At 45.0% G+C, this 50,613-nt stretch overlaps 1 protein-coding gene across 1 annotated transcript; it reads right to left on the bottom strand.

Annotated features, from left to right (window-relative positions):
• Nucleotides 1-8,651: 8,651 nt before the first annotated feature.
• On the bottom strand, nucleotides 8,652-48,791 carry LOC134345149 (E3 ubiquitin-protein ligase SIAH1-like). The gene is made up of 2 exons (XM_063045353.1): nucleotides 48,162-48,791; nucleotides 8,652-9,364 (listed from the first exon to the last, which is right to left on the bottom strand). The coding sequence occupies exons 1-2, from the start codon at nucleotides 48,621-48,623 to the stop codon at nucleotides 8,807-8,809; spliced, it is 1,020 nt and encodes a 339-aa protein (XP_062901423.1). The 5' UTR covers nucleotides 48,624-48,791; the 3' UTR covers nucleotides 8,652-8,806.
• Between the last annotated feature and the right edge of the window lie 1,822 nt (nucleotides 48,792-50,613).

Here is a 50,613-nt window from a genome sequence, read left to right as displayed (position 1 = left end):
ATAGTAAACCAGCCATGAAGGAATGATGCAAACAACAGGAATTCTACAGATGCTGGAAATTCAAGCAACATACATCAAAGCTGCTGGTGAACGCAGCAGGCCAGGCAGCATCTCTAGGAAGAGGAACAGTCGACGTTTCAGGCCGAGACCCTTCGTCAGGACTAACCGAAGGAAGAGTTAGTAAGAGATTTGAAAGTGGGAGGGGAGGGGGAGATCCAAAATGATAGGAGAAGACAGGTGGGGGGGGGTGGAATGGAGCCAAGAGCTGGACAGATGATTGGCAAAGGGGATATGAGAGGATCATGGGACAGGAGGCCCAGGGAGAAAGACGGGGGGAGGGACCCAGAGAATGGGCAAGGGGTATAGTCAGAGGGACAGAGGGAGAAAAAGGAGAGTGAGAGAAAGAATGTGTGTATAAAAATAAATAATGAATGGGGTATGAGGGGGAGGTGGGGCATTAGCGGAAGTTAGAGAAGTCAATGTTCATGCCATCAGGTTGGAGGCTACCCAGACGGAATATAAGGTGCTCTGCTCTCAAGCGCATCTCCCCCATTTCACGCACATCTGCTCTCACTCGATCCTCCCACCACCCCACTAGGAATAGGGTTCCCCTGGTCCTCACCTACCACCCCACCAGCCTCCGGGTCCAACATATTATTTTCCGTAACTTCAGCCACCTCCAACGGGATCCCACCACTAAGCACATCTTTCCCTCCCCCCCCCCCGCTTTCCGCAGGGATCGCTCCCTACGTGACTCCCTTGTCCATTCATCCCCCCCCCCCATCCCTCCCCACTGATCTCCCTCCCGGCACTTATCCTTGTAAGCGGAACAAGTGCTACACATGCCCTTACACTTCCTCCCTTACCACCATTCAGGGCCCCAGACAGTCCTTCTAGGTGAAGCGACACTTCACCTGTGAGTCAGCTGGGGTGATATACTGCGTCCGGTGCTCCCGAGGTGGCCTTCTATATATTGGCGAGACCCGACGCAGACTGGGAGATTGCTTTGCTGAACACCTACGCTCTGTCCGCCAGAGAAAGCAGGATCTCCCAGTGGCCACATATTTTAATTCCACATCCCATTCCCATTCTGACATATCTATCCATGGCCTCCTCTACTGTAAAGATGAAGCCACACTCAGGTTGGAGGAACAACACCTTATATTCCGTCTGGGTAGCCTCCAATCTGATGGCATGAACATTGACTTCTCTAACTTCCGCTAATGCCCCACCTCCCCCTCGTACCCCATCCGTTATTTATTTTTATACACACATTCTTTCTCTCACTCTCCTTTTTCTCCCTCTGTCCCTCTGACTATACCCCTTGCCCATCCTCTGGGTTTCCCCCACCCCCCCCTTGTCTTTCTCCCTGGGCCTCCTGTCCCATGATCCTCTCATATCCCTTTTGCCAATCACCTGTCCAGCTCTTGGCTCCATCCCTCCCCCTCCTGTCTTCTCCTATCATTTTGGATCTCCCCCTCCCCTCCCACTTTCAAATCTCTTACTAACTCTTCCTTCGGTTAGTCCTGACGAAGGGTCTCGGCCTGAAACGTCGACTGTACCTCTTCCTAGAGATGCTGCCTGGCCTGCTGCGTTCACCAGCAACTTTGATGTGTGTTGCATGAAGGAATGATGGACTTGATGGGCTGAGTGGCCTAATTCTGCCCCTGTCTTATGGTCTTGACATTATCTCAATGTCATTTAAAAAAAATGTCTACAGACTCTTGATTTACTTAACATTGTTCATTTTTGTTAAATTTCTCATATTTTTCCTTTCTAACAAATTAAATTGGATCAAACGTTTAATCAGATATTCCTTGTGATGAGTTTTGAGTATCAGATTTCAGAATGAGGTAAGGATAAAATACATCTTGCATTACTGCAGCAATGGTGTCTTCCCCAACAGTATGTTCACGTAGGGAAGCAAGGGTAGAAGTAGGAATTGAATAGTGGAGGTGGGAAGGTACGGGTAGGATGTTGGGGGTCAGGGGTCAGAGGCCAGGGGAACACAATACTATTAGTCCTAATGAAGGGTCTCAGCCTGAAATGTCGACTGTACTCTTTTCCATAGATGTTGCCTGTCCTGCTGAGTTCCTCCAGCATTTTGTGCGTATTACTTTGATATCCAGCATCTGCAGATTTTCTCATTTGTGACTATTAAGGCCATTCAGCCCATCAAGTCCACTCTACCATTCCATCATGGCTGACTTATTTTCCCTTTCCACCCCATTCTCCTGCCTTCTCCCAGTAACCTTTGGTGCCCTGATTAATCGAGAACCTAACCACATCCCGATATTCAATGACTTGGCCTCCACACCCATCTGTGGCATTGAATTCCACAGACTCCACACCTGAAAGAAATTCCTCCTCATTGTATGTAATAACCACCTGGAAATGAGTTCAAATTGACTTATAGAAATTTTAGGTTGACTCAAGTCAATAAACTTGGAGCAAAAAGATGTCAGTAAAGGTGGCTGTAAAATTACTGGATTGTTGTGAAATCTAGTCTGGTTCCCTAATGTCCTTCAGGTTTGGAAATCTGCCTCCCTTGCCTGGGCTATGAGTCACATAGCTGGCTCCTTTAACATGTCTTTGCAAGCTATTTGGCTCAAGGGCAAATTAGTGCACAATAAATGTTTCTATCCTTGATAACCACGTCCAACCAATGGATTTCCAGCTGGGTTAAGAGGGGTGGGTGTGTGGAGGTCAAAGTTCAAAATAAATTTACTATCAAATTATGTATACCAACTTCGACATTCATCTTCTTACAGGGCACCCACGAAACACCAGAATCCACAAAAAAAAATACACAATGCACAAAACTTGTGAAAAAATATTAAAAAAAAGTAAACAAATAATACATACAAGATGAGCCGCAGAATCCGCAAATCAGTCCACAGGCTGTGGGGTCAGTTCAGCACTGAGGAGAGTGAAGCTGTTCCAGGAGACCGATGGCTGCGGGCCAAAAACTGCTCCTGAACCCGACAGTGTGGGACCCAAGAATCCTACACCCCACCTCCTGCCTGATAGTAGTAGTGAGAAGAGAGGGAGGTGGGTCAAACGCAGGCAGAGGGGATGGGCTCGTTTTGGGGGGGTGCGGTCTAGGCTGGCACAAAGTACTGGGGCTGGTCACCAGTTCGTTCGGTAAGCGATGTGATAGGCAGGTACAACAGCTCAAAATTACAGGCAGTAGCCGGGTTACGAACGTCCGACTTACGGACAACTCGTACGTATGAACGGACTGCCATAAAGCCTATTAAAAATCTGAGTTAAATACAATGGTTCGTAATAACGAACGCACGCACTACTTTGTGAGGCTCATGAAAACATTGCGTGGCTGCAGCGGTTTGTTGGCTCAGTTGCCGTTAACACTGTGTTGAGTGTATAACTTTGTATTTGGCTTAAATTTTTCTCTTATTTACCCTTGTAACCATGACTCCAAAACGTAAATCCGATGCAAGTGCTGGTGATGCATCAAAGAAAAGGAAAACAATCAGCCGGATGTCGTGGTCCATGTAGGGGCCAATGACGTGGGTAGGAAGAGTGAGGAGGTCCTGAAAGGTTGAGTTTAGGGAGTTAGGTGCCAAGTTAAAGGACAGGGCCTCCAGGATAACAATCTCAGGATTGCTACCAGTGCCACATGCAGGCGGGTTTAGAAATAGTAAGGTAGCGCAGATGAACACGTGGCTGAAGACATGGTGCAGGAGGGAGGGCTTCAGATTTACATCAGAACTGGAGGGGGACAAATATTCTTGCAGGTAGGTTTGCTAGAGGGGCTCCAGTGGATTTAAACTAGATATGAGGGGGGAGGGGAACTAGAGTGTAGGAACAGATGTAGGGGAGAAGGAAGAAAAAGAAAATAGTAAAGCTGTTTGCACCGTTGGTGATAAACAGAGAGAAAGAGGTGGAAAATTTCTTAAATGCATTTATTTTAATGCTAGGAGCATTATAAGAAAGGTGGATGAGCTTAAAGCATGAATTGATACCTGGAAGTATGATGTGGTAGCTATTAGTGAAACATGGTTGCAGGAGAGTGTGATTGGCAACTAAATTTTCCTGGATTTCATTGCTTTGGATGTGATAGAATCAGAGGGACAAGAGGGGGAGGTGTTGCATTGCTTGTCAGAGAAAATATTACAGCGGTGCTTTGGCAGGATAGATTAGCGGGCTTGTCCATGGAGGCTATTTGGGTGGAATTGAGGAATGGGAAAGGTGTAGTAACACTTATAGGGGTGTATTGTAGACCACCTAATGGGGAGCGAGAATCAGAGGAGCAAATTTGTAAGGAGATAGCAGATATTTGTAGTAAGCACAAGGGAGATTGTGGGAGATTTTAATTTTCCACACATACACTAGGAAGCCCATATTGTAATAGGGCTGGATGGTTTGGAGCTTGTAAAATGTGTGCAGGATAGTTTTTTTTTTGCAGCAATACATAGAGGTACCAACTAGAGAAGGGGCAATGTTGGATCTCCTGTTAGGGAATGAGATAGGTATGTGACAGGTATGTGTTGAGGAGCACTTCAGATCCAGTGATCACAATGCCATTAGTTTCAATATAATTATGGAGAAAGATACGTCTGGACCCAGGGTTGAGATTTTTGATTGGAGAAAGGCTAACTTTGCGGAGATGCGAAAGGATCTAGAAGGAGTGGATTGGGACAATTTGTTTTATGGGAAGGATGTAATAGAGAAATGGAGGTCACTTGAAGGTGAAATTTTGAGTGTTCAGAATCCTTATGTTCCTGTTAGGTTGAAAGGAAAGGTTAAAAGTTTGAGAGAACCATGGTTTTCAAGGGATATTGGAAACTTGGTTCAGAAAAAGAGAGATATCTACAATAAATATAGGCAGCATGGAGTAAATGAGGTGCTCGAGGAGTATAAAGAATGTAAAAAGAATCTTAAGAAAGAAATTAGAAAAGCTAAAAGAAGATACGAGGCTGCTTTGGCAAGTAAGGTGAAAATAAATCCAAAGGGTTTTTAGTTATATAAATAGCAAAAGGATAGTGAGGTATAAAATTGGTCCCTTGGAGAATCAGAGTGGACAGCTATGTGTGGAACCAAAAGAGATGGGGGAGATTTTGAACAATTTCTTCAGTATTCACTAAGGAGAAGGATATTGAATTGTGTAAGGTAAGGGAAACAGATAGGGAAGTTATGGAAACTAGGATGAATAAAGAAGAGGAAGTACTGGCGCTTTTAAGGAATATAAAAGTGGATAAGTCTCCGGGTCCTGACAGGATATTCCATAGGACCTTGAGGGAAGTTAGTGTAGAAATAGCAGGGGCTCTGACAGAAATATTTCAAATGTCATTAGAAATGGGGATGGTGCTGGAGGATTGGCGTATTGCTCACGTTGTTCCATTGTTTAAAAAGGGTTCTAAGAGTAAACATAGCAATTATTGGCCTGTGAGTTTGACGTCAGTCGTGGGTAAATTGATGAAAAGTATTCTTAGAGATGGTATATATAATTATCTGGATAGACAGGGTCTGATTAGGAACAGTCAACATGGATTTTTGCGTGGAAGGTCATATTCGACAAATCTTATGGAATTTTTTGAAGAGGTTACTAAGAAAGTTGACGAGGGTAAAGCGGTGGATGTTGTCTATATGGACCAGAAAGGCCTTTGACAAGGTTCCACATGGAAGGTTAGTTAGGAAGGTTCAATCGTTAGCCATTAATATTGAAGTAGTAAAATGGATTCAGCAGTGGCTAGATGAGAGACACTAGAGAGGTGGTGGATAACTGTGTGTCAGATTGGAGGCGGGTGACTTGTGGTGTGCCTCAGGGATCTGTACTGGGTCCAATGTTGTTTGTCATATACATTAATGATCTGGATGATGGGGTGGTAAATTGGATGAGTAAGTATGCAGATGATACTAAGATAGGTGGTGTTGTGGATAATGAAGCAGGCTTTCAAAGCTTGCAGAGAGATTTAGGACAGTTAGAAGAGTGGGCCGGAAGATGGCAGATGGAGTTTAACGCTGATATATGTGAGGTGCTACATTTTGGTAGGACTAATCAAAATAGGACAGACATGGTAAATGGTAGGGCATTGAAGAATGCAGTAGAACAGAGGGATCTAGGAATAATGGTGCATAATTCCCTGAAGATGGAATCTCATGTGGATAGGGTGGTGAAGAAAGCTTTTGGTATCCTGGCCTTTATAAAGCCAAGCATTGAGTATAGGAGTTGGGATGTAATATTAAAATGTACAAGGCATTGGTAAGGCCAAATTTGGAGTATTGTGTACAGTTCTGGTCACCGAATTATAGGAAAGATGTCAACAAAATTGAGAGAGTACAGAGAAGATTTACTAGAATGTTACCTGGGTTTCAGCACCTAAATTACAGAGAAAGGTTGAACAAGTTGGGTTTTTATTCTTTGGAGTGTAGAACGTTGAAAGGGGGACTTAATAGAGGTATTTAAAATTATGAGGGGGATATAGAGTTGACATGGATAGGCTTTTTCCACTGAGAGTGGGGGAGATTCAAACAAGAGGACATGAGTTGAGAGTTAGGGGGCAAATGTTTAGGGGGTAACATGAGGGGAAACTTCTTAACTCAGAGTGGTAGTTGTGTGGAACGAGCTTCCAGCAGAAGTGGTAGAGACAGGTTTGATATTGTCATTTAAAGTAAAATTGGATAGGTATATGGACAGGAAAGGAGTGGAGAGTTATGGGCTGAGTGCAGGTCGGTGGGACTAGGTGAGAGTAAGCGTTCGGCACGGACTAGGAGGGCCGAGATGGCCTGTTTCCATGCTGTAATTGTTGTATGGTTTATAAGGTTATATGATTGAAAATAAAGTGGAAATAATAAAGTGATTGGAAAGAGGTGAAACGCCATCGGTCATTGGAAAAGCGTTAGGCTACAGTCGGTCAACGATCGGAACAATTTTAAAAGATAGTGATGATAGCATTTGAGGAAGAAGACTGGGACCTAAAAACTCCAGAACCGAAAAAGTTTTTGACTAAAGAGTTAGCTGAAGCCTTTCATCTCTTTGAAGCAGGGATGGCAAAGTTAGAGGAGCAAAATCCTAATACAGAGAGGTTCACCAAAGTTTACTGTACAGTTACCAAGGGCCTCAGCTGCTACAAGGCCATTTATGATGAGAAAAAGAAAAACTCTGCATAGAAAGGTAAAATATGTACTATATACTAAGACAAACATTTGACTAACTGATGCTAAATAAGAACTGTATGTACCTGTTCCGACTTACCTACAAATTTGACTTAAAGACAGACTTGGGAACAGATCTCATTCGTAACCCAGGGACTGCCTGTAATTGAATGTTTCATGCTGAAATTTATGGCTGCGCGGAGGGCTGAAACTCTGATGCTTTGTTGCCAAATTGTAAGTCACGTTGATGAGTGAATTGCTGCTGAAAGGTTAGCTTTGTCACATGTGCACGGTGAAATGTGTCAACAACCTACCCCGTGTGAGGATGCGCTGGGGGAGTGGGGGGAGTGGGGGGAGCCCTCCAGCATCACCATGCTCTGGCACCAACATAGCAAGACTCCAACGTGCTAACCCTCACCCTAACTGTACACCTTTGGAACGTGGGAGGAAACACATGTGGCCACGAGGAAGGAACAGGAGCACCCAGAGGAAAGCCACTCGATCACTGGGAGAATGTGCAAGCTGTTTATAGACAGCAGTGGGAATTGAACCTCAACTCTTTCGTTCTATAAAGCATTATGCTAATCACTATGCTACTGTGCTGCTTAAATGAAAGCTTTCCCACGAGTACTGCCAGGGGCTTGAGCCTTCCCACGTTAACGCATGTTGTGAGGACTTTTACCTTCCAATAAAAAGTGCAGGTCAGATTAACCCTGCCCCCGTTCTGAAAACTTTCTATAGGAGAATGATCTGTCTTGGCTGCATCTTTCTGTGGTATGGAAGCTGTAAGGCGTCGATGCGGACTGTAAAAACTGCCAAGAGGATAACTGGCGATTCCCTCCCCCCGATTTGTGACATTTACTGGGAGCGTTGTATACGAAGGGCTCAAAGCACTATTGAGGATCCTTACTTCCACTGAGTGGTGAATCTGTGGAACGCTCTGCCGCAGACTGCAGTGGAGGCCAAGTCCGTGCATATATTTAAGGTGGAAGTTGACATTTTCTGATCGGTCAGAGCATAAGATATGGAGGGAAGGCAGGTGTATGGGGTTGAGTGGGATCCAGAATCAGCCACGATGGGCTGAATGGCCTAATTCTGCTCCAATGTCTTATGGTTTGACTCCCCATCCCACAACCTCTTTGACCAACTATCACCAGGGAGGAGGTACAGGAGCACTAGGACAACCAGACTGGGTAACAGCTTCTTCCCTCAGGCTGTGAGACTCATGAATATCCTGCCACTACTGGGGTCTCTCATGAGGACAACGAGCTGTTTACTGTTACTGTACTGCTTACCTGCAGCTGTGCACTTCCTATGCATTTTGAATTACATTTTATTAACTTATTTGTGATAATATTTTGCTTCGTGTGCTGTGTGTGGGTGCACTGTGATCTGAAGGAACATTGTTTCATTTGGTTGTATATGTGTACAGTGAAACGACCATAAACTTGAAATATTAACCCAGATCAAAGAAAGTTATAAATGTTAGGAACATGTTGGGAAAATAAATCTAGAAATCAACCTTTCTGAAATATATATTTATTTAAAAAAAGCTATTATGGCAACATAATTTAAATAAATTGGCACAGTCAGTTAAGCTCCACAATGATTTTATGTCTAATCTACAAGATAGACAAAAAAAAATTAGCAATGAGTCGTTACCCCAGACACCGTCACCACTGAACGATCATGAGCAGCAGGTTGATATGGTGACGTTAATCCCCAGGTTACCATTGTCGGCAAAGAGGTGAGCGATGGCCGCGTCGAAGACCAGGCAGTCGCTGTTCAGGATGGCAGTGGCCACGCCGTCGTGAATAGAGCGCGGGGTGGCCTCCCAGGTCAGGCGACGGCGATTGCCGTTCAGCTCGAGCCGGTAGGCAAAGTTCTCGGCCTGCTTGCGGGCGCCGATCAGCAGCACAACGGCGAAGAACTGCTGGTGACCCTCGTACTTCTCCTGCTTCTCCAGCACCAGCATGAAGTGGCGGCCGAAGCAGGACTGCATCATGACCCAGTCTACCGCGCCGGGCAGGTTGATGTCCGTGGCCAGGAACACGATGTCCTCTCCCTGCAGGGTGGTGATGCTCTTGTGCACGTGCACCAGGTGAGACATCACCTGCTCCAACGAGCCCTGCCACTTACAGGAGGCGCCGGGACAGGGGCAGGAGTACGGCCGGAACTCGCAGGCATCTTCGTGGTCTGGCTTCTCGGTGTGGTGTAGGGTCAGCAGGCACCCCGTCGACGCGTACTGTCAACAAACAGAGAAACCTCCGTTAAACCTTTCATCTCCCGGGGCAGTAGAGTCAAAAGAGAGAGAGCAACCCACAAAAAATAAACCCCAGCACATCAGGCAGCAGCTACGGAGAGGAAATGGACATACGACACCCTTCAATAAGGACCCTCACCATTTGGAACATGTCCTCTACCAAAAAGGAGGACGTACAGGAGCCTGAAGACCCACCCTCGAGATTTATTTATTGAGATGCAGCATAGAATACTTCCTTTGAGCCACGCCACCCAGCAGTCCCCCGATTTAATCCCAGCCTAATCACGGGACAATTAACAATGACCAATTAACCTGCTAGCCAGTACGCCTTTAGACTGTGGGAGGAAACTGGAGCACCCGGAGGAAACCCGCGCATCACGGAGAGAACGTTTAAACTCCTTGCAGCAGCAGTAGTTGAACCCGGGTTGCCTGTACTGTAAAGTGTTGTGCTAACCACCACGCTCCTGTGCTGCCCGACGTCATCTTCCCCTCAACCATCAGATTTCTGAACGGCTCACGAACCCATGAGCACAACCTCACTCTTCCTCATTTGCACTATTTATTGTTGTAAATTATAGTAATTGTTTATGCCTTGCACTGTCCTGCTGCCAGAAAACATCAAATTTTTACATTTGTCAGTGATAATGATTGAGATTCTGATCCCTCTGTGGGTGACCAACCTGCTGATCTCCTCCAGCTTTATGTGCGTTGCTCCAGATTGAAACATTAGTCTCTTGTATCTCCACTGAATTAGAGTTGAGAGTACTACAGCACGGAGACAGGCCCTTCAGCCCATCTAACACAGGCTGACCCGATCTTCCTAGCCCCATCTTCCTCCATCCAGACCATAGCACTCCACACCCCTCCCATCCATGTACCTTTCCTTAAATATTGCAATTGAACTCTCATATGTCAGTGATAAACCTGCTGCCTATTCACCTCTAGCAGGTCATTCTACACTCACACCTCTGAGAGAAGTAGTTTTGCCCCAGATTCCTCTCAAATTTACTCTAAATCTATGACCTCTAGTTCTAGTTTCACCTACCCTGAGGTGGGGGGAAAAAACCGGAAAGTGCAGGTTTAATGTGAGAGGTCTAAAGGAGATCTGAGGGAGTTTGCTTTTCCAGACAGAGGATGGTATTATCTGGAACGAACTGCCAGAGGATGTGGTAGAGGAAAATACAGGCATGTTTAGATGTACTTAGAAAGGACAGGTGTAGAGAGATAGTTGACTAATGCAGGCAAACTTGAAAATGTGGATAGGCATTATGTTTGGCAAGGGTGATGTGGGGTGAAAGGTGCTGTTAATGTTCTAAACACAAGACACTCTGCAGATGCTGGAAATCTTGAATACACATTAAATGCTGGAGGAACTCAGCAAGACAGGCAGCATCTTTGGAGGGGAATAAATGGTCAATGTTTCATCTGGTCATTGGTCCCGGCCCAAAACATTGGTTCTTTATTCCTCTCCATAGACGCTGCCTGACTTGCGAGTTCCTCGAGCGTTTTGTGTGTGTTGCTCTGTTTGTCTTCCCACAGAAGCTCTTCGACTTGGTAACTGTTTCTGGCATCTTGAGTTTTTTTTAAAATCACCTTAGCTGAGCTCCTTAATTTTAACAGAAAAACTTTAAAATTATGCGGCCAATGTAATGCCCATCTCGCAGGGCAGCCTGGAACACTGATATACAGTACCTTTCGAAGTGCAGTGGTTCCTGTAATGTAGGAAACCTGGCAGTCAAACGCCACCAAGCTGCTTCCACAGACAAGAACCACCAAGTAATGTGGTAAAACGGTTGAGTAAGGGGTTTAACAAAAAAATGGCCAAGAAACTAGTTTCCTCAAAACGGTGTTTCATCCACCAAACAGTGGCAAGGTCAGCCTACAGTACTCCCTCAGTAACTGGGACTGAGCGTGGGTGATGTTCTGAGGTCTGGAATGTGACTTTAACCCTACATGACCTAACCAGAGAAACACAGTAACTCACCTCATTATCGTAACACTGGGACTGGATGAGGAGGGTCGACTTTTCTCCTTGTGTGGAGCCAGCTGTTTTCCTGACAGTGAGACAAGAGCTGGACTCCAAATTCAGCTGGGTCAACCACCTCCTACTCACTGACAGCACGATAAGGGACCATGGCTTTTTTTAAGTTACATCCCCGCAGTTGATTCTTCAGCAAATACACCCACTAGCCACTTTATTAGGTACCTCCTGTAGTCCATTCACTTCAAGATGCGACATGTTAGGCATTCAGAGATGCTCTTCGACACATTACTGCTGTAAGCTTGAACCAGTCTGACCATCCTCCTCTGACCCCTCGTATTTTCACCCACAGCACTGCTGCTCACTGGCTGTTTACATTTTTCTCCCACACCATTCTCTATAAACTCTAGAGACTGTTGTGCATATAAATCCCACAAAATCATCAGTTTCTGAGATACTCAAACCACCCCGTCTGGCACCAACATTCATTCCACAGTCAAAGTCACTTAGATCACGTTTCTTCCCTGTTCTGATGTTTGGTCCGAACAACATCTGAACTTCTTGACCATAATGCATAAAAGCATGCAGATGAGTTGTTGCCTCATGACTGGCTGATCAAATATTTGCATTAACAAGCAGGTGCACCCAATAAGCTGGCCATTGAGTGTATATCGACAGGTTGAAAAGGTTCTGATTCAACATGGATTCTATCAGTAACATTTTGCAACTGAGATTTTCATGATTATTCTGCTCCAATGCAGTGATTCACATGAACAAAAACAAACTAAACTATTAAAGCAATTCCAAGAAACACATTCTTCTTCCCCACTCCATCCCTTTATTCCATGCTATACTGTCTTCGAAACAACAAGTTCCACAGCACTTGTTTATTTATTTATTATTCAGCGATACAGCAGCTGAACAGATTCTTCTGGCCCAGTGAGCTATATCGCCCAGCAACCCATCGATTTAACACTAGGCTAATCACAGGATAACTTGCAATGAACAATTATCCTACTCACCGGGATGTGTTTGGACTATGGGAGGAAGCTAGGGCACCCAGATATGTCAGTGATAATAAACCTGATTGTGATTTGTTCTCCAAGGGTATTGCCAATATTTTATCATGCGTTTTACTTGGGTACTGGCAACACAAGGTATTGTTGGATGCCCACTGCCTTAAGTAATGCCTTACATACACTCAGTGACTACTTTATTCGGTACACCTGCTTGTTAATATAAAACTGTATTCAGCCAATCATGTGGCAGCAACTCAATGCATAAAAGCATGCAGGCATGGTCAAGAGGTTCAGCTGTTGTTCAGACCAAACATCAGAATTGAGGGAAGAAATGCAATCCAAGTGACTTTGACCATGAAATTACTGTTGATGCTGTGCGGGGTGGTTTGAGTAGCTCCGAAATGGCTATTCTCCTGGGATTTTCCTGCACAAAAATCTCTAGAGTTTACAGAGAATAGTGTAAAAAAAAGTGGTAGTTCTGTGGGCGAGAAAGCCTTGTTAATGAAAGGCGTCAGTGAAGAATGGCCATTCAAGCGGACAGGAAGGTGACGGTAACTCGTATAACCACGTGATACAACGGTGGTGTGCAGAAGAGCGTCTCTGAATGCACGTGTTGAACCTTGAAGAGGATGGCTCACAGCAGCAGAAGACCAAGAACACACACTCAGTGTCACGTTATTAGCTGCAGGAGGTACCTAATAAAGTCACCACCAAGTGTGCCTGCAGTACACAGCAACGTGTGAAGCGGAGGGAGAAATAAAAGACACCAAACATGCAAATGAGAGCGCTTCCTCAGCCTCGCCACACACTGGGCCAGGTTGAGTTTACTGTCACGCGCACAAGTACAGTGAGGTTCCGGTACTTGCTTGTAGCAACACAGGCACGGAGGCTCAGACAACACTCAGAATACAGATTATATAAGGCAGAGAGAGAGAATAAAAACTGTAAAAATCACTGTGGAAATGCAAGAGGGCCCATTGTTCCATTGCTGAGGTAGTGTTAGTGTTGTGCAGGTTGGTCCAAGGTACTGAAGGTTGTAGGAAAGTTGCTGTTGCTGAACCTGGTGGTATGGGACTTCAGGCTTCTGTAGTGCCTGCCTGACAATGGTAGCAAGAAGAAGACGTGACTAGGGTAGTATGGATTCCTAATGGTAGATGTCTTCTGGAAGCAGTACCTCCTGTAGATTCTGTCGATCGTTGCGAGTTGGTTCGGGCCTGTGATGGACCAGGCTGTGTCCACTACTTGTTATGTGCCACGTCATATGACTTGGGTGATCATGGTCTTATCCATGACCATGATTGCTCTTGGCAAATTTGCCCACAGAAGTGGTTTGCCATTGCCTCCTTCTGGGCAGTCCCTTTACAATCTGTTATCAGTACTCTTCAGAGACTGTCTCTCAGGTGTCAGTGGTCATATAACCAGGACTCGTGATGTACATCAGCTGCTCATACGACCATCCACCATCTGCCTCCTTGGCTTCTCATAACCCCGATCGGGGGGCTAGGGAGGTGCTACACCTTGCCCAAGGGTGACCATCATGCCAGCGGAGGGAAGGAGCACCTTACACCCCCTTTGATAGAGATGCACCTCCATGCCGCCAGCTACCGCTGCTCTTTACACCATTTTATGGGAAAGTAACCTAGTCCAGTTCAAGTATTCTGGGGGCAAGGAAGCCACGTGGCAAGTTTGCAAAATTTTTAGCCTCCTGAAGACCAGGCCGCCCTGAAGTCACAGCTCATTCTGCGCAGACAAACCAGGTGAAGTAGAGCCAATGAACAAAACTACACAGCTGGCTGAGTCAGAAATCAAGGGCGTCATAACTAGGAGGTGGATTAGCACTTTCACGATGAGTCACACGGAAATCAGGGCGACTTAACTAAAGATAACCGTCGAGGCTGTGAGGCAGTAAACGGTTGTGTGGGCGGCAGCCACAGCCTGAAACCTGGCACGACTTGATTAACTAGTCAAATAGGGAGCCTCCTACAGCACCGCCGCAGAGCAGGGGAGATGCAGAAAGTTCACAAGTACCTTTACTAACAACCACCACTATCCTTACTGACCATCTGCCCTCAACAGCCCCTTGTATGCCTGCAACCTTGCTGCTGTCCAAGAAAAGGTGAAGTAAGAAGCCCTTACCAAAGAATTTCCAGATAAAGAGTTTAAAAAAAAAAGAGGCAATAGTGGATATTGGACCACTGGAAAATGACGCTACAGAACTACTAATGGGAAACAGAAATAATAGACAGATGTAGTAAGTATTTTGCGGCAGTCTTCACTGTGGAAGTCACTAGCAGTATGCCAGAAATTGGAGCGTGTCGGGGGTAGGTGAGTTTAGGTGCTCGGGAAGCTGAAAGGTCTGAAGGTAGGTAAGTCACCTGGACCAGTCGGACTACACCCCAGCATTCCGAAATAAGTGGCTGAAGAGATAGTGGTGGTACTAGTAATAATCTTTCAGGAATCACCAGTCAGGAATGGGTCCACAGGACTGGAAAATTGCAAATCCACTACACTCTCTGAGAAGGGAGGCTCCTCTCCCAATATACACATAAATATTGAAACACACGGAAACCAGAGGTTTTAAGGTGGGGCAGACTCAAGTGCCAAATGGCCTAATTCTGCTCCTGTATCTTGTGGTCTTAAGGTTCTCATGACTTTTGGGTAGCCTCCTTGTAATTACATTTTGCATTTATATTTCTGATCTCTAGACTGGGACACTGAACAAACATAAAAGTATTTTGATGAATGGCTTTACTATCAGATATACACAGGAAAGCAATTTGTCTGCCACAGTACATGTCTCATTTTAGTCTCATAATGTCTCAATTATGACTCATAATTCTAATTCAGATGTGCTGACCAGCTGTGTCACCATCTAGCATGGGAATTGCAAGGCATCTGACCGCAAGACCCTACAAACGATTCAGGGGACTGCATTGGGGTCTCTCTTCCACCCAAGATATTTATCAAGAGTGCTGCATACACAGAGCCCTTAGTATTATCAAGGATTCCTTCTATCCCTCCCACAGTTTTTTTGATCCTCTAACCATCAGGCACGAGGTATCGTAGCATTCGGACAAGGATTGTTAGGATGGCCAACAGCTTCTTCCCCCAGGCTATGGGACTACTGAACTCCCTGCCATCATCCAGGCCTCATGACGTATGAAGCGCCAGTCGCGTTATACTGTTTACTTTTTGACTTGAGTTGTAAAAAGCACTTCATGCTTTTGGAATATGTTATTTGTGGTAATATTACTTTATATGCTGTGTGAGAGTTATATGTACTGAGTTGTGCACCTTGGCCTGGAGGAACATTGTTTCGTTTGGTGGTATACATGCGTCCGGTTGAATGACAATGAACATGAACTTATGAAAACTTCAATCAGTGTGGAAAAGATGATTGAAAATTAAGAGCTCATAAATACAGGAATCATTAATAAGATCTCAGGAGAATCACAAACAAGAGAAGATCTGCAGATGCTGGAAGTCCAATTTTCTCCAGTCCTAATGAAGGGTCATGGCCTGAAATGTCATCAGGACGTTTCCCCCCATAGATGCTGCCTGGCCTGCTGAGTTCCTCCAGCATTTTGTGTGTTGTTAAGGTTGGAGAACATGCTACCCACAGTGTGGAGAGAACGTGGTGGAACTCACTCCCACCAGGAGTGCTTGAGACGAAGTGGATGGATGTACTAATGGGGGTGAGAAATCAACTCAGTACCCACTTTTTCAGTACACCTGCTCATTAATGCAAATATCCAATCAGCCAATCATGTGGTAACAACTCGACACATAAAAGCATGCAGACATGGTCAAGAGGTTCAGTTGTTGTTCAGACTAAACATCATAACGGGGAAGAAATGGAATCTATGTGACTTTGACCACAGAATGATCGTTTGTGCCAGATGGGGTGGTTTGAGGATCTCAGAAACTGCTGATCTCCCGGGGTTTTTACGCACAAGTCTCTGGAGTTTACAAAAAAAACCCAAAAAAGTCCAGTGAGCAGCAGTTCTGTGGGCGAGAACGCCTCACTAATGAGAGAACGGTCAGACCAGTTCAAGCTGGCAGGAAGGTGACAGTAACTCAAATAACCATGCATATGATAAGTCCAAGTCTCTACTTGTTAGTCACCAATGTGAAATGTCAGCACATTCATCATGATGTGAAACTTGACATACACCACTGAAACACAATAGCCAGTAATCTCTACGCTGTTACATCTTCGCAATTAAAAATTCTGGCAGTTCACCACCAGTTGCTCAACTGCAATTGGATCTAAGAAATAAAACGCTGGCCTTGTGAAGAATAATTTCTTAATTTTTCTGGTCTTGAGGTTGGTCAGAGCAACAAACTGGTGTACAGTTACACCTAATGAAGTGGCCACTGAGTGCATGTTGTGAAATTTGTCGTTTCGTGGCAGCACTACAGTGTCTTTAGCACATTGGTTGAATGCCCAAGTTGGTGCGGTCTTTCATTGATTCTCTCAAGGTCATTATTCTATGGATTTATTGAGTATGCCCGCAAGAAAATGAATGTCAGGGTCGTACATGGTGACCTACATGTACTTTGATATTAAATTTACTTTGAAAAAAATGACTAGTGCAAAACATGAATAACAAGGTAGTCTTCATGGGTTCCTGGACCGTTCAGAAATCTGAAGGCAGAGGGGAATAGGACGTTCTTGATAAGTTGAGTGTGGGTGTTCAGGCTCTTGAAGTGCCCCATTCTGTGAGTATGGTCCCACCAGAACTCCTTATAACTGCAACATTGTATTTCCTTTGCATTTTTGATTGATATACCAGCATTTGTCATTACCTGCATGTGAAATGACCTTGCACGTCAATCTGTAAATCTACACCAGAGCTTTTCAGTTCCATTGCTTATAGCTTTATTGCACTCCATTCTGCACTTGTAAATGTATAAAGTCAAACATGACTTTTTTAAAATTTATGTATTTATTTTTAGGGATGTTGTCTGGTAACAGGGCCTTCAGGCCCAATTATGCCCATGTGACCAATTAACTTACTAACCAGTACGTCCATGGAGTGTGGGAGGGAACTGGAGCACCCAGAGGAAACCCATGTGGTCATGGGGAGAAGGTATGAATTCCTTACAGACGGCAGTGGGAATTAAACCCGGGCCACTGACGTGCACTGACCCCCATCTTGCTGCCCCATTCTACCACAGTTTTGCCCATTTGTTTAACGACATCGTCTTTGTACTTGTACGTTCCACTTCTTCCTTTTGTCACCTATCTTTGTATTGGATTAGCACATGTGCTCTCCAACCAGTCATTAGTAAATGACTAGAGAATGATTATGGCTCAAAGATGCCATAATCAAAGAGCCTGCGGGGGAAACTCTGATCACACACTCCACGGTAGACTTTGCATCAATGATCACAGTCCGAGCATGTGCTGGGGGCAGCCTGCAAGTGTCGCCATGTTTCCATTGCCAGCAGAGCACGTTTGCAGCCTTCTCACCCCACCCCATACATATTTGGGTGGTCTCCCTACACAGTCACGGGGAGAGCGTAGAAACTCCTTACACACAGCGGCCAGAATCAAACCCCGATCAGGGATTGCTGGCGCTGTAAAGTGACTGCGCTAATCGTTATGCTACTGTGTCCGCCTTGCTACATGTGCAAGGTGATCCGGTCATGTCAGGAATACTGGGAACATGTTAACACAAAGGCCGAACAAAATGCTGAAGTAGCTAAAGACGGCAGATCATGGGGAAAGTACCTGTCGCTTGGTAACTGCAGAGAAGGGCAAACTTTTAACAGTCTGGGCCAGCTGCTGAAAACAACACATGTTTAAGTCCAAGAGGAAGTGAAAGGGTTGACAACTCAGCATTATGATCCAGAGGGGGAAAAACAAGTTTTTTTTAAACTTGTAATTTAGTTATGTTAAAGTGCAAGTTATGATAAAATTATAATTAATTGAAAGTGAGAACTGAAATTTGATATTTAATGGGAACTGGTTTTATTATTTTAGGAAACAAGCTAGAGATATGTCTCTTCCAAAAGTGCTCCTTCCTGCAGGTCACCCTCGAGCAAGGTGTAGCACCTGCTTAGCACTCCCCCCGCCCCCCACACACACCCAGGATCAGGTCACCTTTGGGCAAGGTGTAGCACCTGCATAGCCCCTCCCCCTGGGATCAGGTCACCTTTGGACAAGGTGTAGCACCTGCTTAGCCCCTCCCCCCGGGATCAGGTCACCTTTGGACAAGGTGTAGCACCTGCATAGCACCCCGCCCCTCCCGGATCAGGTCACCCTTGGGCAAGGTGTAGCACCTGCTTAGCCCCTCCCCCCGCCCCCCACACACACCCAGGATCAGGTCACCCTTGGGCAAGGTGTAGTACCTGCTTAGTCCCTCCCCCTGGGATCAGGTCACCCTTGGGCAAGGTGTAGCACCTGCTTAGCACCCTGACCCTCCCGGATCAGGGTCACATGAAGCCACGAGAGCAGGTGGTGGATAGCCATTTGAGCAGCTGGTGCAGATAACAAATCATGGTTATGCGACCACTGACGCCAGGCAGACAACCTCTGAAGAGTATTGAGGACACCCATATTGTACAGACACTGCCCAGAAGAAGGCAATAGCAAACCACTCCTGTAGGAAAATTTGCCAAGAACAATCATGGAAAGATCATGAATGCCCACGTCATACGACACAGCACATAACAAGCGATTGGTCTTATTATAGTCAAATGTACAAAGACAGTGGAAGAACTTTTGTTTTTATGCTATCCAGACAGATTACATCATGCATAAATACATTGAAATAAAGAATGCAGAATAAAGTTCATCTACAAGGAGTGCCGACACAAGAAAGCAGCATTCATCGTCAAGGACCCCAGCATGCAGGCCATGCTCTCATCTCATTGCCACCCTCGGGCAGGAGTTGCAGGGGCCTTAGGTCCCACACCACCATGTTCAGGAACAATTACACTCTGCAACTCATGTTCTCAAGATTAATTAGTTACTTTTTAATTATGAAAGGTGGAGACACAGATCATGTTGAGGAAACAGGGAGCCTGCAGAAGGACTGAGACAGATTAGGAGAATGGGGAAAGTAGCAGCAGATAGAATATAGTGTTGAGAAGTGTATGGTCATGCACTTTGGTAGAAGGAATAAAGGCACAGACTATTTTTTAAATGGGGAGAAAATTCAAAAATCAGTGGTGCAAAGGGACTCGGGAGTCCTCGTGCAAGACTCCCTAAAGGTTAGTTTGCAGATTGAGTCAGTGGTGAGGAAGGCAAATTCAATGTTAGCATTCATTTCGAGGGGACTAGAATACAAAAGCAAGCTTGTAATGCTGAGGCTTTATAAGGCATTGGTCAGAATGCAGAAAGCAGTTTGGGTCCCTTATCCAAGGGAGGATTTGCTGGCATTGCAGAGGACAGGATGTTCACGAGAATGATTCTGAGAATTTAAAGATTATCGTAAGAAGTGTGTTTTATGGCTTTGGGCCTGTACCCACTGGAGTTTAGAAGAATGAGGGGGAATCTCATTGAAACCTATTGAATATTGAAAGGCCTAGATAAAGTGGACGTGGAGTAGATGTTTTGAACAGTGGACGAGTCTAGGACCAACCTCATAATACAAGAATATCTCTTTAAAACAGATGTGGGGGAATTTCTTTAGCTAGTGGTTGGTGAATCTGTGGAATTCATTGCCACAGAAAGCTGTGGAGGTCAAGTCATTGGGTATATTGAAAGCGGAGGTTAATAAATACTTGATAAGTAAGGGTATAAAGGGTTCCAGGAGGACAGGGAGATGGGGTTGAGAAGAATAATAAGTCAGCCATGATGGAATGGCAGAGCAGATTCGATGGGCCAAATGGCCTAATTCTGCACTTCTTTTTAAAAAATGGTCTTATTTGCACAATTTCTCTTCTTTTGCACATTGGTTGCTTGTCAATCTTTGTAGTTTTTCATAAGTTCTATTGCATTTATTATTTTCCTGTAAATGCCTACAAGAAAATGAATCTCAAGGTTGAATTTGGTGATATATATGTATATTTATTGTCAAAGTACTTTGATTTTTAGGTACTTAAATCAATATAATTTATGACAAATACAAATCCCTTGAAGAAAAGCAATCCAACAGGGCTCGTGAAAAAAGCTACTGCAAGATGAAAGGGAAAAGTTTGCAATTTTCCCAAAAGGAGAAATGAGCCCGAGGACTTTAGGAATTCAAGGAGCACAAGAAAGGGAAGGTAGAACAAGAGTAATCCAATGGGAAACAAACATACACTGTAAACGAGTAACAAGACAGGGGTTGATCAGTGTATCCCACAGGTCTGATATCCTGCATGTTTGCATATTGAGTGTGGCAGTTTGAAGGACAATAGATACACTGGTTGAAGAAACAGAAATGGAGTGTTTAAATAGTGAGAGATTTTGTTGTTTGTTGTTCAAACAAACCTTGCTGTGTGTTAATCTTAACTGGAAGAGGATTCAAAGAGATGATACTTGATACTCAGTGCTTTCGGAGTAGCTTCTTCCCCTCCATCAGATTTATGAATGGACAGTGAACCCAAGTCCTGAACACTACCTCACCATTTATTCAAAGTTAATCTCCCTCTTGGCACTTATCCCTGCAGGCAGCCCAAGTCCTACACCTGCCCACACATCTCCTCCCGCACCTGCATTTAGGGACACAAACAGTCCTTCCAGGTGAGGCAGCACTCCATCCGCGATCCGCTGGGATCGTCTGTTGTGTCTGATGCTCCCGATGCAACCTCCTCTACACTGGTGACATCCGTCAGAAATTGCGGGGCCGCTTCGTTGAGCATCTCCGCACCATCTGCCACAAGCAGGACTTCCCGGTGGCCAAACATTTTAATTCCCATTCCCATTCCCAATCCATGGCCTCCCTCTTGTTCCAAGGTGAAGCCACCCTCAAGGCTGATTTATACTTCTGCGTCAACTCGACGCCGTAACCTACGCAAGTGACCTACGCACGTTGTGAGCATTTATACTTGTGCGTTGGTGTGTCTGCATTGCTCTGCAATTCGCGCACGTCACGCATGCGAACTCACCTGCCTGCGCAAGGCTTCATAGTCATGGTAGTCTTTCTCGGGGTAAACAAGAAGCAAGCGTCTTTTTTCGTAAAAGCGAAATGTGTCCTCCATAATTTCGGAGGTCTGTAAAGCTTTATGGAAAGCATTGCAGCCAGAGTTCCTTCCCTGCCCTTCAGTCGCCCAATGGGAAGCTACTGCAGCGTAGAAGGAAAAGCCATGCTACCAAGCGGACCAATCACAGCTGTTGCACTCTGCGTTGCCGCGACTCTTAGTTACAATTTGGGAGAGGTGCGTGTCAGGCTACGGCGTAGGGATCCACGTAGACACTGTGTAGGGTTCACGGCTACGGCATCAAGTTGACGCAGAAGTATAAATCAGCCTTCAGGGTGGTAGAGGTATCCGTCTGGGTACCTCTAAACTGATGGTTTGAATATTGATTTCTTCTTCCAGTGAATAAAATTCCCCCCCCCCCCCAACACCCATTCCCATCTTCCTCTGTTCATCACTTTGACCTTTTACTTCTTCTCACCTGCCTATTACTTCCCCTGGTCCCTTCCTCCTATTGTCTACTCTCCTCTCCTATCAGATTCCTTCGTCAGCCATCGACCTTCCCCACCCCCCCCCCCAGCTGGCTTCACCTCTCACCTTACAGTTAGCCTCTTTCCCCTTCCCTCCCATCTTTTAGTTCAAGCATCTCCCCCCCCTTCCCTCTTAGTCCTGAAGAAGGGTCTTGGCCCGAAACATTTGACTGTTTACTCTTTTCCTTAGATGCTGCCTGACCTGCTGAGTTCCTCCAGCATTTTGTCCGTGTTGCTTTGGATTTCCAACATCTGCAGACTTTTTCATGTTGGTCATTTAACTTAATTTTTTAAATACTGTATATATTTTTTATTATAATTCTAATGTATTGCACTCTACCATGCTGCAAAACAACAAATTTTATGACATATATCACTGATAATAATTCTGTTTGTGATTAAGGGTCTTCTGTCCTACACAAATAACGCAATTGGAATGGAGGCACACCAGGTAATTTCCGCGATGGAGGAGAGCGGAATGTACATTCACTGGTAGAAGAAATCAATATTCAAACCATCAGGTTAGAGGTACCCAGACGGAATACAAGGTGTTGCTTCTCCATCCTGAGGGTGGCCTCATCTTAGCACAAGAGGAGGATCATGCAAACCGCAGGGGAAAAAAAACCAAGTTGTTGGAGGAACTAAACCTTTCAGACAGCATCTGTGAAGGCAGACTTGGCCCGCATTCGCAAAGAGAGCCAGATTGAGATGCAAAATTCTCTGAGGACCTGAATCTACTCTACCAGAAGAGATCATTTTCCAGGTTTTTGATGTCCAAGGGCCGCAGGTTTGAAATAAGTGGCAACCAGGAGCCAGAAAGGAGGAGAGATGGAGTAGATTTTTTTGTCTTCTCTGGTGCTTAGGCAATCTCATTGAAACCTAGAATTCTTGCTTGCCAGGCCAGATGCAGGGAGCCACTCAAGAACAACAACTCTACAGATAACACTATTTCAATATTCAAGTTCCTACATTATTCCGCAGGACCTCAAATGGAAGAACCATATCTCTTCCTTTAACACAAAGGCTTATTCTGCCCTGCCATCACAGAGCTCATCCTCACATCAGCCAATACTGTCTGGTCCGGTGAAACATCCACTCACAATGTATGGAAACTACAGCGCACTGTCAGGTCATTGGCTTCAGTGGACCACCACTGCAGGATTTGTATGTGTTCAGGATGAAGCAGCAGTCAGGAAAAATCACTGCAGACACTACCCATCCTGCAAACTGCCTTTTTCAAAAGTTCCATTCTGGAAAGCACTGTAGGGCTCTTAAAACAAACAAAAAAAAAACTTAATGCTATCTTAAAAGTTTTCTCCCCCAGGCAGTTAATCTGATCAACCATTTTAGCTAGACCCCACCCTATCCCCCTCTATTACTCCTGTCACTGCACTGTAAACACTTTAAATGACTTTTTATAATGCTGTTTTACATTGTAAATACATGCTGGTATTTATGCAATTATGCACATTTATTCCATATCTGGACTTTAATTAAAGACCCCCTCCCCCAGCTTGGGCATTCAACCAGAGTGCAGAAGACAACAAACTGCAAATACAAAAAGAAAAAGAAAATAAAAAAAATGAGCAAGAAAAATCAAGAACATGAGATGAAGAGTCCTTGAAAGTGAGGCCATAGGCTGTGGGAACATTTCAATGATGGGGCGAGTGAAGTTAATTCCAACTGATAGCTGAGGGGTAATAACTGAGGGGAAGCTGGCAGTGAGAGTCTTGAGACCCCTATGACCCCCTCTATTTTTTTTAGTATATAATTTCTTTATTCTTACAATTGTTGAATGTGGTTGTTTTTTGTTGTGTGTTGCACCCTAACCAATACACCACAGTAAATTCCTAAAAAATGTAAATGTATATGGTGAATAAAGTTGGTCCTTGATCTTTAGTACTACAAGTTTCTTCATCAGATGAGCTTCTGCAGTAAGTTCCTTGGGTTACCTTCCTCTGTTGCTAAAGTTTAACCAAAGCAGTTATCCAACATGTCTACCATCTTCTTACAATCATTTAGACACTCAACCCTCCCAGTTTTTAAGCAGCCAGTTTTACTATTAACTGCCCAGAATTCAGATTCAGATTTATTTATCGTGTGTATATCAAGATTTCCAAGAGGACCACAACCTTGTCGTGGTTTGGAGGAGTGTGTCCCTCAGTGACTTGGAGAGCTCTGTTGGTTGGAGTCAGGGCTTCATGCTTTGGTGCTTGGTAGGCTCACCCATACCAAACAGGTCAAAGAGTATAGGCTAGACTAAGAGAGGTCCAGGTTCGGGAGTTCATCTCAAGACTAACAACTCTGACTGGTCAAACAAAACTCTTACGGAAAGAGCAATGGTATTCCTGAGTCTCTACACGGGACTTGTGCGACTGACACTAAACCGAGAGAAAGCTACTGAAACAATGAAGAAAACCACCAGAGATGGAGGACCTTCACTGCTGCCCTAAACGCCAGTGGCGTAATGGGCAAAAGAAGAAGCGTGGTCCACTGGTCCTCCAGGTCCGGGGGTTCAGCTCAGGGCCAACAACCCTGACTGGTAAAACAGAATTGTTAGGCAAACAGCAATGGAGAATCCTACATCTCAGTACAACAGTATTCCTCAGTCTCTACCCAGGACTTGCGTGAGTTCCAGTAAACCAGAGGAAGATGCAGACACGACGAAGGAAGTCCTGAACACAGCGTAATGGGCAAAAGCAAGTACATCAAAACACACAGTGAAACTTGTTGTTTGCATTAACAATTAATGCAAACACGGCAGTGCTGGCGGAACCTCACAAGTATTGCTACACATTTTGGCACCAACGTCGCACGTCCAATGTTCCAAAGTACAGAAGTTGTGACATTGGCCTTGATAATCAGTGTCTATATCTCTTCATTTTTATTTGGAGCTCTGTGTACGTGTTTTGCCACGTTTCTTTTTGCTGTTGCATCCCAGGCTCTGTGCTATTTTTACACTGTCTCATGTTGTCACTCCATTCGCTAATCAGCAGTGTCTCTCAGACTGTTTTTGTAACATGCTAAATAACAACTCGCCCCTACAACACCATTACACAGATGCCCAGTTTAGACCAAAGGTGCAGAATTAGGCCATTCAGCCCATCAAGTCTGGTCTTCCATTCCATCATGGGCGATTATTTTCCCTCTGAACCTCATTCTCTGCCTTCTCCCTGTAACATTCGACGCTTTTACAAATCAAGAATGTATCAAACCGCTGGTTTAAGTTGGCCTCCACAGTTTAGACCACAAGCCATAGGAGCAGAATTAGGCCATTCAGCCCATCAAGCCTGCACCACCATTCCATCATGGCTGATTTATTATCCCTCTCAACCCCATCCTCCTGCCTTCTCCCCATAACCTTTGACATCCTGACTAATCAAGAACCTATTAACTCCTGCTTTAAATATACCCAATAACGTGGCCTCCACAGCCATCCGAGGCAATGAATTCCACAGATTTACCACACTGGCTAAAGTAGTCCCTCCTTATCTAATTGGACATCCCTTTATTCTGATCCTGTGCTCTCTGGTCATGTACTCCCCCACTATAGGAAACATCTTCTTCACATCTACTCCATATATTCAATAAGCTTCAATGGGATCCGGGGCGTTTCTTCTAAACTCCAGTGAGTACATGACCAGAGCTATCAAAAGTTTATCCAGTTTCATTCTATTCAAGCTGGCCTTTCCTGAATCTGCCACCTGAAAAAGAGTTTTAGATTTCTCTTCTTCATAACATCACAACCCCGAGTTCCTTCACACTGTGTTCCTGCTCGTCAGATGCTGAAGGAGTTAGAATGAACTAAATATAGCTTATTACTAAAACATAATCAAGCACTTAAACACAAACATTTGGTGTGCCACAGCTCCTGGGGAGACATCGGATTGGGTAGACGGAGAGAGTGTTTAAAAGAAGTGAGTGGGGCAGTTGGCACATTCTGCAGTTTCTGAGGAGACATTGGTTTGTACATTAGGCACTTGGCAAGACCAATAAAAACTAGTTACGTCTAACTGGAGCAGCCTTTGTGTGAGTGGGACAGTGTTGGAGTGGGAAGTTGAGGTTTGGCTCATCAAGACTTTCCTGAGGAGAGGCTTAGGCCATTGTTAATTTTTTTCCATTACTTATTCTGCATTTCTTTCTTATTGCAAATTCAGAGCAGTTGGGTTGCCAGACAGGTTACTGGATTGCTGCTCCTGCAGGACGTGGGAAGGCAGGGAGGCCTCCAGTGTCCCTGACGACCACACCGACAAGAAGTATGTCTGGCTGCAGCTTCTAACAGACTGTGTTAAGGAGTTGGAACTGGAGCTGTATGATCTCCAGATCATTCGGCAGGCTGAGGGGTTGATTGACAGGACATAGGTGGAGGAAGGACACAGGTGACTGGGTGACCATCACAGTGCAGGACAGATAACTGAGTGACCATCAGGAGGGAGAAAGGGGATAGGCAGCCACTGCAGAGTACCACTCTGGCCATTCCCTGCAACAACTGGTATACCGCTTTGGATACTGTTGGGGGGCGGGGGGGATTACCTAGCAGAGGAGAGCCACAGTGGTCAGGTCTCTGGCACTGAGTCTGGCTCTGCGGCTCAGAAGAGAAGGGTAGTATGGGGGGGCGGGGGGGAGAGAAGAGACGAACAGTAGAAATAGGTGATTCGTTGGTTAAGGGAACGGAACTGAGATCCTGTGAATGAGAAAGAGATTACTGGATGGTACGATGCCTCACGGGTGCCAGGGTCAGGGACTGTCCACAGATTGAACAGGAGGGTGAGCAGCCAGAGATCGTGATCCACTTGGGTACCGAAGACATAGGTAGGAGGGATGACGAGGTTCTGCAAAATGAGTTCAGGAAGGTGCTAAGTTGAAGGACAGGACCTCAAGGGTTGTGATCTCAGGATTGCTATGTGTTAGTGAGGCCAGAAATGGGAAGATCACACAGTTTAAGACGTGGCCAATGAGATGGTGCAATAGGGAGGGCTTCAGATTTCTGGATCATTGGGCTCTCTTCCAGAGAATGTGGGACCTGTAGTGAAGGGACGGTTTGCACCTGAACCAGAGGGAGGCTAATGTCCTGGCAGGAAGGTTTGTTTAATGTTGCAAGGCGGGGTTTAAACTTGAGTTTCAGGGGGATGGGAACCAGAGCGCCAGAACAGATAGTGGAGGAGTTGTGGATAAAGATGTTAAGCCGACATACAGTCAGGAATCAAAAGTTTGAGCACGGTCGGACTAACGTTCTGAGCTGTGTATGTTTCAATGCAATAAGTATTGTAGGGAAGGCGGATGAGTTTAGGGCATGGATCAGGACGTGAAATTATGATATTGCAGCCATTAGTGGGACTTGGTTGCAGGATGGGCAGGACTGGCTGTTCAATGTTCCAGGGTTCCGTTGTTTTAAATGTGATAGAGGACTGCGTGGGAAAGAATTTGTCAAATGTGTTCAGGAAAGTTTCCTTAATCATTACACAGAAGTCCCAATGAGAGAGTGTGCGATACTTGATCTGCTATCAGGGAACAAGGCAGGGCAGGTGACAAAATTTGTGTAGGGGAACATCTAGTGATCATAATGCCACTAGTTTCAGGGTACTTATGGAAAAGGATAGGTCTGGTCCTAGAGTTAAGATTGTAGATTGGAGAAAGGCCAACTTTGATGGTATCAGAAAGGATCTGGCAAGTGTGCAGTGGGACAGGTTGTTTTCGGGCAAAGATGTACTTGGTATGTGAGAGGCTTTGTGAAATGTTGTGAGTCACAGAGTTTGTATGTTCCTGTCAGAATAAAAGGCCTGGATAACAGGTTTAGGGAACCTTTGCTTGAGAGACATTGAGGCCCTGGTTAAGACAAAAACAAGGAGGAGCATAGCAGGTTTAGGCAGGTAGAAGCAAATGAGGTACCCAAGGAGTGCAAGAAATGCCAGAGGACACTGAAGGAAGAAATCAGGAGGGCTAAAAGGCATGAGGTTGCTCCAGCAGACAAGGAGAAAGAGAATCCCAAGGGCTTCTACAGAAATATTAAGAACACAAGTGTAGCAAGGGAAAAAATTGGTCCTCTGGAAGATCAGAGTGGAGCTAAAAGAGATGTTAAGTGGATTTTTGCATCTGAATTTAATTGGGAGACAGACACAAAGTCAAAATGTGTGGCAATGCAGCAGCAAGCTGATGGACCCTCCGCAGATTACAGAGGAGGAGGTGTTTGCTGTCTTGAGGCAAATTCGGGTGGATAAATGCCCAGGGTGTTCTCTCAGACCCTGTGGGAGGCTGGTGCAGAAATTGCAGAACCCTTAGTAGAGATATTTAAAACAGCCTTAGCCACAGGTGAGGTGCCAGAGGATTGGAGGATAGCTAATGACATTCTGTTTAAGAAAGGCTAAAAAAAAAGCAAGCCAGGAAGTTATGAAATTATAGGCCAGTGAGCCTGATGTCCATAGTGGGCAAATTATTGCAGGGTATTCTAAAGGACCAGATATACAAGTATTTTGATAGACAGGGACTTTGTCTGTGGTTAAGTCATGTCCAAGCAATCTAATCGTTTTTCAAGGAAGATACCAGGAAAGTTGAAGAAGGCGAGTCAGTGGATGTTCCCTACATGGACGCCAGCAAGGCCTCTGACAAGGTCCCACATGGGAGGTTGGTCAAGAAGGTTGAGTTGCTTGGCATTCAGGATGAGATAGCAAATTGTATTAGACTTTGACTTTGTGGGAGATGATAGAGAGTGATAATAGATGGTTACCTCTCTGACTGGATGACCGTGACTAGCGGTGGTCTGCAGAGAATTGGTGCTGGGTCTGTTGTTGTTTGTCATCTATATCAATGATCTGGATGATAATGCAGTTAACTAGATCAGCAAATTTGTGGCTGACACTAAGAATAGGGTGTAGTGGGCTGCAAGGAAGTCTATCAAAGCTTGAAGTAGGATCTGGACCAGCTGGAAAAATGGGCTGAGAAATGGCAGATGGAATCAAGTGTGAGGTATTGTACTTTGGGAAGACCAACTGGGATAGATCTTTCACAGTGAGTGATAGGGCACTGAGTAGTGTAGTAGAACAGAGGGATCTGGGAATACAGATCCATAATTCCTTGAAAGTGGTGCCACAGGAAAAGAGGGTCGTAAGGCCTTCATAAATTAACGTATTGACTGCAGGAGTTGGGATGTAATGTTGAAGTTGTACAAGATGTTAGTGAGGCCTAATATGGAGTGTTGTGTGCAGTTTTGGTCACCTACCTACAGGAAAGATGTAAATGAGATTGAAAGAGTGCAGAGAAAATTTAGTAAGGATGTTGCGGAGACTTGAGTACATGAGTTATAGGGAAAGGTTGAATAGGTTAAGATTTTATTTCCTAGATCATAGTAGATTGAGGGGAGATTTGATAGATGTATACAAAATAATAAGGGTTATAAGTGCAAGCAGTTTTTTCTCCCCCACACCGAGGTTGGGTAAAGGTCACAGGTTAAATATGAAAGGTGAAATGTTTAAGGGAAATATGAGGCAGAACTTCACGGAGGGCAGGGAGTGTGAAACGGGCTGCCAGCGGAAGTGGTGGATGTCGTGTGGATTTCAACATTGAAGTGTATGGATGTACCTATTCAAATAGAAGGGAAATGTAGGGCTATGATCTGGGTACAAGTCGATGGGAGTAGGCAGACTAATGCTTCGCCATGGACTAGATGGGCCGAAGAGCCTGTTTTTGTGCTGTAGCGTTCTATGAATCTATACTTTTCTCAAAGAGCATAGTACAGTGCAGCTGATAAACTGGTCCTTTGGCTAATCATGATGTTAATCAAAACTAATTCCATCTGCCTGTACATGCTTTATATCCTTACATTCACCACCGGTTCATGTGCATGCCCAAACTCCTCTTAATCATTAACTTCCCTTGCTGCCTCTGGGATAGTTTTGCAAATTGTTATCCTAAATAGTTTAAAACCTCTCAGATACACATTTTAAGTTATACCAAAAAATACCAGTTACCCATCAAAACAAAAATCACTCTGCTTTACTGCAAGCTTGCCTAATCCCTCCAATTCAAAAAAGGAACTACCAGAATTTACACTGACAAATGCAGCAGGCCAAATAGAAACCCGGAGCTCAAAGTTCAAAGTAAATTCATCTGTTCACTGTGGCTGGGAAGCATGTGGATTCCAGCCATTTCTCAGTGTTACAATGCTGAAGGGAGAATGGTGGCTGGGAAGAAACTTTCCCTCCAATCCTTCACCACAGTAAACCCGGAACAGGATTTGGAATCCCAGTGACTGGAGAGGGATTGTTGGGGTCTTGGTGATGCAAAAAGAAAGGCCGTATTTTAGTAAGGTCATTTAGATTTTATTTGCAGATTCATTATCACCATACATAGAAACAGTGCAATGTGTTAAGTATTTTCAGATTTTTGTTTTAGTAGTTCAAACATACAAAAAAAAAAGTATGAGCAACAACTAGAGACTTTTCTGGCAAGTTTTGGGTTTTGAGCTCATGTTGTCTGAGACCCTGTTGTCATTCATACCACACTGTGATGATCTTGGACAGTACGCATCTCCTGCCTCCAGACTGACAGACATAGGAATGGAACGGCTTTGCAGCAACATTCAAATCAAGCTGATTGTCACAGAACAGTACAGCACAGGACAGATTCCTTCAGCCTACGACGTTGAGCAGAAGTACACAAAAGCCTTCTTGCAGCAGCGTCTCAGGCAGGTAGGCAAGGACAGCACAATATGAGTGATAAATAAATTACATGATATAATGAAAATAAAGATTGCAACAGATTTTAGTGTAAAACAAAAGCAGACAATGAAAGACAAGTCCAAGGCAGTGTCGAGGTGGCCCAGAGTGTTCTGTTGCTAACATAGCAACCTGAGGGAAAAAGCCTGCATACATTCATCCAATCTATACACATCATAATTTTGCACACATCCCCGTCATTCTCCTGCATTCCAGGGAGTATGGTCGTAACCTAGTCAGCCTTTTCTCCATAACTCAGGTCCTCAAGTCCGTAAAAACACAAGATCATAAGAGAAAGGAGCAGAATCAGGCCATTTGGCCTGTCGAGTCTGTTCTGCCCTTTCATTTTGGCTGACCTATTTTCCCTCTCACCCCCAATCTCCTGCCTTCCCCCAGCATCCCTTTGTGCCCTGACCAATCATGAATCTAACAACCTCTGCCTTAAACATACACAACTTGACCTCCATGGCTGCCTGTGGCAAAGAATTTCACAGATTCACCACTCTCTGGCAAAAGAAATTCCTCCTCATCTCTGTTCTAAATTGGTGTCCTTCTATTCTGAAGCTGTGTCCTCTGTGGTCTCAGCCTCCCCCGCCATAGAAAACATTCTCTCCACATCCACTCTTTTGAGGCCTTTCAACATTCGATAGGTTTCCATGAGGTCCTGCCTCATTCTTCTGAGTTCCAGTGAGTAGCGGCCCAGTCATCAAATGCTCCTCATACGATAACCCTTTCATTCCCAGAATCATTTTCGTGAACCTCCTCTGAACCCTCTCCGGTTTCAGCACTGTCATCTGTCAAGTCACCTCTCATCCTCCTTCGCTCCAAAGAGAAAAGCTCTAGCTTGCTTAACCTATCCAATTAAGACACACTTTCCAATCCAGGCAGCATCCTGGTAAATCTCCTCTGCACCCCCACTAAAACTTCTACATCTTTCCTACACTGAGGCGACCAAAACTGAACACAGTACTCCAAGTGTGATCTAACCTGAGTTTTATAGAGCAGCAACATTACCTTGCAAGGTAGCATCTTGAACAGCTAGCATCATCATTGTAGACCAGTGTACAAGAGTCAGCACCTTTTCCCCAGGATGGAAATAGTTAATACGAGATGGCATTATTTTACAGTGATTGGAGGAAAGTTTATGGGGGAGGGGGAAGGGATTCAGAGGTAAGTTTTTTGTTTAAACAGGGTGCTGTGTGAGTGGAACGTGCTGTCAAGGTTGGTGGTAGAGGCAGATACATTAGGGACATTTAAGAGACAGATAAGCAGAAAGAAAAAAATGAGGGCTCTACGGGAGAGAAGTGCTAGATTGATCTTGGAACAGATTAAAGGATCAGCACAACACTGTGGGCTGAAGGGCCTGTACTGTTCTTTGCACAAGAAAGAAATTCCATGTAGAACAAGCATCACGCGAGATGCAATAAATTCAGGTCTAATAGTCCAAATCGAGCCACTGGGCACCCTGGATTATGATTTCTTGAGGCTGTGGTAGGGAGTTAAAAACTATCATGGTTTAAAACCACTGCCCCAGAAAACAATGGGCAGTGAGTACAGACCTGACATTTGGAGTTTGCCACATACAAGGATGCTTGATAGTCTGTGAAATTTAATAGATACAGTACGTTAAGAATATGCACTCAGTGGCTACCTCCCGTATCTAATGTGGTCACAGTGTACGTTCGTGATCTTTTGTTGCTGTAGCTCATCCATTTCAATGTTCGATGGGTTGTGCATTCAGAGATGCTCTTCTGCACTCCACTGTTGTAACTCGTGGTTATTTGAGTTACTGTTGCCTTCTTGTCAGCTTGAACCAGTCGGACCAATCTTCTCTGACCTCTTTCATGAGAGTTGCGTTCGCTCACAGAACTGCTGCTCACTGGACGTGGTTTAGTATCTCGCACCATTCTCTATAAAGGGGGAACATCGACTCAGACCATGAGAGGCCTGTGTCGGGCATTTTCATGCCTTACAAGGCGCAGATTGGAAGTCTGTGTGGGGCTCCACTCCTCGCACAGACTAGAGGAACATGTGATTAAGTGCCTTGCTCAAGGGTACAACACGCTGCCACAGCTGAGGCTCGAACTAGCGACCTTGAGGTAACTAGACGAACGCCTTAACCACTTGGCCACGTGCCCAACACATTCTCTATAAACTTCAGCAATTATTGTGCACAAAAATCCCAGGAGATCGACAGTTTCTGAAATACTCAAACCACCCCATCTGGCACCAACAATCATTCCATAGTCAGTGTCACTTAGCTCACATTTCTTCCCCATTCTGATGTTGCGTCTGAACAACAACAACTGAACCTTTTGACCATGTCTGCATGCTTTTATGAATCGAGATGCTGCCACATGATTGGCTGATTAGTTATTTGCATTAACAAGGTGTACGGGTGTATGTAATAAGGTGGTCACTAAGTGTATAAATGGGGACATTGATTACAATACAATTGAAACTGGAATTGGTTTATTATTGGCACAGTATACACAGTGAACAGTAGAGCACTGAGGTGTGGGACCTGGGTATACTAATTCCTTGAAAGTGATATCGCAGGTAGACAATGTCACAAAGAGAGCTACTGGCACATTGGCCTTCATATAGCACAGTAATGAGTACAGGAGTTGGGATGTTGTGTTGAAGTTCTATCAGACTTTGGTGAGACTATATTTAGACCACTGTGTGCAATTGTGGTCAATTACCTACAGGAAACATTGAAAGAGTGCATAGAAAATTTACAAGGATGTTGCTGGGACTTGAGGTTGTAGGAAAATAGTCATAGTTTATTGATCCCGGGGGAAATTGGTTTTCGTTACAGTTGCACCATAAATAATTAAATAGTAATAAAACCATGAATAGTTAAATAGTAATATGTAAATTACGCCAGGAAAAAAGTCCAGGACCAGCCTATTGGCTCAGGGTGTCTGACCCTCCAAGGGAGGAGTTGTAAAGTTTGATGGCCACGGGCAGGAATGACTTCCTATGACGCTCTGTGTTGCATCTCGATGGAATGAGTCTCTGGCTGAATGTACTCCTGTGTCCAACCAGTACATTATGTAGTGGATGGGAGACATTATCCAAGATGGCATGCAACTTGGACAGCATCCTCTTTTCAGACACCACCGTCAGAGTGTCCAGTTCCATCCCCACAACATCACTGGCCTTACGAATGAGTTTGTTGATTCTGTTGGTGTCTGCTACCCTCAGCCTGCTTTTCCAGCACACAACAGCAAACATGATCGCACTGGCCACCACAGATGTGTAGAACATCCTCAGCAAATGTTGAATAAGTTAAGGACTTTATTCCCTGGAGAATCAGGAGAGATTGTATGGAGGTTCACAAGGGTTATGATGGGTACAACAGATAAGGTGAATGCATGCAGGCCCTTCCCACACCCCTCAGGGTGAGAGAGACTAGATCTAGAGGTCATAGGTTTAGGGTGAAAGATGAAATATTAATGAGGAGTCTGGGTGGGAACTTCAGAGGGTGATGAGAGTGTGGAACGAGTTGCCAGAAGTGATGGATACAGGCAGCATAACAATATTTTATAGAAGTTTTGGCAGGTACATGATTTTCAAGGTTAATGCTATATGTACTTTGATAATGAATTTTGAACTTTTTGAACTCGATGGAAGGGGTAAGGACGAATAGAAAAATAGAGGGCCGTAGGTAACCCAAGTTAATTTCTAAAGTAAATACATGCTCGGCACAGCATTGTGGGCTGAAGGGCCTGTATTGTGCTTTAGGTTTTCTGTGTTTTTATGACTATGGTATGGTACTGGTGGAGGGGACTAGGCAGAAAACCTGGCTGGCAGTCAAGTTATTCAAAAGATCTGTTTCGGCACTGTAGTACTCCCGACTAACCAATGTTGTGGTACAACAAGCAACACAATATCCTAATTGTTATCAGAGATGGAATGTGAGCTTAAAAAGGAGTCGCGCCAGCAGTTTTAAAGGAAGACAGTCAAGAAAAGCATGCAGTTAAGGCCAACAAGCCTCTGTAACTCTGTACTCAGATTAACAGCACATACAAGGGTTGTAGACGACACACACTCAATGGCACGTTATTAGCTGCAGACATGGTCAAGAGGTTCAGTTGTTGTTCAGACCAAACATCAGAATGGGGAAGAAATGTGATCTAAGCGACTTTGACCGTGGAATGACTGTTGGTGCCCAATGAGATGGTTTGATTATCTCAGAAACAGAAGGGGTGACTTTGTGGCTAAGTTTGTGGATGATACAAAGATAGTTGAGGGGCAGGTAGTGTTGAGGAAGCAAGGAATTTGTAGAAATGGGAGAATGGTCAAAGAAGTGGCAAATGGAATATATGTAGGGAAGTGTACGGTCATGCACTTTGGTAGAATGAATAAAGGCAGAGAGTATTCTCTAAACAGGGAGAAAATTCGAAAACAGAGACTCAAAGGGATTTAGGAGTCTTCATGCAGGATTCCCCAAAGATTAACTTGCAGGTTAAGTTGGTGGGCAGCAAGGCAAACGCAATGTTGGCGTTCATTTTGAGAGGACTTGAATATAAAAGCAAGCTTGTAATGCTGAGGCTTTGGTCAGACCGCACTTGGAGTATTGAGAGTAGTTTGGACCCCTTATTTACGAAAGGATGTGCTGTCTTGGAGAGGAGAGAAGTTTCACGAGAATGATTCCAGGAATGAACGGGTTAATATGTGAGCAGTGTTTGATGGCTCTGGGCCTGTACTTATTGGAGTTCAGAAGAATGAGAGGGAGCTCATTGAAACCTACTGAATATTGGAAAGACTAGATAGAGTAAATATGGAAAGGATGTTTCTTTCAGTGTGGGAGGGTGCAAACTCAGAACCAAGGGACGTCCATTTAGAATACAGTTGAGAAGCAATTTCTTTAGCTAGAGGGTGATGAATTTGTGGAATTCACAGCCACAGATGGCTGTGAATGCCAGGTCCATGTGTAAATTTAAAGCAGAGGTTGATAGGTTTAAGGGTAGAAGATAGGAGATTGGGCTTGAGAGGGATAGTAAACCAGACATGATGAAATGGCGGAGCAGACTAGATGGGCTGAATGGCCTGCTTCTGTTTCTATGTCTGATGGTCACACAGCACATACACTCTGTAACTTCATTAGGCACCTTCTGTACCTCATGAACTGGCCACTGAGTGTATGTTCGTGGTCTTCTGCTGCTGTAGCCCATCCACTTCAAGGTTCGACATGTCGTGCATTTGGAGATGCTTTTTTTTTTACACACCACTGTTGTAACATGTAGTTATTTGAGTTACTGTCACCTTCCTGTCAGCTTCAACATTCTCCTCTGACCTCTCTCATTAACAAGGCTTTTTCACCCACAGATCTACTGCTCATGGGATGATTTTTTTTTTGCACCATTCCTGACAGAGCCTGCTGTGCATAAAAATCCCAGGAGACCAGCAGTTTCTGAGATACACAAACCACCCTGTCTGGCACCAATCATTCCACTGTCAAAGTCACTGAGATCACATTTCTTCCCCATTCTGATGTTTGGTCTGAACAACAAATGAACCTCTTGGCCACGTCTTCATGCTTTTATGCATTGAGTTGTTGCCACATGATTGGCTGATTAGATATTTGTATTAATGAGGTGTACAGGTGAACCGTGGGCACGTGGCCAAGTGGTTAAGGCATTGGACTAGCTACCTGAAGGTCGTGAGTTCGAGCCCCAGCCAAGGGAACGTGTTGTGTCCTTGAGCAAGGCACTTAATCACACATTGCTCTGCGACGACACTGGTGCCAAGCAGTATGGGTCCTAATGACCTTCCCTTGGACAACATTGGCATCGTGGAGAGAGGAGACTTGCAGCATGGGCAACTGCTGGTCTTCCATACAACCTTGCCCAGGCCTGCACCCTGGAGAGTGAAGACTTTCCAGGCGCAGATCCATGGTCTCGCAAGACTAACGGATGCCTTTACTTTACAGGTGAACTTAATAAGGTGGCCACTCTGTAATTACAGGGAGTGTTAACTTTGTTCCAACTTACAGAGGGCAGGGGGAGTGGAAGGGTAGGTTAGCCTTTGTAAAAAGCTATGTGTAGCTAAAGTTACCATCAGCTGATGAATTCTCAGTGTGAAAAGGCAGAGGCGACTTGAATGCAGATAAAAATTGGAAAATCTGCTATTTGTTAAGTAGGATGCCGTGCACAATCCTGATTTGATGGAGACAGACGTGAGAAGCACTGAGGAACATCTGGTGAAACTTCTGAAATGCCTATTTCGCTGCCACTGCCACTGTGCGATCCAGAATCTCCGGAGGGGAACGCCCTGAATCCTCAGCTTTGCCTGCTGCTTGGCGGCTGGGGCCGGGGTTGAAGCACTTGGCAGAGATGGTGCTCGGTGTTGGAGGGTTGGTCGGAGGCTTGAAGTTTTCGGACGGACTCAAGAGTCGGCTGTGGTCGGGCGCTTCCAGGATGCTGCATTGGCAAGTTTGCGGCGCTGGAGGTTCATGGCAGGGAGAGTTTTTCTTCCTTCTACCGTCTGCATGAGATGATGGGACATTCGAGAGACTTTGAGACTTTTTTTTTACCGTGTCCATAGTCTGCCCTTTATCAAATTACGGTATTGCTTTGCACTGTCGTAACTATGTCATAATTATGTGGTTTTTGTTAGTTTTAGTCTTGGTCTGTCTTGTGTTTCTGTGATATCATACTGGAGGCACATTGTATCATTTCTTAATGCATGCATTACTAAATGACAATAAATGAGGACTGAGTGTCCTCATAATCTAATCTAATAACCATCATGTCATCTTGCCCAGTGTACCTCATTTGAAAGCAGTGCAGTAGTTTGCATATGATGCCCATTCAACTGGCCCAGGTGCGAGGTTGGATTGCTCTGGGTGCCAAGCTGATTTGGGGAAATCAAGAGCGGCTTCGGGCTGGGCAACAAAATCAGGGCTCGGAGCAAGTCGCTGGACGGCATGATCTAGGCCTGGAGCCTTTTGCTGCAGTAGTGCCTGGGTCCTAGTGTGAAGTACAATACGCTGTTTGGACAATTTAAGCAATGGCCCAGATATACTGGAAAGAGAGTGTTGGAATCGGAGGTGAGAGCCGATTTCACTTGCTTTCCCAGAACGTTCACTCCTGTGTCTCCATGGCGCAGGTGGTATGAAGACTGTCCCAGCTGCTGTGCTGAACTGATACTGAGGCTTCGCGCCTACTCGGGGCTGCTCCAGGGTTCAGATTCAAGGACTCATGTTGGTTCGGAATATTGTTGTTCACTTCCATTGTTTGCATGGTGTGTTTTTCCCCTTTCTCTGTGCATGAGGTGTTGGTCTTTTTTAAAACTGGGTTTCTCTGGGTTTCTTGCTTTGTAGCTGCCTGTAAGCAGTCAAACCTCAAGGTTGAAACATTATTGCAGCACCAGTGACCCGGATTCAATTTCTGCCACTGTTTCCGAGGAGCTTGTGTGTTCTCCCCGTATGTTTTCTCCAGGTGCTCCGGTTTCCTCGCAGTCCAAAGACAAATCTGTTAGGTTAATTGTTCACATGGGTATAATTGAGCTCATTAGTCTGGAAGGGCCTGTTACTATGGAGTATTCCTCAATAAAAATTAATCAATTGGAAGCAGAAGTAGATTAGGTTCAGTTGGACATTTAGAGGGTGTTGGATAGATACATGGATGAGAGGGAGGTAGATGGGACTAGACAGAAGATTGGGTCGATATGGACCAGATGGGCTGAAGGGCCTGTTTTTTTGCTGCAGTACTCCATATCCTCAAGGTAAATGACCCATATCCTCCAGTTCCCATTTCTGTACAGAAAGGTACCACTAGAATGGGGTCCAGAAACATGGACAATCAGGATTTACTGCAAATGGAGCCAAAAGTCAGCAGGCTGTTCCACATGGAGAGACACGCGGAATCAATTTCATTTTCAAAGGTTAAGAGGAATTTCAATTAAAAATGTATTCAGAATCAATGGTGTAAATGAAACTCTTCAGCAGAATGAGGTCAGGTCACATTTGATGATGATGGCAAAGAACTAACACAAGGTAAAAATATTTTGCACATTACATTATAGAATGTGCTCGCCAAGGCAGATTCCATAGGAATTTCCAGAAAATGGGACCAGTACATGGAAGGGAAACACAGACAGAAAAATCAAGATTCCCTGAGCCAGTTAGCCTTGCCGACCTTTTAACCTGCTTCATGTCAATCTAACCCCTCTGTTTCTGCATCATCCATTTGCCTAAGATTTTAAATGTTCCTAATGTATCTGCCTCTACCACCATCACTGATAGCACATTCCTCACACCAACCACTCTGCGGTTAAAACATTTACCTCTGACATCCCCTCTATACTTTCCTCCAATCAACTGAAAATTTATATCCCCTCATTTTAGCCATTTCCACCCTGTAAAAACATCTATCCAGTCAACATGCATTTCACACCTTTCAACGTACACGTGAAAGGCAAGCTTGAATCATGATTGGCAACACGTTAAAGTCCTGATGCAGGGTCACAGCCCGAAACATCGACTGTACTCTTATCCATAGAAGCTGCCTGGCCTGCTGAGTTCCTCCAGCATTTTGTATGTGTTGCTTGGATTTCCAGCATCTGCAAATTTTCTCTTGTTTGTGAATAGCCTTACACACACAAATACTAGAAGACTGAGAAAGGCTCTATACGAATGCAAGTCTCTTTGTGGGTGTAGCTGAATACACCATGGAACAAGTCAAAGCTCAAAGCAAATTTTATATAAATCTATATTTTCATGCGAACATACTAAGAAAAAACACACTGAATGTCGGCACCCACAGGGCAGACAAACAACCAATGTGAAAAGGACAACAAACTGCAAATACAAGAGAGAAAATAATAATAAATAAATAAGCAATAAATAGAGAACATGAGATGAAGAGTCTTTGTAAGCGAGCCCATGGGTTGTGGGAAGAGCTCCATGTTGGGGCAAGTGAAGATGAGTGAAGTTATCCCCTTTGGTTCAAGAGCCTGATGGTTGAGGGGTAATAACTGTTCCTGAACCTAGTGGCATGAACCTCGAGGCTTCTGTACCTTCTTCCTGATGGCAGCAGTGAGGACAGAGCACAGCCTGGGCGGTCGTGGTCACTGATGATGGACGCTGCTTTCCTGCGACAACACTCCGTGTAGATGTGTTCCCTCTAAAGTGTGCATGTGCACACACATCTTGTGCTACTAGCGCACAGATGAATTTAAACTGCGCACAAAAGGTGGTCACCCTCCACCTCTTTGGCATGCCAAGTATATTTCACGATCTTACACAATCACATTTCCTTTTTTGGTTTCTGATGAGGGCGGTGTAGACAGCGTGGGGTTTGCAATGATTTGCCTGCAGATTTTAGAACTGGCTTACTCACACGGCTTTTATTGAAGAAATTTTTCCGTGCACACTTGTCGTCACTAGGCAAAAATAAAATTGCACCGCACAAGATTTTAGTGCATACTGGTTATTACAAATTAGAGGAAACATTGGCTGCAACCACTATTTTATGTATGATTTTTCGTTCAAGTTCATTGCTGTTTCCATAACAGGCTGTGATGCAACTGGTCAATATACTCTCCACCACACATTATAGAAGTTTGTCAAAGTTTGAGAAGTCATGCCAAATCTTTGCAAACTTCTAAGGAAGTAGAGACGCTTCTGTGCTTTCATCATAATTGTATTTACATGCTGAGCCCAGGACAGATCCTCTGAAATAACACTGAGGAATTTAAAGTTCTCACCCACTCCACCTCTGATCCCCCAATGGGCATTGGCTCACAGACCTCTGGTTTTTCACCTCCGAGTCAATAATCAGCTCCTTGGTCTTGCTTACATTGAGTAAGAAGTTGTTGTGGCCCCACAGCCAGATTTTCAATCTCCCTCCTCTATGTCGCTTCCCCCCCCCCCAACATGAGCACAGCGGGATACGGGTCTGAAACATGTTACCACTTTAAATGAAACTCACTGACCTCATCAAAATCCTATGATTATCTCTGCTTGCCAAAGCAGGTTTAAAAAGTTACAGAGTGTGCATTTTCAAGTGAAAGCATTTTTCATGCAACGTAGGAATACTTGGATACTTTGAATGCCCCAATGAACACACACAAAGTTAGGAGGCTGCAAAACATTCTGCTATGAACTTTTATATTTCAATTGAACAATGCATTTTTTTTGGGACAAATTTCCAGAGGTGATGAACACAGACCTTGACGATTAGATATTCTGCCCTTGCTCAAGATTTTCCCCGTTTCCTTGAGCAGGACAGATAAACAACACCAGTCCCAGCGTAGCTGCAGTTGAAGACTGTTTTATTCTTCACCAACGCATTACAGTACGTAAAGAGCTGGTGTAAAAAGTCAGCACTTCTCAGTGAAAGGCAGATTCAAATATTGATAGAAATTTCTACAACTTTGAATAAGTGCTTCACTAAATGAAATGCAAAAAACAACTAAATAAAGGCCGACCTGACATCAAAGGCCATTGCTTAATAACACAATAACGATAATCAAGAACAGCTGTGAACATACAAGTAGTGAGATTTAGTAACCAGCGATAAACAAACCACATCCCGAAAGACATAACACCAGATATGATGCAACCGAGATAATACAGCCTGACACACCTGGATCATCACTAGGTGGATTCAGAACTGGGCTGGACATTGTGACACCAGCTCAGAAGGTTCACAGACAAAACACACCGTAGGTCCCAACCACGGACCCTTCGGTTGATGGTAGCAGCCCACGGCATTAAAAAAAGTTGCGAACCCCTGCCATAGGGTGTCTCAGTTGGTTATATGACCCCCGCTTCCCAGAGCTACATAATTATACAGGACAGGATAACTTGGCCCCTTGGTGTCCATATTTTGTTCTTTATGTGCTGGTCAATCAGTCCCATCCCCTTTGCTCTCTGTATATTCCAGCAAACATTCCCATCTCCAATGCCATTTTTTAAATTCACAAGTGAGCCAAGCGTACTTTGCAGACAACTGGCCATTTAGTGAGTGAGCAAAATTTGTAAAGCAAACTTGTTGGTATTCTTGCCAATCCTCTAGTCCCACAGAGTTGTACAGCACAGTAAAGAGTTTTTCCAACCACAGGAACATTGTCCACCTTGGCCTTGCCATCTATGGATGACTAGTGTTCTCAGACCTTGGCATCAATACTCCCTTGTGCAATTGGATCCTGGGTTTCCTCACTTGCAGACCCCAGTCAGTTTGGATTGGCAAAGATATCTCCTCTACAATCTCCATCAGCACGGGTGCACCACAAAGCTGTGTTCTCAACCCCCTGCTTAACTCTTACGACTGCGTGGCTCAGAACAGCTCCAATGCCATATTCAAGTGTGTTGACGACACCATTGTTGTAGGCCAAATCAGAGGAGGTGATAAATCAGCATATAGGAGGGAGACTGAAAATCTGGCTGAGTGGTGACATAACAACAACCTGTCACTCAATGTCAAGACCAAGGAGCTGATTGTTGACTTCAGGCGGAGGAAACTAGAGGTCCATGACCCAGTCCTCACTGTAGGATCAGAGGTGGGGAGGGTCAGCAACTTTAACTTCCTCAGTGTTAACATTTTAGAGGACCTGCCGTGGGCCCAGCATGCAACTGCAATTACGAAGAAAGTACGTCAGCCTCTACTTTCTTAGGAGTTTGCGAAGATTCGACGCGACATCTAAAACTTTAACAAGCTTCTATAGGTGCGTGGTGGAAGGTTTATTGACTGGCTGCCGGGTATGGAAACACCAATGCCCTTCAGTGGAAGATCCTACAAAAAGTATGGCCCAGTCCATCAGGGGTAAAACCCTCCCCACCACAGCGTACATCTACACAGAGCGTCATCGCAGGAACGTGGCTTCCATCATCAGGGTTCCCCACCACCCAGCTCATGCTCTCTTCTCGTTGCAGCCTCAGGAAGGTGGTACAGGAGCCTCAGTTATAATCCCTCAACCAACAGGCTCTTGAACCAGATGAGAAAACTTCACTCGCCCAGTCACTGAACTGTTCCCACAACCTACAGACTCACTTACAAGGACTCTGTTTCCCGTTTTCGATATTTACTGCTTCTTTATTATTATCTCATTTCTTTTTGGTATTTGCAGAGTTTGATTCTATTATGGATTTGAGCATGGCTGCAAGAAAGTGAATCCCAAGGTTGTATATGGTGACGTACCTGTACTTTGATGATAAATTTCCTTTGAACTTATCTAATTAATCCCATTAGGCCTCTATCATTTTATGCCTTTCCTATCGAGTACTTGGCCAATTATCTATTGATAGGTACTGTTACCTACTGTAACAGTATCTGGCTCTACCACATCTTTTGCAGTTTATTTCATATACCCACCACTCTCTGTGTGTAAGAGCTTGCCCCTCCTATCTCCTTAAAGTCCCCATTCCCACTTTAAAGTTATGCACTCGAGATCTAAACCCCCTGCCCTGGGAAAAACACCATCTATCATATCTACACCCTATTTCTTTCATAGCTATCTTCTTACTTCTAATATCCTTATATATTTTTAAAAAATGACTCTCCTTAATCCTGCTTGCCAAGGTCAGTTCTTAGCCCCTCATACTCGAAGCTGAGAAAAGCCATCGTTCATATCCTCTCAGATTGAGGAACTGAATATCACTGTCTCACATTCTGGCTGCAAATATAGTGGCAACTTACGCAACTATAAACAAACAATTCACCAGGACTGGAAAGGAAGAGGGTAGGAACTAGACGAAGCCGGCAGAAGTTGAGGGCGTGGAGGAAATGGAATACAAGCTGGCAGGTAATGGGCGAGACCAGCTGAGGGGTGAGTTGAGGCATGAAGTAAGAAGCAGGGAGGTGATAAAGGATAGGGGAACCAGAATAGAAACACAGAAACCCTAAACACAATACAGGCCCTTCGGCCCACAAAGCTGTGCCTAACATGTCCTTACCTTAGAAATTACCTAGGCTTACCCATAGCCCTCTATTTTTCTGAGCTCCATGTACCTATCCAGGAGTCTCTTAACAGACCCTATCGTTTCCGCCTCCACCACCGCCGCCGGCAGCCCATTCCACGCACTCACCACTCTCTGCGTAAAAAACTTACCCCCGATATGTCCTCTGTACCTACTTCCAAGCACCTTAAAACTGTGCCTTCTCATGCTAGCCATTTCAGCCCTGGGGAAAAGCCTCTGACTATCCACACGATCAATGCCTCTCGTCATCCTATACGCCTCCATCAGGTCACCTCTCATCCTGTGTCGCTCCAAGGAGAAAAGGTCGAGTTCACTCAACCTGTTCCCCAAACCAGGCAACATTCTTGCAAATCTCCACTGCACCCTTTCTATGGTTTCCATATCCTTTTTATAGTGAGGCGACCAGAACTGAGCACAGTACTCCAAGTGGGGTCTGACCAGAGTCCTATGTAGCTGCAACATTACCTCTCGGCTCTTAAACTCAGTTCCACGATTGATGAAGGTCAATGCACCCTATGCCTTTTTAACCACAGAGTCAATCTGCGCAGCCGCTTTGAGTGTCCTATGGACTCGGATCCCAAGATCCCTCTGATCCTCCACACTGCCAAGAACTTTATCATTAATGCTATATTCTGCCATCATATTTGACCTACCAAAATGAACCACCTCACACTTATCTGGGTTGAACTCCATCTGCCACTTCTTAGCCCAGTTTTGCATCCTATCAATGTCCCAGTGTAACCTCTGACAGCCGTCCACACTATCCACAACACCCCCAACCTTTGTATCATCAGCAAATTAACTAACCCATCCCTCCACTTCCTTATCAAGGTCATTTATAAAAATAAATCATGAAGAGTAGGAGCCCCAAAACAGATGCCTGAGGCACACCACTGGACACCGACCTACATGCAGAACACGGAATGGAAATGGAAAGAGTTAGGAGGAGGAGGAAGACACACCCATCTTCCGACTCACCTGGTTTCACCGATCACCTGCCATCTTGGCACTTCTTCCCCTCTCCCCCACTTCTAATCCTTTCCAGTCCTGATGAAGGGTCTTGGCGGCCCAAAACATCCACTATTTTCCCTCTCTTTTAATGCTGTCCAAGTTCCTCCAGCATTTTTGTGTCTGTTAGAAACATTACAGCACAGTAATGTTCTTGATTACTGATTCGGCTCTTGATATCATGCTGACTTTGACTTTTTAAACCTACTCTAAAATCAATTTAACAATTCCCTCCTACATAGCCCACCATTTTTCTTCAATCCTCTGGACCAGAGGTTCCCAACCTTGGGTCTGCAGAGCCCTCAGTTAATGGAAGGGGTCCATGGCATTAAAATAGGTTGGGTACTCCTGTTCTTGATGCTCTGAATTGCCAGCATCTGCAGAAACCCTTGTGTTTATAGACATACACTACACTTTGAAGATTACTGAGCTGGTGCTGAAGTGCTCTGTGCTTGTGGAAGTCACTCTAGAAATGCTACATTTACTTTTGGTCACCTGGAGCCACCAGAGACCACATGGAATACCACCATTAGATCTCCTCTGCCACTACTACCAGTGGTCTGAAATACTGCAGCACCCATCTCTGCTGGGAATGGTGCTGGAGCCCCTTTAAAAAAAAATAACTTCACCCTTTCACAGAGATCATTTAACTGTGAATCAATTATTCCAAGCCATGCTATTAGCAACTCCCAAACAGCATTCAAACAGTGTCTTTACAAGAGAGGTAACCCCAGTCATTATCAACACTCTTCAGAGATCGTCTGCCTGGCGTCACATAACCAGGACTTGTGATATGCACCAGCTGCTCATACGACCATCCATCCAGAACCTGCTCCCATGGCCTCACGCGACCCTGATCAGGGGCTAAGCAGGTGCTACACCTTGTCAAAGGTGACCTGCAGGCTAGCGGAGGGAAGGAACATCTTACACCTCCTTTGATGGAAACACATCTCCACCATGCCACCCAGCATCTGGTAGAGGGCTGCCATTAACATTTGATTTCCAAATTTTAAAACAAAAGGGCAAATTTAGAAAAAAGACAGACCTTCTAAATGGCAATAAAATACTGGAGGGAGTCAGCATGTCAGGCCATATCAATGCAGAGAAATAAACTGTTGGCATTTCAGGCCGAGACTTTCCACCGGGACTAGCAAGAAATAAGGAAGAAGCGAGAATGAGAAGGTGGGGGTGGGGGGGGGGGAGAAAGAGGGAAGTACCACCAGCTGGCAGGCAATAGGTGAATCCAGGTAAGGGGGAAGGTAGGTGGCTGGGGAAGGGCAGGGATGAAGTGAGAAGCTGAGAGGTGATGGGTGAAAGTAGTAAGAGCTGAAGGAATCTGCTAGGAGGAGAGTGGACCACAGGAGAAAGGGAAGGATAGGGAAGTGATGGGCAGGTGAGGAAAAGGGCCAAGAGTTTGCAAAGCAGAATTCTAAATGACAAACTCCGGTAATACTTCATAATATTGCCAGTGGATATTTCATATTTGCTTGAAGAATGTCACTTCAAATGACAGACCGATTGCAATGATGCCCCTGCCTACTGCACCTTCGTGGGCCTGAACCACAAGCATCCAAGACAGTCGATGACCAAAACTTCTATGATAACTTCCATTTGTCACCCATTGCCAACGTGCTTCTCACTCTGCATACAGTTTACAAACAGAACTACAGATGGCTTTCCATGATGACTTTTAATGGAGTCAAGTTAGGAAAAGGGTAAGTACAACGAGATCTTGGTGTCCTTGTTCATCAGTCACTGAAAGTAAGCATGCAGGTACAGCAGGTGGTGAAGAAAGCTAATGGCATGTTGGCCTTCATAACAAGGGGAGTTGAGTATAGGAGCAAAGAGGTCATTCTGCAGCCGTACAGGGCCCTGGTGAGACCACACCTGGAGTATTGTGTACAGTTTTAGTCTCCAAATTTGAGGAAGGACATTCTTGCTATTGAGGGAGTGCAGCGGAGGTTCATGAGGTTAATTCCCGGGATGGTGGGACTGTCATATGTTGAAAGATTGGAGCGACTGGGCTTGTATACACTGGAATTTAGAAGGCTGAGAGGGGATCCGATTGAAACATATAAGATTATTAAGGGATTGGACACGCTAGAGGCAGGAAACATGTTCCTGATTTTGGGGGAGTCCAGAATCAGAGGCCACAATTTGAGAATAAGGGGTAGGCCATTTAGAACAGAGTTGAGGAAAAACTTTTTCACCGAGAGCGTGGTGGATCTGTGGAATGCTCTGCCTCAGAAGGCAGCGGAGGCCAATTCTCTGGATGCTTTCAAGAAAGAGTCAGATAGAGCTCTTAATGATAGCAGAGTCAAGGTTATGGGGAGAAGGCAGGAAAAGGGTACTGATTGTGGATGATCAGCCATGATCACAGTGAATGGTGGTGCTGGCTCGAAGGGCCGAATGGCCTACTCCTGCACCTATTGTCTATTAAGAAAACATTACAAAACTTCCCTCTTTACCTTGCTGACTGGCGGTTAACCGTTTCCTCACTCACTCCATCCTGACATTGAGACATCCTCTCCATTAGCCACCAGTTCATTAGCTGCACATCACCATAGACCACACAACAAAGCAGAATTAGACCATGTGGCCCATTCAGACTACTCTACCATTTGGTCACGGCTGTTTTATTATTCTTCTCAACCCCATTCTCCCCGCCACCTTTGACACTAACTAATCAAGAACCTATCAGCCGCCACGCAGGATCAGGGCCCTCCTCCTCATCTCTGTTCTAAGGGAATGTCCTCTTATTCTGAGCCTGTGCCCTCTGGTCCAAGGCTCCCCCTCCCCCTTGGAAAACATCTTCCCCACATCCACTCCTATTCAGGCCTTTCAATATTAGATGGGTTTCAATGTTCTCCAGGATAACACACTCAACATCCTTAGGGAAGACAAAACAAATGAGCAGAGTGTTATGCCGAGAGTATCCAAGGAACCAGGCAAAGGCTTTTCTTTACAACAGACCTCGTGCCGAATCAGAGCCAAAAACATCCGAAGGCAAAAGAGTTACTCTCACCTCCAGCTCACAGGAATACGATACCTCACACCTGTTACTTCGCAGCCTGTCACTAACTCCAGGTATTTTATCGATGACTTAGGAAGCACAGTCATTGGTACGACGAGTGACCACGTTTACACGTCTGTTCAGGCAGCTCCCCCTCCAGTCAAAAGGTTCCTAGTTCCTATCCCTCACTGTGCAGAACTGGCTGCCTCTCCAGTCTGGCACCGTGTGAGATGTGAGCTTCTTTAAAAAAATAGACCGGGGCCTCGGGCAAGTGCAAACGCCCCAGAATTTTTTTTTTAAGAGTAATGGAGTAAATAGATAAATTTTGAAATCACACAACCAATAGGCACTCACCGGTGTCTGCAGAAGGCTGTTTTGCTTTCAATTCAAAAGTACTTTAATGATCAGGGCTTTCTGAAAGGACGCACACCAATATGCCCCCCCCCCTCCAGAGAGGAAGACACAAAGAGGGGAAATGTCACCGCAGCCGATATGGAAAGAATCTCCTTACCTTACATGGGAAGAGTACGGCCGAAGCCACTTTCTCCATTGCCAGATTTCTTATGCTGGGGGTGAGGGAGCCTCGGCAGGTGGGGCAACAAGTCAGTTTTTGCCGACAGGTGTTGCACACCAGATGGCCGGCTTGACATTGCAGAATAGGCGGCAGCACGTAGTCGAAGCAGACAGGGCACTCGAAGAGCGAGGTTAGCTCCTGCGCGGCGGCGGCAGCGGCGGCTGCTGCAGCGGCCACCACCGCCTGGTGAGGGTGCAGAGGCGGAGGGGGAGAGGAGACCCCCGAGCCGAGGATCGCCGGCGTTCCGCAGCCGCCCACGGCGCCGGTAGCAGCGGCGGCAGAAGGAGAAGCGGCGGCCGCGGCTGCAGCGGCGACCGCCGACAGGCCGCTCGGGGCCGGGGAAGGAGCCGTGTGCTTGCCGGCTTTGCTGCCTCCGTTGCCCGCTCCGGCCGATGACATGACTGGCAAGCAGGAGGAAAGCCGGGCGAGGGCATGGGTGTCCCTCCCGCGACCTCCCAGTCCCGGGCCCGGCCGCTCCTGCTCCGGCTCCAGTTCCAAACACCACCGAATACTTAGACACAAGAAAATTGCTACACCGCGTTCTAGAACCTTGCAACACGGCGCCGTGACGTCAGCCCGGAGGGAAGCCCCTACGTCACGTGAACCTTAACTCCTGCCTCCTCTCGCCTTCAATAGTAATGTACATTGATATAGCGCCTACAGCAGTAGAACGCAAAGTAAGGTATTGCAGTCTACATTCCTCAGTGCAAAACTAGTATCAGGAAAAGAACATCAAACCATTTATCAGTGTATACAACAGAATTAATGGCAATATCGAGTGCATTATCTTGGATAGAAGAAAATAATATCAAAAAGTCTGTAATCTGTTCAGACAGTTTATCTACATTAACCGCGATCAAATCAAGAAAACCAGACAGGATATTTTATTGGAGATTTTATGTAAGTTATGTACCAAAAGTGGGGTAGAAGTAAGCTTTCTTTGGGTTCCTGCTCATTGTGGAGTGGAGGGTAATGAAAAGGTGGATAGTATAGCTAAGCGATCGCTCAAATCGTCTATACTGTAATAGAGGTCCAGATCCCTCTTAGCAAAGTGGAAGTCAAAAGCATTATTAAAACAACACACATCAAAGTTGCTGGTGAACGCAGCAGGCCAGGCAGCATCTCTAGGAAGAGGTACAGTCGACGTTTCAGGACGAGACTAGTCCTGACGAAGTTGCTGCGTTCACCAGCAACTTTGATGTGTGTTGCTTGAATTTCCAGCATCTGCAGAATTCCTATTGTTAGCACTATTAAAACACGTATTGAGGAGACATGGCAGAAGCATTGGGATGAGAGTGAAACAGGGAGACAAATACAGGGTCAAGTCAGATACAAAAGATTGTCAAGTGTACTGGGTCCAATGTTGTTTGTCATATATATTAATGATCTGGATGATAGGGTGGTAAATTGGATTAGTAAGTATGCAGATGATACTAAGATAGGTGTAGTTGTGGATAATGAAGTAGGTTTTCAAAGCTTACAGAGAGATTTAGGCAAGTTAGAAGAGTGGGCTGAAAGATGACAGATGGAGTTTAACGCTGATAAATGTGAGGTGCTACATTTTGGTAAGACTAATCAAAATAGGGCATACATGGTAAATGGCAGGGCATTGAAGAATGGGATCTAGGAATAATGGTGCATAGTTCCCTGAGGGTGGAATCTCATGTGGATAGGGTGGTGAAGAAAGCTTTTGGTATGCTGGCCTTTATAAATCAGAGCATTGAGTTGGGATGTAATGTTGAAATTGTATAAGGCATTGGTAAGGCCAAATTTGGAGTATTGTGTACAGTTCTGGTCACTGAATTACAGGAAAGATGTCAATAAAATTGAGAGAGTACAGAGGAGATTTACTAGAATGTTGCCTGGGTTTCATCTCCTAAGTTACAGAGAAAGGGTGAACAAGTTGGGTCTTTATTCTTTGGAGCGTAGAAGGTTGAGGGGAGACTTGATAGAGGCATTTAAAATTATGAGGGGGATAGATAGAGTTGATGTGGATAGGCTTTTTCCATTGAGAGTGGCAGAGATTCAAACAAGAGGACATGAGTTGAGAGTTAGGGGCAAAAGTTTAGGGGTAACATGAGGGGGAACTTCTTTACTCTGAGTGGTAGCTGTGTGGACCGAGCTTCCAGCAGAAGTGGTTGAGGCAGGTTCAATGTTGTCAATTAAAGTTAAATTGGATAGATATATGGACAGGAAAGGAATGGAGGGTAATGGGCTGAGTGCAGGTCGGTGGGACTAGGTGAGAGTAAGAGTTCGGCAGGGACTAGAAGGCCGAGATGGCCTGTTTCCGTGTTGTAATTGTTATATGGATATAGAAAGGCAGAAGTGATAATCAGTCATTTGAGAATTGGACACACTAATCTTAATTACACATTACACAAAATAGGGA

This window comes from Mobula hypostoma, chromosome 4 (genome assembly GCF_963921235.1).
Source record: "Mobula hypostoma chromosome 4, sMobHyp1.1, whole genome shotgun sequence".
Lineage (NCBI taxonomy): Eukaryota > Metazoa > Chordata > Chondrichthyes > Myliobatiformes > Myliobatidae > Mobula > Mobula hypostoma.
The sequence above is the reverse complement of the archived record's forward strand: the minus strand, read 5'-3'. Positions and strand labels throughout refer to the sequence as shown.

Excerpts from the sequence above, each read along its gene's own strand:
- LOC134345149 (XM_063045353.1), bottom strand. The coding sequence starts at position 48,623 with ATGTCATCGGCCGGAGCGGGCAACGGAGGCAGCAAAGCCGGCAAGCAC. Across the intron at positions 9,365-48,161 it reads CCGTACTCTTCCCATGTAAG|TACGCGTCGACGGGGTGCCT; the intron begins GTAAGGAGATTC and ends GTTTGTTGACAG.